Here is a 72,089-nt window from a genome sequence, read left to right as displayed (position 1 = left end):
GAAAGCAGTAGGAATGAAGATTATGATTGACTCAAAGGATGAACCAGAAGACAAGGTGCTGACTGATGATGCTATCAGAGAATACATAAAAGCAAGTATTGTGGCACCTGAAGGAACAAAAGTCTGGTATCCGAAGGATCATAAGAAATATGTGGTACGATGGGTCTATTGCACCCTGAATGGACAATGCAGTTACATGACCTGGAGTGTGGATGAACATGTTAAAACAGTAGGCACCGTGAGGGGGGTGACGAAGCTATGAACACCAAAGAGACACTTCTTCAAGCGAAAATACAAAGGAGCAGAACAACTTGTGGAGGTGGTCGAGGACTCAACCAGAGGGGTAATGTAGAGGAGCAGCTGTGTACATCTGCAGGAGATCCTGCCCCCCTACATACCCTGTATTGGAGACATGAGATAATGCCTTGCTCAACACCAGCTATTATACCAATACTGAAGCCAGTATTTGAAAGAAGATACCCATTTGGACAATCCTATCGAATGTACCCTCAAAGTGATGTCAACCTGCAAGAGGAGCTCCCTGAAGGAATATGAGAAGGAGCTAGACACATGAACTGATGACCTCATAAGAAAGTGTGCACAAGGTCCTGAGATTTTGACTAAAGATAAGGTATGGATCATAAAGGATGAACAACGAAGTAAAGAATCAAGTGAACTATCAAATGTAGAAAAGAAGATTACACATTAACAAAGTGCTGCAGAAAACAGAAATGCAATAAATGTACAGACTCTGAAATGCAAGGTAGATTAAGTCATCATAGAAGCTAGCTGTAAGTAGTAAATAGAATGCAGGTGGATCCGCCATTGTACTGAAACTGGACATTGGTATCATGAAATAAGTAAGTCAGTAATCATGAAGGAAGAATGGAAAGCTGTGTCGCAGTCAAATAGCAGGCTCATGGAGCTGCGTAGCGAGGCTGACTGGCCTAAAGTCAAGACCATAGAAATCAAGGTCATCTATCTACTCTGAAGAAGAACGAATGTGCACAGGATGAAGCTTCACACGTTAAGGTGCAAGAAAGAACACAAAGGATGCCACATTTTAATTCATTTAGAGCATTTTAAACCTTCAAAATGGACCAGATTGTGGTCTCCTGTCATGTGAGCCAAGGATGGAAATAGAGCTTGAACTTGAAGTTCCAGACACAATAGCAAGTGTCCTCACTCCCTTGCATTCCCAAAGATGAGAATACTGTACAGGGCCAAGTACAAAGAAAATTTCATGGCAGAAGGCATGGGTGATGATAGATGCTGGGCTAATTGGATGGTGAGGTAGCTTCATGTCCGAACTGAATGAACCGAACATGGCACACGCGTGCCACCCAATTGTATTAGTCCCTATAATGAAGGACCTTAAAGCTTGTAAGACCAATGAGAAACTGTGTATCTAATGTTTCTGAAATTACATGCTTTAAAGGATAGTTCCGGGACTTTTTTTTTATTGTCCCTACGGGTCGGCCATGTGTTTGTAAGCATAAATCGGTAGATCGTAGGAAACTTTCCTATGGACCTTACCCGACTTTTCGCCCATTATCGCACTCGAAATCAGCCTCCATTTTGTGATAATCCTATCATTCCGCCGCATCGACCTGGCTCACCTGCCTTTGCGGCACTAAATCAAATCCCCCGCCCCTGAAACAGACTTTATCAAAACATTCATATTCCCCGCCTCTATCCGTGACGTGACTGTGCTGCGTAGGCAAACGCGCCCAGGCGTCTTCTACGCGACTCCACACAGACCCCGGAAATCAACACAGATCAGCTCACAATACAGCGCACCACAATTCGGAATATGAAACTGTACTTTGAAATCAAACCGCAAGATTGTAAATGTGGTAAAGTACATTTATTTGACATCAAATGTTTAGAGAATATTCAGCGATTTGCATTTTTATTTGCTCATGTTCCAAAAAGTTCTTATTGAGGAACGCGATGGTCCTTTGCTGTACACAGGGTCTTAGAGCATCTCACAATACAGCACCACAATTCGGAATGTGAAACCGTGGTTTAAAAGCAAACGGCAAGATTGTACATTTGGCAAAGTACGTTTATTGGACATCAAATGTTTAGAGAATATTCAGCGATTTGCATTTTTATTTGCTCTCGATCCAAATTAGTTCGTCTTGAGGGAAGCGATGTTCGTGTGCAGTACACAGGGTGTTGGTTTACGATAAAAATAAGCTCTTCTGTCGCACTGATAATCGCATGGCTGTTCCAACAACGAGGCACTAGGCCACCACAACGGTAGGTATGTTGCATCTAACCGTTAGTACCGCGTAAGGGCATACTTGTACTTGGCGATCGTCCCATAAAATGGTCAGGGTGGTAACGTTGTTCACGCGGAGAAGCAACTGGCGGCTGTAGAAGCCGTCCGCCGGTGTCTGGTACTCGTGACACAGACAGTAGTGAATGATGTACCTAAAAACATAAAAAATGAAATTAGTCTCACCATCAGATCCTTATTAAAATTATTCATTTCATAGCGAGGACAGCGCTACTGGGTGTACACAAGTGTTTAAAGGCGTGGCGAGGCATGGAGGGGGGGGAGTGGAGTACAAGGTAAGTAGCATAAAATAATAAATAAATAGGGCCAGCTGGTGGCAAGTGCAAGGTAAGTGCAGAACAAGTGCTGGGAAGGGGGGGCTGTAGGATACTGAGACAGTCCCCCAGTGCAGGGGTTGACAGGGAGGCAGTGCAGGTGGAGAGTGGAAGGGCCCAGGACCGAGGTCGCAGACAGTGGACCAGTTGTAGCAGGGGAGAGGGAGAGAGAAAGCAGAAGCAAAGAGGAAGGTTTTGAGGTGCTTCAGTAAAAGAAGATGGTTCTCCTCCAGATAGTGCGCGGTAGAAAACACTATGCCACATAGAACGAACAAGTACAACTGAACCCGTCTTTAAAGCCACTGTATAGTAATGAAATTGCGGTATAAACTCATCAAAAGTTACTTACATTATATTTGCATTTTCCATTGTGTCTCTGTGTAGGGCAGACCCGAAACACCACTCCTTCTTTGCCGACGTTACTTCTTCTAATGAACGTGGCTCATCGTTTCGTTTCTGAAATTTTATTCATTATCTTTTCTTAGTCTTTCAGGATGGTCCCGGCCTGTCAAGGTCAAATCACAATAGAACCTTATATTGGGTCGTGGGCCGTTCCGCCACCCGAGCAAAACATCAAAGCAGCTGACCTTCACTTTGAGCGAGCACACATTTCTAGTTAGCTCCAGTTAGTGTAAGGGCATCTTGTCTGCGTGCCTTTTTTTTTATTGTCCCTATGGGTCGGCCATGTGTTTGTAATACGGAAACATTCTATAATTTTTGTAAAAATGATTTATATTACTTTTTGGTTTAATTGCAATGGGCCTGCAACATGAGGAGACTCGAGAGAACAGACAATCGAATTACAATCATTTAAACCGTGATGTGTATTTCTCAATGAGCTCTGCTTTAGGTGGACATGGAACAGAGGCAATGTTGGGTGGCAATGCAGTTGTCCCCTGCATAGGTTCGTTCACCACTCCATGTATGTGCCTATCGAGGACATCTACGATAAGTCTCTCAATAAACTCATATTGCATATCCTCAAACACTGGTTTGATCACCCATTGTTTACTTCTTTTAGTGAAGGCCTTATTGTAGCGAAGCGTCCCTAAAGTTCCGGTCGTCCTACTTTGTTGACGGCCAACATTATGGTTATGTGCCAAGACCGCTAGAAGAGTCCGATTTATCATGCCTTCCATGCCAAAATGCAATCTTTTGGGCCTGTACTTTAGGCACATATTGTGGAACACCTCCAAATCTCCTGTGTGGCAGAATTCCGTGAGTCCCCTCAAATCTCTTGTTATAGTTTTATCAAATACAATCTTTTCAATGGCCTTGTGAGTGGGTGATGAAGGAATCAACCACTTCTTCTTCCGTGCCTCCTCTGTGGACAAATGGCCATGTTCACATTTGTGGAAATGCTCATTTGTCGACCATTGATGTACGTTGCTACAGTGCAACATTACTGACCGCCATTTTTCCAGTAGAATTTCCAACGACCCTTCACATGTTTTTGAGCTCCACCAAAGATGGTTGCTGATTGACTTGGACCACTGTGAAATACCTTGCATATCTTTTTTTTTTCCTGCAGCCGACAATTTTTTATTGATTGTTTTTGCAAGATGCCATACGTCAAATTGGTGATTTATATTTTTGTACTGTTCTCTCATTGTCTTGGCAATTGAAACGTGTCTGTCCGTGGCTATCAGGTCGATCACCATTCCCCGCGATTGTAGTTCTTGCAATGATGCTACAAAGCCAACTTTCTCCATGGCCACTGAGGATGTACTTTGTGACACCTGCACGACCACCGAACTCACAATTTTCTTACTTTCCATGTCCTGAAAGTGGTAGGTGCAGTACTTGGCTGAAAATCCTGGACTGTCGCATTGTCCATCACCGGCTAGCCTGAAGCGTTTGCCCGCGAATGTACTTTCCATTGACATTTTTTCCATTCTCCAAGCTTCGCTGATGGCTGGAAATAGATAATCGGTTTGGTATTTGTAGAACTGACTTTTCGCAATGAAATGGATTCCCACAAACTGAAAGAAATACTGTAACTTTTTAAAACTTGAACCACTAAAAAGTGCGGCCGCTGCACAAAGTAGATTGCCTGCTGGCAGTTGCCCCAGCATGGGTTGTGCAGACCATGCGAACGGATGATATTGTGTACAGGTGGCATGTATTTTAAGGTTAGTGCCTCGAATTGCACGAGTCACATTAATCAATGGCTCCCCACATACTTCCCCACCAACCCAATGCCCACATTTCATCATCATAATAATATCCATCAAACAGCTATCGAATACAATGAATTTGGCCTCTTTCCTTATACTGTCACTCTGCATCCCAGCTGGTTCGGCCTGTAACGTTGAGGACATGTCACTCGCATGAAAGGTACAATCTCTGATATCGTCTTCCGCTATGCTGAGTGATATTGATGGTGTTTCATTGTCGTCCACTTCATTCTCTTCCATTGCAACATCTGTTCCTTGTCCGGAGATGGGAGAAAAAAACAATGTCTTCAACTTTCGCGTGCTCTTATTTTTTGCGGGTGTGGATTCTGTGAATTGATCTACGACTGCATCCAAACTACCAGGAGGACATTCACTATCAATGGCTGGTGGTGGTATAGCTCCGTTGTCAATCACTTCATATTCTTCCCATTGGCACGATGCATCTCCAGTCTCAAGTCCCTGCCAAAAGGTTTGACAAGCAACATCTCTCGTTCGCTTCACTGTCTGTGTAGATCTAGTTCTTACACCCACTCGCAACTAGAGGACAGATTAGAAAAGGGATGTTCAGTTTAAACACAACTTACAGTATTGAACTATTGACAGTGAAAGACAACATAATATAGTGAACAGGACACTAACCTTCTTTTGCTTTCTTTTCTTTGAAACTTTCTTTCCTCGAACTTCAACATCTGGACGCTGTTGCTCCGACTCGTGTGTGCATGTCTCCACTTCCTCTCGCGCTGCAACGACTATACTTTCATGATAAGCACATCCATCACTCACTGAGGCTCCATCGACTCGCTGAAACATAGAACTTTCATTAGTATGTATAATAATATTGAAAACACAAAATGTACTTGGGGACCAATACCCATACGTACATCTCAATAGCAAAACACGAATGAACGCATTGTGTAGAACATTCAAACGACAATAGTTCACGCATTGTTGATCTAGTTAGATTGAACTGTCAAGATCCATACCTCGGGCTCCGCATAGACTTCCATTGATGATATTATTGAAGATGACGCTTCAGCAACTCCCTGAAACACAGTAATTGCATTAGTATGGTTTTCTATTTTGTTTAAAAGAACATAAACTTTCTGCAGGCGTCAACGGCTCATCTAAATAGACCTGCACAAATGATCAGTTGTCTAAAATAAATAATGGATATCTAAATATGATTCGATTTGCTCCATCGTTGGAAGTGTCACCACCCAGAGATCTGCATCAACTACTAGGGGTGATGTTCTTGTTGAAGAAGCTCCGTCAGCTCCCTGAAACATAGTACTTGCGTTAATAAAGAAGGAAGTATAGCGGATGTAATCACGTCATTTGATCTCGCATGATTGATCTGTCAGTATCCATACCTCGAAATGCATAAGAACATCAAGGGACGCTGTAACTGCGGTGCACACTTCTGCAAGCTGTTGCGCCGACCCGTAACTGCATGCTCCCCCTTCCTCTTGGACTAATGCTCCATCGACTCCCTGAAACATAGGACTTTCATTAGTAATGAACACAATATTGAAAAAAGAAGACACATAGGAGGGCGACGACAGAAGGACATACCAATGGCTAAAAACGAAAGAAACATTGTGTGTAACAATCACGCTACAAGAATGCAAGATCTGATGATCTCCATCGATGGAACTGTCCGGAAACGTACCTCGAGCATCTGAGTGACATCTACGGTTGTCGTCAATGCGTTGGACTCCTCAGCATCTCCCTGAAAGACAGTACTTGCATTATTTTGGATAACAATAATTATAACTGAAAACAAAGACTAGAGGACGAGTACTGTGGTGTACCATTAGGTAAAATAATTACACGATCAATTAAAACTATTGATTTACATGCCTAAAACAAGTCAGTGTCAGAATAGCTAAGTAAGATCACCCGATAGGCGCTTGAAGTGGCTGATGACTGCAATAACGACACGGATGGAGAATCTTCAGCCTTCATATTGAGTGGATACATAAATGGGGAAATTATTGTTAGCTAATGCTACACACTACCGCAATGCCGAGAGATAAATACGTAAACTTGACTCACCAGTGGAGGGATGTGGACGAATAGAGTGGGAATAGCGGTTGAGAGCAATTTTCGCCTCGCTCGCGGTGTTTTCGTCCTTATTAGCAATGATGTGGAGTACATGTCTGGGCTAAAGTGCCTGCTGCAGATGCGGTATCGATCACCCCTCTTGTCCGCAAAGACTTCTAGGACTCTACTTTCTATCTCAGAGGCTGGATATCCGCAATATCGGACCCATTCTCTTATCTGATCTATTGTCTTAGGGAAAACATGCATTATAGTACCTTCAGATTTGTTATGGGTCTTCGAAGGGCAACCGCCAATGGAACAGGCAGGCATTATGGAAAGTTCTGAAAAGTAAAGATCAACAATTCTCTATGAATACCAATGTGTTAAAACATTAAATGACACATAAAAGGTTCAATGCAAGGTCCGTTTTGGTTCTTGGAACTATACATGTTATTCACATGCGGATAAGTATTTCAATAACTTTCAAAAAATAGAAAAAGTAATTTGACTAAACTCAGAACATGTGACTAGTTCCTTGCATGTACTGTCGTGAACGAAAAGAAAACATGGATGCAATTTGATGACTACTAGCAAATAGATATAAATTAAAAAATTGGACGCAAAATGATTATGGTACATGGACTTACCTTGACGAACAAACAGTTAGATGCAGGGATCAGAGTAGTTTCTTGTCGTAGAACAGGGAGCAGTTCACAGGTTGCAAACTGACGAGTTTGCTCAAAGTGGTCACGGAAGTTCACAGAGACGAAGAGCAGATAACCAGCACCTTCACGGGTTGACTAGCAAAGCGCAAAGAAGTTCTCATTAGAAATATGAAGTGGGTTATAAAGAATTCGAAACAGGGGTGTGTTTGTGAATGAATGACGTGTATATGTCGTGGCATTATGCGGTCTGCAGGGGGCCGTCCAGCGTGAGGGGGGATGCTTGGCAGGAGACACGGGGTCTGGAGGTAGACATGGGAACAACAACCCATGCTCTATAGACCACTTTGAAGTGTACATGGTCTTTGGCACCTCTTGGCCTTTATCGCTCCCTGACAGCTCCACTTGCCAGCACAAGTACCCCGGTGCGAACTGCCTTTGATAGGGCGGGGGGTGGATCGGGGCGGTGGTCGTGCAGACAAGACACAGGAAGACTCGTGAATGGAGACACACTTATGTGGATTGCAGGGGGCCGTCCAGCGTGAGGGGGGATGCTTGGCAGGAGACACGGGGTCTGGAGGTAGACATGGGAACAACAACCCATGCTCTATAGACCACTTTGAAGTGTACATGGTCTTTGGCACCTCTTGGCCTTTATCGCTCCCTGACAGCTCCACTTGCCAGCACAAGTACCCCGGTGCGAACTGCCTTTGATAGGGCGGGGGGTGGATCGGGGCGGTGGTCGTGCAGACAAGACACAGGAAGACTCGTGAATGGAGACACACTTATGTGGATTGCAGGGGGCCGTCCAGCGTGAGGGGGGATGCTTGGCAGGAGACACGGGGTCTGGAGGTAGACATGGGAACAACAACCCATGCTCTATAGACCACTTTGAAGTGTACATGGTCTTTGGCACCTCTTGGCCTTTATCGCTCCCTGACAGCTCCACTTGCCAGCACAAGTACCCCGGTGCGAACTGCCTTTGATAGGGCGGGGGGTGGATCGGGGCGGTGGTCGTGCAGACAAGACACAGGAAGACTCGTGAATGGAGACACACTTATGTGGATTGCAGGGGGCCGTCCAGCGTGAGGGGGGATGCTTGGCAGGAGACACGGGGTCTGGAGGTAGACATGGGAACAACAACCCATGCTCTATAGACCACTTTGAAGTGTACATGGTCTTTGGCACCTCTTGGCCTTTATCGCTCCCTGACAGCTCCACTTGCCAGCACAAGTACCCCGGTGCGAACTGCCTTTGATAGGGCGGGGGGTGGATCGGGGCGGTGGTCGTGCAGACAAGACCCGTTTGCCGCAGGGCCTCACCAAGGAGAGGCCATCTAACTGAATGTAAGAGGATGGCTGCAGGATCTACTACATGGAATGCAGGGGGGTGAGTTTATAAATACCTCACCCTCCCAGGAGAATATACACTAGATTCATTTAAAAAATCAAAACAACCATTGTTAAAATATATGTTGGGCTTTATTTTAGATTTTAATTAAACATAAATAATAAACATTACACATTGTAAAGTTGAGGTTGCAGCACATCGAGGGAAAATCCGCGGTATTGTCCACTGTCACTGGGGAAATGTTGTCTAATGGCAAGTACCGCACAGGCAGGTATTACTCTCCGAACGCGGTGTCCGAGCCTCCCGTGAAGCCACCAAGTGAAGCAACGATAGGCCACCAGCCTGTACCACCTGTGAAAAAAAAAGATGCAAACTGTATTAAACTGACCAAACTTTCTTATCAATGTCGATTCAGGTAACACATGTCATTTTTCTTAGAAAAAAATTATATCTAGAAAATGCACTATATGGAACAAATTTACATGCGTTCGAATGATATGTAAATGTAATTTTATATGTGGGAGACGACCATGAAATAGTGGTGGCATCACTGACATCACAAACAGAGTATACTTACTCGTTACTCGGATTACGCGGACGAACAGTGCCGCGAAGTTCGTGCATAAGCACCATCATCATCCTCAACACGGTCCGTGAGAGGCAGGCTTCCCTGAACTCTGGCAGCTCGGTGATGCATTGCGGACTTTGCTCGCCTTCCTGCAGACTTTGCTCGCTTTCCGAAATGTAGGCCAAGCACCCGGAATTTTCACGGCAGCAGCAGTTCTCCTCCTCAGTTGGCATTAGCTCGCACCGATTGCACGTGCACCAGGTGGAGACGCCGTCCATGCGACATGGTCCAGGCTCTTCATCCGTTGACTGGTCCTCCCAACTGCCGTCCGAATCCCCATCGTTTTCGCGTGCTTGACTTTCCAGTAGTTCTTCCTCGGTGTACTCGGGCTCGTACATATACGGCATTATTGTGGCCATTGTGCGGTAAAGATAGTAAAATAATTTACAGAGATGGTACAGGTGTTCACACGGGCTACAAGCGGCGAAGGTAGCTGACCAGAGCACTGAAACGAGTCACAGAATACTCAAAGTAACACAGAGAGAGGAATGGAATCGAAAATCTGCTGCTGTGTGTTGTGAAACGGTCTGTTTATACTTATTGGGGAAAGAGGCGTCCTGCCATTTCCATGGCAACACGTCAATAGCTGAGGCGCAGCGATTGTTGACACGAGACGTGCTTGAAATGGGCAGTACGCGTCTGCTGATGTCAGGCTCAGGGGCGGGGGATTTGATTTAGTGCCGCAAAGGCAGGTGAGCCAGGTCGATGCGGCGGAATGATAGGATTATCACAAAATGGAGGCTGATTTCGAGTGCGATAATGGGCGAAAAGTCGGGTAAGGTCCATAGGAAAGTTTCCTACGATCTACCGATTTATGCTTACAAACACATGGCCGACCCGTAGGGACAATAAAAAAAAAGTCCCGGAACTATCCTTTAAGAGGTAGGCATAAATTGTCCACCTGATATCCGACAGCCAGTAACAAACCTAGCTCATATACAAGTGTATATCTAGATGTTTCCCTTAACCAATCCCGACCCTTGATAGGTTTTTCACTATTGCCACGTAGTATTACATCACTCTGATGCATTATTACTATAAGAATTGTATTTTTTGTGGAGATCATTGAGACTGAGCGTATGTCTGTTGATGTTCGTTGTAAACTCCCTGTTTTAGATAATTGTTAATAAAACAGTACTACTTGTGTTTAGCTCCTTCCGCTGCTATTAGATCTGACATCCTACGGTTGCGATTCAACATTTGGCCTACTCGGGAGGTTAAATCAAGAAGAAAGCAAATATCATCAGATCTTAATTGGTGTAGGTTTTGTCAAAACGCAGCTATTGTTGAAACCCTGCAACACTTATTATTGGAGTGTCCAGCCCTTTCGAGTTTAAGAAGTACTCATTTCATCAACTATCTTGCGTATTTTGCACAAATGGACCCTAGTAATAGATGGGTTGCTCTAGCTGCAACAGAATGTATAGGCATAAGGATTGCTACCATTAACTTTTTAAAAGCCTTGAACATGGAATGAAATGTTTCCCATCATTGTTAATTCCCATAAATGCTAACTTATCAAATTTTGGAAAAAAAATGTTGCTACTTGAAAGATGTTTATCTGTAAATGTATATTAATGTTTGTTATATTGCTCATACTCTTCGAAAATTTTGATTTTTTATGTATAAATTGAAAAAGTTGTTGTAATTTCAACTATATTCAATAATAAAAAAAATAAAAAAAATAAAACAATACTTTGCCATCTGCCTGAGTTGGTTAGGTTATTTGGACTCAGAATTATTCTAGTGTAATCCCATTCATTCCATATGCACGTTCCTAAGGGCCACAAGCTCATATGGGTATCAGGTAGTAGGCAGAGATGAGCATTGTAGGCATGGAGGATCTTCGATTAGTTAGAGTAGGCCGGTTTGAGCTAGAGAGGTCAGTTGGTGGCGATGGGCATCAGCGAGGTGGGGTGGGTATGGAAATGTGGCTGGGCAGATATGAGGTAGGAAAAGTGGGGGTAGAGTGGTATGGTATGGGGTTGTAGGCGGATGAACTGGAATGAGTGGGGGTTGGCAGAGGAGAGCAATGGTGGGTTCGTTTTTAGAATAGGATTAGGTGAGGTAAGATGGTGATGTAGAGAACATTGGCAGGGTTGAGGAAGAGTTGGTGTGGGTAGAGTGGGATGAGTAATGTGGGATGAGGTACAGTGGGGATATGAGGGTATGGTATAGAGGTATGAAGCAGGGTGGCAAAAGAGAGGCGTGAGGAACAGTTGGTGAGGTTAAAGACTGGCGAGGGAGGGTGGGTATGTCTAAACTGGTGTGAGGCAGAGTCAGATAGGTGTGGGGATATGATGGGTTTAGAGCAGAAAATGTGAATGGGTTGAATGGGGTAGGCAGTAGAGTGGAGGCATGGTGTTAGCATGGAGCGGGTTACAGTGAGAGGTTAGAATGCTAGTGTAAAGATGTGGAGTGGTGGTGTAGAAGGGATGTGGATTGATGTGGAGTGTGGTGTGTTGGGTGAGGTGTGGTGGTGTGGAGTGGTGGAGTGGCAGAAGGGTGTGGTGGGGTGGGAGTGATGGTGGTGTGGGCGTGTGATGGTGTGGTGATGTGGAGTGGAGGGGTATCCAGTCATGTGGTTGTGGTGTATAGTGGTGGTGTGGGGAGGTGTGGTGAAGGTGTGTTGGTGGTGTGGGCCACAGTGAGATATCTGACATGTTGACAACCCTAAAAAAAAGAAGCAGAGTTTGCATTGTGCCTCTGCCGGCACCAGACTACACCACTGCATGCCTATAATGAGGGGACATGGCAAAATATCCTCCTGCCTTGAGATTACATAATTATTTGTGTCCAGAATGTCCTTACTTAATAAAGTGGCCTTATGTTCTGAGACAAGATTTTACCTGTATGCTTGCCTTATACGAAATGGAGGCTTATATATTTTTCTCAAATTAATTTGAAACTCATTGGTCAGCATGGCCCATATCTTGCTATGTGTCAGCAGAAGTACCTCCTGAATGATCTCTGCTGGTATCCCTTGATCAGGACCCTGTCATGAATTACCTTCTAAAATGACTCTTTTGAACATTTGCTGCCAACTGCTGAGTTTTAGACTCGCTCAATGAGAAGCTGACGATTCCCCTTTCATATCATACTTTTGAATCCAACAACTTTCAGTGATATCTATAAAAAAAATAGCACATTAGAATAACATAAGTTTGAATGCACCTCAAGAAATATCTAAATAGTAGACCCTGCCAAAGATCGTTATTATAAGTAATCTATGCCATGAATGCAGGAGGGCTGAAGATGAATCTGTGACAATTTCGGATGTAGGGGGTGTGCCTGACTCTGCCACAACCAGGCTACGCTTTTTTTATGAGAGCATGGTAGGCTTCTGATTCTGACCTTCTCACGCCCGCCTTTCAGAGATGAGCCTGACATGCAATCCAGAGTGAGTTAGACCTACTGATTTTTCAGTTACTTGTCTCACATATGATTCAGAATGTCCCAGCTCCAACAGCCTTTCAGAAGGTGAAACAGACATGTGTCATTGTCTTTCCTGACTTGTGGCTCTTGCATTACAAGTATATATTTTCAGACTATAATATCTTCAACTGGGCTCTTTTGTCTCCCCATCACACTCTTCACCTGTGGTGTCCCTCAGGGCTCTATCCTCTCACTGTGGCCCTTCAACATCTACCTTGCCCCTCTATCCCACTTGATCTCCGATTTCTCTCCTAACTTCCAGTGTTATGTGGACAGCACGCAGCTCTCCTTCAAGATTCCCTCCACTGCCTCGTCTTCTTCCTCTCTCATTCCTGACTGTCAATCTGCTACTCAGGCATGGTGTACTGCGAACAATCTCTGCCTTAATTCCAGTAAGACTGAGAACCTTCTCATTGGGATCCCAGATCCCTCCTTTCCTCCTACTCTGGCTACCCTCGATGGGCCCCCTCTCCTCATCCTCACTGTGAGGAGAAAATCTTATTGACTTCTCTCTCTTCTTCTCTCCTCACATCGCAGACCTTGCCAAGAAGGCCCAACTTTCCTCAGAGGCATTCTCCCTTTCCTCACCTTCCCCCAGAAACTCAATGTCTCCAGATCTCTGGTCATCTCCAGTCTGGACTATTGCAACAGCCTCTTCCTCAATCTGCCTAATTCCTCTCTTCACCCCCTTCAACTGATCCAGAATAGGACTGCAAGACTTATCCTTGGTCTCAAGCCCAGGGACCACATATCTCTAACCATAAAATATCTCCACTGGCTGCCGTTTGCTGCGAGGATCAAGTTCAAGACCCTCTGCATTATCCACAAGGCTGTCTGTTGCCTGGGACCCCACTTCATCCAACTCTCTCTCCCTAAATACTTCCCTGCTAGCGCCCTTCGGTCTTCTAGTTCCAACTCTCTGCAGATGAGACGCTTTCCCAAGCAGTAAATGGGGGGTAGATCTCTCTCCTCTGCAGGTGCCTACCTCTGGAATGGCCTCCCCCCTCTCAAGACCCTCCTTTTCTCTTCCTCTTTCCCTCTCCCCTCCCCAGCTAATGCCCCCCTTTGCCTCTTTTTGACTGGCTGCGATTCATACCGGGCACCAGGCCTTCCTCGACCAGTTTACCCCTGCACTTGGTCTCCCCTGACCCCCCTAACTTGCACTTGACATTCTGGATTCCCTCCCCTACACTAACCTGGCTGGTCCTGCACCCCATTGAGCCCTTCCAGCCCTGTCCCCACACTTAGCACGTGGACCTTCTTTCCCTTGCACTCTCTGCATTCCCATGGTACTTGTCCATCTGACCTCCCTTTAGCACTCGCCTAACACATGGGCCCTTTTCCGCCCTGACCGGCACTTCCCCCCTCCAGTCGTCTGTGCACTTCTTGTTACTCCACTTGCACGATCGGAATGCCACAAGGCCTAGTAAGACAGTTTTAATTTTCCTTCATCCCTGTTTTCCCCACCTCTATTTTGTCTTGTTGCACCTTGTAACACCTTTTGCTGTGTAGACGCATTATAAATACCCAATAAATAAAAATAAAAATGTGTGTTTATTTAAAGCGCTAATACATCATATATTGGCTTGCACACCAGGTCAATGCTTTTCTCCACTAGCTGATAAAAATCCAGTCTTTTTGGAAAACCATTGAATCGGTCAATCCCAGGTCGCTGACAAGTGAGTTCAAATCACACTTTAACTGGCAGCAGAAGATTATGTTCTCACTGGCATGCATGCGGGAAGTAGGTTGATTACACAGTAATCCATATTTACTGTCATCTTAAAAAACATATCAATCCTAACGAAAAAAACAAGGATAGGGGAAAAGAAAAAAGCTGTTACCATGCAAAAAGATTGACACCATAACAGGCCAATATAAAAACAACAAAACATTTCAAGACGTCACATACCATGGCTTATGGGAGTGTGGAGGAGGTGGGCATGTAGCTAAGGCAGTGGATTCATCCACAATGGCCCTTTTAATCTCTCCACATCCCATCCGGTTAGTTCTGGCTCCAAAGGGTGGTGCTAAAAGGACAACTAAGAGCCAAAACCTCTAACCTATAAAGGCAATTAAATGTGAGAAATGTTAAACCCGTTTTTACACTTAAGACCCGATTCATGGAAAAGTGCACAAAGATCCCGCAACGCCAGCACGCCAAAAACAACTCTGCGCACAAATGTTTTTCTGTGCACTCTGTATTCATGGAATTGTTTGCGGCAAGTTACTCTGCATGCAAGTTGTGGCCAGAACACCACCGACACACCCCCACGCAAAGCAAAAACAGCCAGAAACAGCAACCTTTGCATGCTCCACGTGTGCAAATCCATCATGCACCCTTAAGACAGTGTGTGGGGTCCTCTGCCAGCAGGCCTGCATCTCGGGGACCCTGCGCGGGTCCCCCGCAAATGTTACCTGCATCCCAACAACATGCGTACGATTTATCGTAACTCGGGTAAAACTCGTAAAATCTGCATGCAAAACCCTGTAAACCATTCCTGCTCACTGATACACTGCATACGCACACCCCTAATTTAGATCTGTACTCCGGATGCGTACATGCACCCCTAAATGTAACATCAGATCTTACCTCTGCTTGCTGAATCCTATGCGCAATTGTCTGTATGCCTGTCCTCGGGTGGCGGCCAGAATAAGGGCTTTGCATGGCCATTTCACTGCAGAGAGGTTGCACGGTCGGACCGTGAATACGTATTGTTCCGCACAATAGTGGGTGTGTGATGGACTGCCTAGGGGCCGTCTGTCATAACACCCACATTTTCCCTTTTTCTTCCTCATTTTCCGAGTTCCGCCCCCTTCCCTTTGTGCAAGCCACGCCCCTGCTCTGCGTGTGGTCTCGCGCAAGGCACTCAGAGACATGCCATGCCTGCGTGAAATCCATGCGAAGTACAAAATAGTTCAGAGGAGTCGATTCCATGAATCAACAAACAAGGATTTTGCATGCAGTATGGCGCGCAAAGTCCCTATTTCCTGCGCAAATAATTCCATGACTCGGGCCCTTAATGTGTAACTTTTGCATTGCTTGCATTATGCATAGCTAAGCGCACATTTTCAGGTTTTTGCATGGACTGTGTCAGGGCCGTTCAAATTTTCAGCTGCAAAGGACGGAGAGTCTCATGGGGTATGCCTGAGCAGCTTAACCCCATGCTGGCAAACATTCCACACAGCAACATATGTCTTTTGAATTAAGGCGATTTAATGTGAGATTCAAAGCACACAATACAGGCTGCTTTTGCTGGCACCCAGCATCCAGAGGCGTTGTTATCATCTCGTTGTCCTTTACACCGGTTTCGTCTGCATTAGCACCTTGCTGACAAAAAGCAACTGCTTGCTTTTCAGTGGACATTTAGTGCTTCAGCTCCCCACTAGTTGGCTGCTTACCCCCTGATAATCTGCGGTAATTAGCATCCTCACTGCACTCCGTTAAGCACCCTAAAAGTACCTCAGACTGCCTTCCCAAACTTTGGGCAAGTGGGAGCCCAAACATCATATTGAAATTAGCCCACAGGAGCCCTGAACAATTTTCTGCTGACCTGTTATTTTTGCTTTTGTTTTGCTTTCTTTAAAGTTATCATATGAGTTATCGAGGTCTTAGACATGGTTCGTCAATGGCATATCCACTCGTAAATTAAATCCATAATTTGCACCTAAGACTTGCAATAATGTAAACATGCACATCATAACATGTATTAATCAAGCCTTGCTATCTGCAGCTGGAGCATCAAACAGCTGAGATATACTGCTGCAAGGATGTGTGTAGTGTATATGATTATACCCTTCCCGACACCAATACTGTGGGCCTCATTATGAGCATGGGGGTAATCAAAAAAGGAAGGCGGAAAGGTAATACCGGCATCGAGTACCGGTCTGGGCCATTACGAGCTGTAAAACCTGGCATTACCGCCACCGTCTGTACCGTGCCCCTTCTTACCAGCATGCGTGCATCCACGCGCCTATTGTGGCAGCAATCCCGGGATGCCGCTAACAGGAGGACATCACAAGTATTGCGGGCATGCACCTACTGGCATCCCAAAGGCGGTAAATGAGGCCTGGACGATGGCGGTACTACAGGCATCGCGGATCACCCGCAAATAGCAACCTGCTGTGTACCCAACTGCCACAGGTGCACACAATCACCACAGGTGGAAGCAATGGAGCCTGTCCCAGCACAAAAGGAGCACACCCACACCCCCCTGCCCCTACCCCCCAAGATCCCCAACACCCCCAACACCACCTCCCCCCTCACCCATTGTCATCCCACACATGATGTGCCATTCATGATTTTCCACAGGTGGCAGTTAGCACATGCAGGGTGGACCTGCTAGTTGCGGCCTCTTTTTGAGTCTAGGGGCAGCATGTCCGTGTGGCATGCGCTGCTCCTGTTCATGCGCACAGGGCTTGCAAGAGTCGAGCTGGCAGGTGTGGTGGATGGGGTAGAGGTGGATGCCTGTGCGACCATATGTGCAGGTTGTTACTGCTGCAAATGTTCTACAATCCTGCCAAGGACCTGTGTTACTGTAGCTAAACTGTCTCGGATGAGCATGGTGTTGGTGTTCATGGCTATGATGTTAGCCGCATTTGCTTCGCGTATCTAATGGCGGGTCAGTTCCCCCTCTGCCACATACTGCCAGAACAGCTCGATCATGCTATCCTGGCGGGCCTCAACCCTCGTCAAGCGGGCCTCCATGTTAGTGGTGGCTGTGGAGGTGGATGGTGCAGTGGCAGGGTGGACCAATGCTGGACTGCCCTCTGATGGGGACGACAGATGTGGACTCCCCAGTACAACGGCATGTTCTTGCATAGGACTGACTGGTGTGCCCTGTGTGGAGTGCAGGGGGGTGGGCTGGGGGCTCGGGGTATGAGGACATACCACATGAAGGTTGTTGTCCATGTCTAGATATTCCTCGGCGTGGACCTCCACATTGCTGAGGGGGGCAGTAGCAGCTACCTCCCCTATGGAACTGGTGGCAGCAGACTGCGTGCCATCACCCTCTGCCTCTGCAACAGTTGACAACTCCGTTGTGGCTGTGTCGTCGGCTGGTGTCTCACATGTATTCTCCTTCTCTGCTGGCCTGCCCTGTACTGCTGTGCTGGACTGTTTTGCAGTCTGGTTGTTGGTGTTGCCCTGGAGGTAGTAGGTCCAGTGCCTTCTTGACTGGCCATGGATCCCTTGGAGGATGTCGAGGCCCTTGGGTCAGGCTCCTGGACTTCACTTTCTGCATCTGTGCCTGTCATGATTCCTGCCCCTCATGTCCCCAGCCCTCCAAGATGTCAGGCTGGAGCCAGGCCACGATCACCTACATGGCCCTCAAGGGCCTCTCCATCCCTCCAAAGACCCACTTGGAGTCAGACTTGGCGCTTGTGGCACCAGACTCACTCACTCCCATAGGATAACATTGGGGATTGGACTTGTGGTGCATTGATGGGGACAAGATGGATGCCCCCACATATTTCGGTTCCCAGAACTGCACGTGCGGTCTAGTCTTTTTGGGGTGGTTCAGCCCAGAGACACCTGGGATACCCAGAGACTATTTAAGCCACACCCAGGCTGAGAAACATGCTTTGCGTTTCCTGCACCTGCAGCGTGACACTCACTGTGTTCGGATCGGTCTCCAGTAGGCCTGCATCTTTCTTTTGCGCTCAGCTCCTGCAAGAACCTAAGGAAAAGGGAAAAGAACAGAAAAAAGGCATTAGCAAGCATTCTGCAAATCTTCGCTTATTTTTAAATACTGTACGAGCTTCAAACGCTTACCTGAATCCCAGCCGCTCTGGGGGAACTCTGTCTCCGGAACTTCTCATCCATCTGCAAGAGGGAAAAGACACTCCAGGTTAACGTGGAAACATCTAGAGGTGCCGCATAACGCGCTTACCCACCGCATTTGTTCTTCATAACCGGCATCCACGCTGAAAACGTTGCGGCACCTAAAAGACACAGAAAAATAACTCAGTTCAATACAAATATGAAAGGGGTGCATAGCGCTCTCACTCACCTTCAGCGCTACTCATCTCAGCAGCACGCCGCCATCCCCGGACGCCGGCCATAATCTAAGGAAGGAAAGGAACAAAGTTAGAGAACTGTTCTAAAGACTCATTATACTTACCTGTCGGACTCTTGCCAGTGAAGTAACTAGGCAGCAACGAGCTTGCACCAATCAGCGCTCCCAGCGCTGAAAGCAGGACGGAGAGCACACTATCCAAGAAAACAAGGCCCAGTCTCCAGTCGAATAGCCTCCAGGGAAGGGTTCGAGGTCGTAAGAGGTCAGAACAGGCTGAGTGAAGTTCCCGTGGATACCAGGTGAGCGTTACAGTGCTTGTGGGGAACAAGAGATGCATGGCATCAGTGATGGAGCTACGTGCAAGATGCATGATTTTGTGCTGTTCAGTAGTTCACGTTTCATACATTGCATTCTTATAGGTGTGACGCACAGGGTACTTGCAATGGGGAGGGGCCTTATTGGCATACGTTGTGGACTCTCCTTTCTGGATTGATGTGTACTATGTGGCATACCGTTGTATTGCGGTTTGCGTGATGTGTGACATGTGATTTCTTCCTGTGTGTTGGGTGTCTGTTGGTAATGGGATTGGCACGCAGCATGCAAATCATTGTGACACGGTTTGGGCCACCCTCTGGTCATGGATCTGTATATGTGTGTATGATGGGCCATGCATTGACTTGGTTCACTTTCGCGTCTGTTGTTCTACGTCATGCGTTGGTTCTCTGTGGTTTGTGGGGACACTCACCTCCATCTGCCGATGACGGCGCACCCGTCTCCATGTCTCTGAAGCCCTCGATAGATTCCATATTGATCTTGGTGCTACATGTCTCCTCCCATCATGACAGTTTTGTGAGTGAATGGTCCCCGCCACCTGTTGCCATGGCCTCCCTGAGGTTGGCAGACAGTATGTTGCGAACCCAGAGACGTAGATCGTCCTGCCTTTTTTTGCAATCCTTCACCGTGCGGGTGGTGGTGCCAACCACAGTCACCTTCCTTGCTACCTCCTCCCATGTTTCTTTTTTGCGCAGTTGGGCAGCGCGCTTTAGGTCATTGGCAAATACCTCATCGGCATGGGCTACCAGCGTGTCCGCTAGCATATTCAGCTCCTCGTCCGAGAAGCGCTTCATGCGCATGCAGGGGGTGGACTTCCGAGTAGCCTTGGACATTATTGCTTGATTGGGTCTGCTCTCCGCTCTATACCAGTGCTGTGTTCAGAGGATTGCAATGGATTGTGTTTTTTAAGATGGCTGACGGCACATTACCCGTTCCGGCGCGATGACGTTACTTCCGGGTCCGGTATTATGAACCCGGTATTTACATGGCGGTATTGCCGGGTCCGTTATTAAGGGGTTGCTCCTGGGAGGAGGTGGTATCGGCGGGTTCCGTGATGGCGCTATTGGGCATTTGGGGGGTCTTTAGCGGCATGGCGGTGCAGCCATTACCGGCATGGGTGTTCGGGCGTGCTCGTGCTCTCGTAATTAGCCGCTATTTGCGGTGTCGAGGGAACACGGATGAGCTAATTACACAATGCCGGTAATGACTGTGTTTTTACTGCAATTGTCGTAATGAGGCTCAGTGTCTTTAACCCAACGCACGTTCTTGCCGTTGAATCACAGGTCAGAATTGTCAACGTTTTCGCAGAAGATGTATGCTTCAGGGTTTTTCTAGTAACTACAGAGAGATTTGGGCATATTGTGCTCGATTTGGATGGAGCAATATCCTGCATGAACAGGTGCAAGGGCAAAGGGGGAACTGTTTTCTGTGGGTTTTGTAATAGTGTCATTAAAGCCCTTGGGACACAGACACAGATGGGGAAACTGAGGACTGAGTGCTACATCTCTTCTAAGCCAGAGCTCACATGTTTGTAGCATACTGCAAGCGAGCAAAATACATAGCCTCATTATAAGTTTGCCAGTCCAGTAGTAATGGCGCTGGTAAGCTACCGGCTCTGTTACTACCAGACAGGAAAACTACGAGTTGTGCTTGCATGTGCCTTTCTGGCTGCCGACACCCGCGAGCACAACTCGTCGAATGCACCGTTACCATTCATGAATAGTGCCGGTGCATCCGACCTCCCCATTTGGGAGTAATGAATACCAGCACCCGGCAATGGAGACGGACCTGGTCCGCCAGAGTCAGAATGCCCCTGTATGTCCCCATTGCAGGGTGCCAGTAATTTCACGAGTTTGGCGACAGCCGTGCCGGTTTTACCAGCACGGCTACTGCCAAATTCGTAATGAGGCCCATACTCTCTTTAAAAAAAAAAACTCCTGGAGGTCATAGGACACGTATGCCAATCTTAGCAGAGTGGAGCCAGGCAGGTCCTATCACTGGCTGGCATCCTGTAGTTCTCTTTGAAGATGTTGAAAGCACTGCAGGCATGCCCGGGTGGCTCTACACCTGTCTACCATCCAAACTCTCAATGATGTGCTGCTTATTTAATAACGATTGCACCAGACTGCTCATGTTGCCCTGCCCTTATGACGCACTGTCTGCCTGGAGTGGAGATTTGGATGGAGTGGGGTGCAGAGGGCACCAGCTTTGAATTACTGAGGTAACATGGGGGTAGATTGCACTTGGGTTGTAAAAGTGCCCTACATCGGCCCTGCTTTTGAGACTTTTTCATTTGCACAGCAAAATGAAACCAGGGCACTACCATAGTTCCCGTGCTCCTCTGCGCCCCTACATTACATTACTGAGTTACAGCCCCTTGAAATGATGGCTGTAGTGTACTGTTGCTTTGGCAAAAGCGGCACACACACCTTAGTGGTCTCATTTGACATTTCACCATAAATGATGTGAGGTGTGAAAGTGTTACCAAAACATTTGTCCAGCATTGTGAAAACCCTGCGATCATCGCCCTTTCGATTAATGTTTCACATGAAAACCCACACATGCAGTGAGAATACTTGCAGCATGGTGGCAAACGTTGACACTAATGTTCTATAGCGCCGGTGAATCCTTCACAGAGTGTTGAATGGATTTAATGAAGCAATGAAAGCCAGATACACAATACCATGCAAGTCTCAGTGAATGTCCCAGCCCACGCAGGGGGCTCTAGTGGGACAGCCCGCAGAGCGGGAAGCCCCTCTGATCTCTGCATACAGCTTGCCCCACCTCCTGTGGGGGGCAGAAGGGGCGTGCCCCCCAACATCCAGGGGGGGCATTCTGGTAATGCGGGGGCCACCTGAAAATGTGTGGCAGAGTTACAAGGGCGAACCTAGAGAAGGAGTTATGCCGTGGATGCTGCCGCGAGCATTACCCTTTGGCTGCATGAGCCTGGATGAAGTTCGATGGGCACTGACACCATCCGGGACAGTTGGGACTCCTCAACTACTGATTGCAATGGCCTGGGATTTGTTCCATACAAGGATATGGGAGGTGGGCATACTTGCTAGGACTAAGATGGGAAGTGACTATGTCACCCGGAAATATGCCAAAACGAAGTGAAGGCTCGTCGGTTTGTGATACGCCGGGAATGGTGAGAGGCCACCCGGGGAGGTCTTTAAGATACCAGGTACACTTGTGGCCTGATTAAGGCAATGACCTCCCATTAGGTTGAATCTAATAAAGTGATCATGTTTATTACAATTTAAGAATTGTTGTCTGTGTGCATTATTTGGTTGTTAAACATAAGATAAATGTAAAGTGATTTGGGGTTTCGGTAGGGGTTAACCCTGCTAAGCAGATGCCCAAGCCCATGCATGGGGCACTAGAGGGACAGCCGGCATAGCGGGCCGCCCCTCTCGCCCACCTGAAACCAGCATGCGCCCCCTGCTCCTGAGGGGCTGCAGAAGGGGCATGCCCCCAGAGTCTGCCTGGGACCAGCTGGCCATGGGGAGGCACATAAAATAACCCAGGCAGGAGATCACCGTCTTTGCAGCCCGGCAGCAACAGCCACCCTCTGTCACTGCTGAATGTTACAGGTAATGAAGTTTGAACAGGATTGTTGCATGCATTAACGTATTTATATTTTCAAATAGGAGATGTTTTGTGGTGTTGCTAATATGTTTCTTTCTGTCACAGGGGGAGTTACAAGGGCGGTCCTAGAGAAGGAGTTACACTGAGATGCTGCTGCTATAATTACCTGCTGCTTCATGAGCCTGGATGGAGTTTGACGGGCATTGACACCATCAGGGACAGTTGGGACTACTCAATCACTGATGGCAGTGGCCCGGGGTTCGCTCCATACAAGGATATGGGAGTGAGTGTCCTGGCAGTCAGACAACCAGCATCAGGAATATTCGATAGAACTAAGACCGGAAGGGACTGTGTCACCTGGAAAATGCCAAACCGAAGTGAAGGCTCACTAGTTTGTGAAACCACGGGAATGGGGAGGGTCCACCCGCGCAGTTATTTTGTAAGCCAGGTACACTTGTGACCTGAGTAAGGGTATGACCTCCTGTTAGGTTGATTCTAATAAAGTGATCATGTTTATTCCAATCTAAGAATTGCTGTCAGTGCAAATGATTTGGTTGTAAAACATATGATGAGTGTCAATCGATGGGGGGAGGGCTTCACTAGTGGTTAGCCCGGCTATGTTTGCTGCTGTGCATAAATACATGAGGGGATGGCCCAGAACCCTTCCCTGGGAATGGCTCCTTGCATCTGAGGCGGCAATAAACTCTGTGCACACAGTGACTCCATGCAGCTGGCTCTGGATTCTATTAATGACAGTTTTTACTTACCTCAAATGTCTGCTTAAAGGGTGTCATGCAGAGGTGTAGAGGGCACAGCCTGAGCCCTTGACTGGGACCACCATCCGATTAATCTTTGGGATTCTAGCTAGTTGGTGACATGGCGTTAAATAACCAACTCTGCTGGCACCAAGCAGACCCTTACTTTTATAATCATCGTCTTCCAAGATTGAGTGTATTTATTCTTTGCATACACTTTCCCATCACAAAGAGGAGAAATGCGTCTCATACATCTTACGAATTAAGCTCTTACATTTTCTGAATTCATTTGTGAAAGCATGCCTTGGTCAATTCTGCAACAATGTAAATCAGTTATTAGAACACCCTAGTGGTGTTTCCACAATCCTGATTGGTCATTCTGCAGGCTATATGAACTGATATAGCCTGCAAAATTCAGAGTGCTGCTTAACTTTGCCGCGGTGCTGCCATTATAGCCCTCGACTTAATTGATGTCACCTCCGCTTCTAACATCGGCCGTGTACTAGCTCGCAGCCGCACCTGCAATAGTTAATTTGTCACATTGCCGTGCGTGCGTGCTTATGTGCGTGCTTGCAAAACGTGACCCATCTCCCCCACACATCATTCCAAATTAAAACTCTTGTGTTGGAAGCATTATGCATAAAACAAACGCTGCAACACAATTAAAAGAAACAAACTAAACAAAGGTAAATACAGTGTATTCACAGTTATTCCCAACAGTGCCCAACCGTGCCCACCTGCTAGCTAAACGTTCTGAATACACTCGTTTTCTTAGTTTTATGAACATATTTCTGTGTAAATTCTGATCAGTGCCCACTTGCGGAACCTTATAATACACTCTTGTTATTTTTTTAATAAACATTATATTTTAATGTTAAACTTCCAACTTTGTCTCTGCTATCCCCGGCCGAATAAAAACAACAAATCACTACTGACACCTACTGACACATTGACTTTCCACATTTAAATAATCCACCCTTCCAATGCTAATCAGCTATCTCAAAAAAAAGAAAAAACTCACACCTACATTTACTTTCCCCCTTTGAATACTCCAATGCTAATAACTACCACCTCAACCCCAAATATAAACAACACTGGAGTCACTGGTCTTGTTCCGCGTGGCTAATTTATTAACTGCACCCTTCATTCCTATGGCACCACACACTTAAACCTAAAATAGATGATTTTATTTACAAAACTACCCTTTCCACCCTCTAAACCTTTTCCCAATAAAAAATGATTTCTGCAGCATTTATTAGTAATTTATCTTTTTTCTAACTTAATTAAATGCTCAGGGTGTTCTAATAGCTTTATAGACCTGCAGCTCGGGCAATACCGGGCGTTATGGTCTGTCATACATCGTTAAAAGCCCTTGCTTCTCTCCGGCTATTAACTCAGTCTTCAGGGCCCATAACTCCCAGTACGGCCCTCGCTGCAGGTCTATAAAGCTATAATATAACTCAATTCAGAAGCTCTCAGGCACCCAATGTTTCAGCCTACGAGCTAAAATGGGTCTGAAAGGATATCAACCAGTGGCTGAGGTTTTCACAAGTTTATTTTAATGGCATGCGCGTAGGTCAATACACCTCAGCCTTTTGGAATATTTGTATTCTTTAGTTACTATGTAGACTTTACACAATATGATATCTTTTTAAAAGTGTGCTTTACTATTAGACACTGAATTACTGTGTTTTAGTAAAGCATACAACCCCACACCTGTAACACAGAAAAGCAGAAAACCCACAGGCCTCTAGCACCGAAAGCATAAATCCCACAGGCCTCTAGCACCGAAAAGCATAAAACCCACAGGCCGCTAGCACCGAAAAGCATAAAGCCCAGAGACCTCTCGCAGGGTTGCCCTGTTCCTGTGTTAATATGTACACACTGCTTTTGTTTGCACATAGATCTGACTGCCATCAGCCACCGTATGTAAATCTTATTCTGCCTTTTTTCGACTCAGCCAGTTCTAAATGTTTGAACAAAGAGAAACACCTATACAAATAAAAGGAACCAGCATGTAATTAAGAACCGAGCCCAAGAGAGTTTGCATTCCCACACATTCTATCAAAGCTTTGAGTGACATCTGAGGTTCACCTCAATGCTCAGTGCACAAGGAGACCAGTGAATGTTGGGGTAATTAGAAAAGGTCCAACCCTGTGTCCAATTCTGTGAACATCCCTGGACAGAGGATTCGAGGTGTAAAGTGCGCCTTCCAATCTGCGGTTCCAACCCCCAACAGAGAGTACATGGGCAAGGACTGGCTGTGGCTGCAACAGGCAGCCCCTGTGCGCATGTATAAGTGTCAGGTACTTGCACCGCACCTAGACGTGCTTTATCCCATGCAATGGGTACCTTCATGGCCGATGTGATTCTTACATTACAGCTAATGTTTCAGAGGAGGATAAGCACACCATTAGTGGAAACACTGAGTGCATGCACAAGCCTTTCATTTCTGAGCAGATTCTTACAGGCACGAGTCTGAAATGTGTTGATTTCTGCGGTGCTCGATGTTGTGTGTTGGTCCAGTGTTGGAGGGGAGCGAGCGTCATGACGATATCATGACTCCGCTCTAATAAAAGGAGCTCTGCTAGCTCGTGGCGGTCGTAGTGTGGAGGACAAAAGTGCAGCCTGCAAGGGGCGTGGCCGGAGCATCGTGTACCCTCTATAACAAAGAAAAGGGGCGGGGCCAACTCTCATGTTGGCCCGCGTGGAGGAACAGCAGAAGGAGGTGTACCACGTGCGCCTGCCCATCCCCAGGACAAAGGAAAGGGGCAGGGCCAACCCTCCACAGCAGCCCGTGTCAAGGGGACAGCAGAAATAAGCCCTGAAGACGACGGACAACAGTCACAAGACCTGGGGCCGCCTGGGGTGAAAACACCAACTATTGGGACGTAGTAGGAAAAAAGGGAAGAGAGCGAAGGATGTTTGGCCAAAGGAAACGCTAATGGGCATTCCACCACACCCATAGCACAGCCTGAGAGGGGGCATGGCCCGTGAATCCGGGCCGCTGCAGTAGCGAGAAATTAAAATACTGGGTGGCTGGCCCACCAAGCCACAACAAGGGAGAAGAAGTATACAGTATCCTGGCCTCTCCCATTTCAATGCCTGTCCTGTGATTGGGCAGACAGGAAGGACATCCTCGGGAAGGAGGGAGGAGAAAGGGGTGTCATCAACCCCTTCTGTGTTCTGAATCTGCCCAGGCGTTAGCGGCTCCATCTGGAGTGCTTGTGCGCCTTCTGGGCCTGGTGGGGGGTCAATGAGACAGTGCCAAGTTGTCAACAACGACAAGCCACCAGGTTTCCCGGAGAGGTAGCGGCTCCTCAAGGAGTGCTTTTGCGCCTCTGGAGGACATCACCAGGGTCAAAATCATCTGAGGCCCGCGGTTTGTGAACACACCCTAGGAGTAACCAGCAGTGGTCACGACCTGAACACCGCCCAGTGGCCATCATGGCGGACAACGACAATGAAGGGCTAAGTCGAGGACAGCTCGCGCCACTACATCATTTTGACATGATGGGCTTGCCTGCCAGTCTGGGACCCCGGTTGACAGCCTGGGTGGAGAGCCTGGAGCTGTACTTTGAGTTGGTGAAGATCAAGGACACAGCCAATTGCCCAACCCTCCTGTACTCTGCCGAACTCGCTGTTCAGAGGCTGTTCAAGACATTAAGGCCAGCAGGTCAGTCCTATGGTGCAGCCATTACTGCCCTGAATGAGTACTTCCAACCCATGGTCAACAGGGACTATGAACGGTTCAGGATGAGGTACGCGAGGCAAGAGGAAGGGGAGAGCCTTGATGCATTTCATGGGAAGCTGTGTGGCATTGCACTGTCCTGTGCCCTGGGCAATTTTGAGGAGAACGAAATCAGGGTGCAGATCATCTACGGCTGCAGTTCCACAAAGCTCAGCAAGCAAGTCCTGAGGGACCCAGCACTGACCCTCGAACGGATCCTAGACCTTGGCCGGGCCCAGGAACTAGCAGAGGTGCGGGCTTCCATCATGGGCACCTCAAGTTGGAGGCCCCCATGCAGCCGGTCAAGTTTGAGGAAGTGGCAGCCGTCGGCAAGTGGCAAGGAGGAAAGCCGATGAGGAGAGGAGACTGGCCAAGGAGAGACCCCAATGCCACAATATTCCATCAGTGCGGATGGGATCTTCCACACCTGCAGGACTGCCCAGCGAAGGGGCACCTATGCGGCAGGTGTGGGAAGGTGGATCACTTTGCATGGGTGTGCCTCTGAACAGGAGGGCGGAGCGACCTTTGAACGGGCCCATGAGATTCAGAGCTCGCCTTCCAGTACCTTAAGTTGAGATAGCTGCACCTTGAGGAGGATAGGGAGCAGGATTCTCTTACTCAAACACCAATCAATAAGGACAAGTCAATGGTTTGGCAAAGGGAAAAAGGGAAGTCCGTTTAATGACAAGTACATAAAACGGGGAAACAAATGGAAATCAGCAGTGATGCGATCGTCCGTCTCGCTTCAACTTCCAAATTCTTCATGCAAACAGTAACTTTTATAGCAAATTCACATCATCACTGACGTGTAAAACTCAAAAGTTTGACATGCAACTCTATTGGTCGGAAAGGTAACTTAAGTATAGGTATTATATCTGTATATGGTAACAGAGTGTGGGGATTGGATAACTCTTGTTGGGTGGGCGTCTAAGCCCATCCCTCTACATCACTTGTGATAGACATCACTAAAAGTACGACATCGCATTGGTTCTACAAGCTATAGGACCCTAGATTATTTGGTCCATTGTGATTGGGTGGGTTACACCCATAGGCATAAATCTCCACTTTAATTAGCAGCATGCAGAATGGTCGCCCAGGTGCGGGATGGCCCAAGATTCACCCTGCCTCCCTTCCATCAATCAATACCCTTAGGCCTATGTGTCAATTAGTTGGCTAAGAGTGGCCTCGAACTGTAGCTTCTTATCCGGAAAAGTTATGGCATCCTCTGGGTTTGGATGACATCAGACGTTGGTACGTCTTCACGCTTGGCTGGTCACGTGTCAGTACACCATGAAGCTGCTTCATTTTCCCTCTATTTGTGTGTTTGATTCTTTGTTCGGCCTCGCCACCTGCCTGGGCCTCCTCATCTTGACCTTCACGGGGCAGGCTGCTATGCTCTGAAGTTTCGATTCTTTGAAGTTGCCGCTCTCCTCCCTTCCTTGGGTTGACCTTGAATTCGCAGGCATGAGCTGCTTCTTGCTAAGTTTCGATTCTGCTCTTTCGTCTGGCTTCGAACTAATATGTGAATCTTGGCCTGCTCATCCCCCACCATCCAGGGCTTTATTCTGCTTTTATAAAATGGAGTCGCACTTGTATAATGTGCTTCTTGAGGTAGATATATAGTTGGCGCTTGCCGCTCTATCCTCCTACTAAGCATTGCAAGCAGTATCGTTTCCTTAGCTTCTTACGTTCCAAGCCTATTTACAGGCATTTAGTCAGTTGCATATTTCCATCCTGCTTTTAATTGCTACGTTTCTTTAAAGTTCTGCATTGTTTCCTATGTCCATTACATCATTATTCGCAACATTTCGTCTTTGTTTATCATCTTTTTGGTTGTCATTTATTTCATCTGAATGTCTGTCCGGGCCATTGTGTCATCACCATTCGCCTCCGATTGGGGCCTTTTGGGTCTCTTCTGGGACAGTTTGCAAGTAGTCTTTTGCAAGTAGTCTTCATGTCGTGTCAGCTGCTGGTACGGCTGTCTCAATGGGTACCTTGCTGCCCATGGTTGTCTGGTTATTGGCGTTTCAATATGTATACATCTGATGGGTACTGGACAGAGCCACACTGTGGCTCTCTGTTGGTTTATTTGCTCCTTATAGGTTATATATCTATGCTCTGAAGTTTCGATTCTTTGAAGTTGCCGCTCTCCTCCCTTCCTTGGGTTGACCTTGAATTCCCAGGCATGAGCTGCTTCTTGCTAGGTTTCGATTCTGCTCTTTCGTCTGGCTTCGAACTAATATGTGAATCTTGGCCTGCTCATCCCCCACCATCCAGGGCTTTATTCTGCTTTTATAAAATGGAGTCGCACTTGTATAATGTGCTTCTTGAGGTAGATATATAGTTGGCGCTTGCCGCTCTATCCTCCTACTAAGCATTGCAAGCAGTATCGTTTCCTTAGCTTCTTACGTTCCAAGCCTATTTACAGGCATTTAGCCAGTTGCATATTTCCATCCTGCTTTTAATTGCTACGTTTCTTTAAAGTTCTGCATTGTTTCCTATGTCCATTACATCATTATTCGCAACATTTCGTCTTTGTTCATCACCTTTTTGGTTGTCATTTATTTCATCTGAATGTCTGTCCGGGCCATTGTGTCATCACCATTCGCCTCCGATTGGGGCCTTTTGGGTCTCTTCTGGGACAGTTTGCAAGTAGTCTTCATGTCGTGTCAGCTGCTGGTACGGCTGTCTCAATGGGTACCTTGCTGCCCATGGTTGTCTGGTTATTGGCGTTTCAATATGTATACATCTGATGGGTACTGGACAGAGCCACACTGTGGCTCTCTGTTGGTTTATTTGCTCCTTATAGGTTATATATCTTGGCGAGTATGCTTCTGGTATCTCAAAATGGGTGGCTGGAGTGCAGGCCATATTTGGGACCTACTCTACACACACCTCTCTGGTCGGTTTATCGACCACTTCTGCTTCCTCCTTTGGATTATTCTTACTTGGTTCTTCTGCATCCAATTCTTTGTCTTCTGGGTTTGTACATGATGGCGTAAATGTGTGTTTCTTTGGAGTCCATATTTTTATCACTCCTTTCAGGCTTCCTGCTATTTTTACATGTTCGTCTTTGTTCCAGGTCATAAGTTGACACTGTCCATTTGGGCTGCAATAGATCAATTTTCCTTCATATCTTCTCCGGTTCCTGGGGTACACAAACTTTGTTCCTTCTGGCGCAAATTCACTGGCCTTCACAAAGGGGGTCATTACGACCCTGGCGTTAAGGGTTTAACAGCGCCGTAACGGCGCCGTAAAAGGTGTCAGCGCCGTTAAACCCTTAACGCCTGATTACGAGGTCCCTTTGTGGGATCCGACGTTAAAGTTGGGTGCCGCAAAGGGACCTCGTTGCTAATTACGGTACCACAATTTGCGGTACCATACTTAGCGCCTTCCCCAGTCCCATTGAGCCCTATGGGGCAAAAATGGGAATGGGGAAGGGTCATGGTGAAATGGGGAAATACCGCTCCGCCAACCTTGGAATGGGACGGTATTTCTCCATTCCACCATGGCGGACTCGTTACAACACCGGCACCAACCATGGTGCTAATAGCGCCATGGTTTAGCACTGGGGTTGTAATGAGGGCCAAAGTCTCTTATTTCTTCATCAGTCAGGTCTCTCAGCTTCCATCCTGGTTTGACATTGATCAAGATCTTCATCCCAATGGCTTTCTTCGCTGTTTTCTGGCATTCTGTGATGATTATCTTGATAACACAAAACCCTCGTAGTATCATCAATAGTAGGGCTCCCAGAAACTTGAATATATCTGCCATCCATTGTGGGACCCATGAGAATAGAGTTCCAAACCAGCTGTCATCATCCACTTCGTCCATTTCATCGATCATCTGGTTCTGTAGGTTTGTCAGCATACTTATTGCTTCTGTAAAGGTTCCATTTCTTCATCATGCGAAGGTGTAAATGTGCAGCAGGATTCTCCGACTTTTGCGCAAACTCCTCCATCCATCGCTATGATCATGTCAAGTACATATCTGTTCTGGAGGGTCATCAGTCGGATTGCTCTTAGTTCTTCCTTAATAGCATTAAATCCTTTTATGGTCGTGTTAATGGTCTGCAATAACTCCCATCTGGTTATCTGCAACCATTTAATGTTTGCTCCAACTTGGAATCTTGGCATGAGGATTGTTGCGAACACTGATGAGGTGAGGCTGAACAGCCTGTGTTCATTTGGAATTGCATGAAAGGCTTCTTCTGATTTGGCAGAGAAGTAATTCTCTCTCTTCATATGGGATACTAGCTCCACAAATCTCTTCTTCCTCAGATGGGCATCTGCCTTTGGGAAGCTGTCGATGTTCAGGTCACTTTTCGAGATCACTAGTGCTGGAACATGGACGTTCACTATTGTGCATATGCCTCCCCAATTTCTCGGCAGCTTTATGTATGCTTTGGATCCACATGCCCAGTATTGATCCATAATTACTGGAGTTCCGTGAGTAATCCTAGATGCGTATGCAGTTCTGATTTTCTCCCATCTTCCTCGTGCCATTGCTCCCAAAGCACAATTTTGGGCTTTCCAGTGGCACTATCTGCAAGGGCCCTCCTCTGTTTTTGATCCATTTTAGTAACTGTACCAACGTTGGCCATAGAGGTTTGCACAGTTTTTGTAAGTTTTCTACTGCTTCCTTGCAGGCTCCAAGGACCATCCATGCTCGGCATATCACTACTCCTGCTTCGCATCCATCTGATGACAGCACTGTTCCCCAAATCTGCATTTGGCCTCTATTCTTCCAAATTTGGGCTTCTTCTGGAGTTTTTCCTTGGATGTTCAGTCTCTGGTTAATTTCCCATCTTGTTCCTGCTCCTTTCACTTCTGGCTTTTCATACCTGATCACGTGATTCCTAGTATGAGCTCTGTTTCTTGTCTTAATGTCTTGGACATAATCATCTTCATCAGGATATGCTGTTTCAGTTGCCCATATCAGTGAGGCATCTGTTCCCATAAACTGTCCTCTGGTGTTGCACATTGCTACGTGTGACAAACAGTGTGCTGTCGGGACATCAATTTCTACAGCCACGGAGATCTTGGATTTTCCCATGCTGTACGGTAGGAGTGCACACACGAAGCAATCTCCTTCTGATTTTCTTCTCCCAACTTCTTTGATATGTCGGTACCAAATGTTGGTCCCCAGATGTGCTGTGCTGTCCAGGTAATCGTTTAGTTCATTGTTATCTTTATGTAGGCTTTTCTTGATTCTTAGTGTCTTCCTGTAGTTCGCTATGACTACATCCCTAAAAGCATCTGTGTGACTCTTTTTTGCTGGAGGATTCTTGGGCATGCGGGTAGGTGGGCAGGTTTCTTTATCTGCATCAATGTGACAGGTGGAGGTTTTGCAATGATCTTCTTCTCCTCATGCATTCTTTCCCTGCCCTCTATAAGTGCCTTTAACTACCATCTGTCTGTCATCAGCCCAGCTTAAGGCTGCATCGTGGGCTTGGTCCTTATTCCCTGTGTTGGAACTGGTGCGCTTATCGATATAGTCTCTGCAGGTTTATTTTCCAGTTCCTCATGTAGTTTCTTCGTTCTAGCTAAGAACGGGAATAAATGATCTATTAACATTTGTGTCCTTGCAAAGAATTTTCTCGTAGCCGCTTCTGTCTTTTCGAGGGATTTTTCTATGTCCACATTAGTCGGCCTTTCATTTGATTCCTTTCGGTCTCTCTCATTTTTTTCTGGGGTTGATTGTTCAGTAGGCAGTCTTGTGCTCTCTGCTGCCTTTGCTTGAGGATCTGCAGCCATTGACACTTGCCCTAGTTTGTGTGCATTCAGTGAGTGGGTGCGTGTAGTGGTCAGTGCTGTGTTTTCATTCGTTCCGTGCTGACACTGTCTCCAGCTCTTCTCTTCATTCGTTGCCTCACGTGTGTATGTATCACTGCTAATTACATTCAATTTTAATTCATTTACCTTAACACCAGACCGTTTCGGGACTGGAATGACTATATAGGGTCTGGGTGCCTTTGTGGGACTCATGCGTACATCATCAGGTGGATGCACTACAATTGGAACGCTTCGTGCACCAATAAAGAATGCAGTTCAGATCGTTATTGACAGAAAGACAATGATAATCACTATACATATACACATGATTGTGCGGTACGACAGGTGGCAGCATTTTCTTCCAGGGAAGCAGGGGCGCCCTTCTGTTGGTGGGATGACCAGGTTACTGTTCTGGGCCCCCATTTCAATCATAACAAAAATGTCAATGTTTTATTCTTTTCACTCACTCCATTCTTGCTTCTCAAAAAGTTTGTATCTTATAGTGTCTGGTACTTTGCAAGTGTCCCCCCTCTTGTGGTGACGATTGTCTCTGGACATGGATACAGTTCCCTTGCTAGACTATGGAAAATAGATTAGACTAACACCTTTGGCAAGTCACATTCATTGTGCATATTCAAAATAGGTGAGTTCCCAATCCACCCCCCGAATCTGCTTCAATCCTGAGGACATGCTGAAATCTGTTCAATGTGATGAAGAATGGAAAAAATGGAAAAAATGGCAGTTAATCAAAAAGGTAAAAGGTGAAGTTCTTGTCTCTGACCTCTCGATATGTCCCTCGTCGGAAAGATGACTCGGTTGGTCCTGTTCCTTCGATCTGTCCCTCGGCCGAAAGTTCACTGCATTCTCCTCAGATACTCTCTTTGCAAGTTGGACAGCTTCACTTGGAGCATGATGCCATGGAGGAGCTTTCCCATATGCGCAACATTAGCTGGATCTCTGATGAAGGTGATGACATCAACCTCGGCAGGTCTCACCACCATTTCTGGAAAGTCAGTGACTAGGTGAAACAGGACGTTGTGCGCCAGTCGGCTTTGTCTTGCTTTGCTGGGTTCAAGATTACAGGCCCTTCTTTTGTTGTGAACAATCCTTGAACTTTCCTGCTGCGTGGATTGAGACTACGTAGTTCAGTTTGACCCACAGCTGGTTCAAATGTTCAGTGTTTGTTGGATCTCTGAGGAATGTAAGAGTGTCTGTGGTTCTCCCGATAAGAGCTGGGCACTCTTCGATTATGCGAAAGAAAAGTGTATAAGTGAGTTCATCTATAATTGCCTGCGGTGGAAGCATGTGTGTCCTTATCACTGTATTCAGATATAACACAATGAAGGCTTCCGCGATGACAGTAAGCAGTTACCAGATTACTTTCTTGTTGGCAGGATCTTGGATAAAGTCTGTGACACTGGTGACTCTCCCTACAAGTGATGGGTATGTCTCTAGTACTAATTGTAAACAGGACAGTACATCCCTTGAGATATTTCTGCTAGTTGACACCATCGATGCTGTAAAGTGACGTCTTGCTCCTTGATGGTTCAGGATGCTACGTTTTAGCTCTTTAGGGCAAAAGTCTTTGTTCACAATCTATTTGACTCTTGTTCTCACCAACGCTTCAGTGTGATTGATTTACAAGATCGTGTCAACGGACGTGTTGTGGCTTTGAAGTTCAATTGTCTTCTTCACCCTACAACTGAGATGCATAGAGTGTCCGTTATGTCCTTATCCCCTTTCTTGCTTAGAGGAACTGTCCAGTTTAAGCCACAACTTGCAAACAGGTTCTTTGTCTTGGCCTTGCTGCTCATGTGTCCTTGTTTCTTGTCATGGATCTTGTCTGCACGTGCTGTGGTTCTTCCCCGTTGTCTGTAGTTTCTTCGCAGTGAGGTGCAGCTGGAGGGTTTTCTCCGATGTAGGGCTTAATGTCATTGAGAAAAATCCATGCTCTCCTGCTCTGCAATTTTACTGCTGATGGACTGAAGTCTTCTACGGTGAAAGGACCATTGAATCTAGGCTCGTCCCACATTTTCCTCGTGTGGTTTTTGATTAGGACTGCATCTCCAGGGAAAACGAGTGGAATACAAAGACCTTGAGCTGGGTCTGTTTCAGAGTCTTCTGCAATTCCTTGTGCTGCGCTGCACCCTTTTCGTCACCGCTGCAGCTGGTCTGAAATTACAGTAAGGCTGGATGTCATACAGTTCAGGTATTTTGACAATTCGGTTCCCAGGACCTCTAGGGTTGGCTGGGCATCACATCTAGCTCTATCTCGAGGGGTAACAGGAGTATTCATTCTCCTTCCTGTGACTATCTCGTGCGGCGTAAGATGATGGTCGGAGCCTGGTTGGTTCCAAAGAGCATACAATGCCAGTGGAAGGCAGTGCAACCATCCCCTCTTTAGAGTAAGCTTCAACTTGGCTATCCTTTCCTTTTACAAGCCGTTGAGCCTCTCGCATATGCCATTACACTCCGGATGATACGCCGACGAGGACTTGTGCTTTATACCAAGCAACAAGCTGTTCTTCTCAAAGACTGAGTTAACAAAATGAGCCCCGTTGTCTGACCTCATCACTTCACACATCCCCCATCTAGGGAACACTTCCCTCACCAGGAATTTGGCTGCACAGGTTGAGTATGGGCGTGTACAAGGACCTGCTTCTATCCATCTAGAGAATGGACACACCACTACAATTAAATACCTGTACCCATTACACACTTGAATCATGTCGACGTAGTCGATAAGTAGGTGCTGAAAAGGTACATTTGGCCGTGGGATGATTCCTCTCACTACTTTTAATGTGTGCCCAGTAGTGAATTGCTGGCAGATTATGTAGCTCACCATAAAGAATGCAACATGCTCAGCTAAATTCGGTATAAACCAGTCTTCCGCGAGTGTTGCCGCCAGATTCTCTTTTGACATATGTAATGGGTAGTGCAATTGCTCCAATGCTATTTTTAGTAGGGCTACAGGCATGACTGGTTTACCAGTGCTGTCTTGCTGCCATAATCCATCAGGGGGGTTTAAAGAACACCCTCAACGTTTCCAAAGGTTCTTCTCATCTTGCGGTGCCTCCCCTTGAAGCTCCATTAGTTGTGTCTGCCCCATATTACTATATGCTTTTTGGGTGGTTCATGCTACCATCATTCTTTCCTGAGTGCACGCCACTTCCACTTCCATGATCGTCTCACTCTTGAATGCCATACGCTTGGCTTCCGTGTCTGCTGCATGATTTCCGCGCGACACAAAATCTGTCCCGTGAGTATGGGCAGCACATTTCACGACCGCTATGCCCACGGGGAGCTGTAGTGCCTTAATCAGCCTGTCCAATAAGGCTGTGTACTGCACTGGTGTGCCATCCGCTCTGAGGTAGCCCTTCCTTTTCCAGCACGCTAGGCCTGCGTGCACTGTGGATGTCACATATGCGGAGTCACTGTACACCGTTACTTCCTGGTCTGCGTGATTCTCAATGGCGAGTATCAACGCCAATAACTCTGCAGCCTGTGCTGAGTAATGAGATGGTATTCGTGCACTGACGAGTACTCGAAATTCTCTGTTTGCTATGTGTTTCATTACAGCAATGCCTGTGTATCTGTGTCCATCTTCTTGGTAGATTCTCGAAGAACCATCAATGAAAACGATCTCTCCTCCTGCTAGGGCATTTTCTTTTACCCTGGGGATTTCATCACAGAATTCTTCGTAGTTTGCCCAGTCGTATATCGGTTCTCCTTCAGTGACTGGCTCGGCTATGAATGTAGCTGGGTTTACTGTTTTGCATCAAACTATTTTGATCGATGGATTAGATACGATCACCTCATAGGCAGAAGCTCTTTGAGATGTCAACGTACCCTTTGGTTTCTCTAAGATGGCAAATAATTAGTGCCCAACATATAACGTCATAGAACATCCCATTACAATGGTTGTCGCTTTCTCTATGGTGAACGCTGCGGTAGCTAAACTTTGTTTGCATGGGAACTGGCCTCTCTTTACTGGGTCAAGATTCCCACTGTAATACATCAGGAGCTTGTACCCCAACGGGGTTCTTTGGGCGAGCACTGCCATCATAACGCTGCCATTTGTGTGCGAAAACAGGTAGAATTCCTCTGCATAATTAGGAATCCCGAGAACTGGAGCCATACAAATCACTCTCTTGAGTTCTGTAAACCCCTTTTCCATTGTCTCAGTCCATTCAATCTTTTCCTTTGTCACCTGGGCCTTTTTTAGGGCCTGGAGCAAGGGCTTGGTATATGAGCTGTAATCGAAGACCCATGCTCTAACATAATTGCACAGGCCTAAAACGCTCTGCATTTGCTTTACCGTGAGTGACTTTGCCGTGTTCATGATAGCTTCAGCCCTTTCTGGGGTTACCTTTTTCCCCTCATGCGAAATTAATTGGCATATGTACAGCACCTCCTGTTGACAACATGTAGTTTTTCCTTGTCAACCTTATAGCCTTTCTCAGCCAGTATAGTCAGTGGCTGAACAGAATTGCGCCTGCATTGTTCTTCTGTTGTGCTGCAGATTAGAATGTCATCCACATACTGCAAGTTGACACTTTCTACTGCAATATTGCTCAGATCCATCTGAAGGACTCTGTCAAAGATGGATGGGGACTCACAGTACCCCTGTGGCAACCTTGTGCTTTTCAGACGCATTTGTCTGAATGTGAACAACGTCAGGTCTTGTGAATCACGGTGCAACGGGATTGAGAAAAAAGCATTTTTCAAGTCAATCACCGTGAAATATTTTGCTTCGACGGGTATATTACATAAAATTGTAGAAGGATTAGAGACCATAGGGAACTCGGCTTCAACAATATCGTTTAATGCTCTTAAATCTTGGATTAAACGCCAAGACCCTCCCTTTGATTTCTTGACAGGATAAATCACTGTGCTACAGGATGACTCTGATGTCACTGGCATGCCCTGTTCCATCATGACGGAAATTGTCTTTGCGATCCCTTCATCCGCCTCTCTGGACATGGGATATTGTCGTGCTCTAGGTAAAATTGCTCCTGGTTCAGCTTAATTTTCACTTCTCCCACCCCCTTCAGGAGGCCTACGTCATAAGGTCCTGTGGTCCATACTGAGACAGGCACCTAGGCCATGTCGTCATCAAAGTATTCTGGACGTATTAGTGTCAACATCATTCTCTGGGGTACTTTTCTTTTGATCATTTTTACCCAAAATACAAGATTCACTTCTACCCTTGTCTCTTCTAAGTTAGGCTGTTCTTCAAACAGATCTTCATCGGTGACGTCAAGATGGCCAGCAGTGCCGGTGGGTGTTGGGGTTCTGCGGTGGGAGGGGACTCGCGCCGGCAGTCTTCCACCCAGCAGGAGGTTGGAGGACAGGGCGAACCACCCGCAGGGGTGTCCTTATACACATGTTCTGCGGCTTATTGAGCTAAGCGCACACCTCTGTTCCGCATAGGCTAGGAGCAGGCCCCTTGTCTGCGGGGGTAGTGCAGCACTGTGGTGGTTTCTTGATCTGTAGTAAACACATGGCAAATGCGTCCACAGCAACATGATTTAAAGCATTGGCCAGCTGTCTTTTTTTCCCCCATGGTTCCTCTAGTAGCAGTACTGTCACTACCCCACGATGCTTAATAGCTCTTGATACTGCTTGTCATTGATTGCTGCAAGCGCAGTGCCACCCCTTCTGCAAGTCTTTCACGTGCAGCTGTCTTGTCGCAGTCTCCTGACAATACGCTGATTTTGACCTCTTGGGGAGTCTAGGCAATTTCACTGCAGCATGGAATAGGCTACCAACTGAAAGGAATCTTAAACTGTATTCCTTTCAGCTTTGCTTGCCACTTTTCACCGCTGTGACTTAAAGCATTGTACGAGCACGTTGGAGAAAACCTTTTATGGGATCGTCTCCTCTCCCTACTATTCCGCCCTTTCGTGTTTGGAAATTGCCTCAGCAGTGGTGTTGTACGTGCAAGCAACTTAATAGCAGGTACTTTAGTAAAATTTAACTGGAATGCGCTCTTGTCACATGAAATCCCAGTTAGTAGTCTGCACTCCATACAATCACTGTGGAGAATACGCAAAAGACGACACATATGACTGTCACAGCAGGGGCGTATCAAGGGTGGGCGGGGGATTGTCCAGCGTTGCAAGAGTGGGGGGGGGGAGTGACTTCAGAATAAGTAAGCCAAGTGGCAAGTAACTTTGTGGTGCAAAATACCTAAGTTGCACTTTTGTTATGTGGAGCAACTCTATAGTCAGGTATTTTTTTTTATAAATAACAGTTTGATATATTAACATATGCTCTGAAGTGAATCACTTAAAGAGCTGCAGATAAGATGGTGTGATTAAATGATCTGCCTAGGATCACACACTTTGGTAAAATGGTGAAACCGGGATGTGGACAAAAAGCAACTGAGCACATCTTCACAGTTTTAGTTGATATAGATATTGATTACATGTATGCAACGGGTGAAGTACGTGGATGGAACGAGCGTAGTATGTGGATGGAATCGGGTGAAATATGTGGAAGGAACGGATGAAATATGTGGAAGGAACGGGTGAAGTATGTCGATCGGAAGGATGAACGGGTGTAGAATGGGTGAAGTAGGCCGAACGGGTGAAATGGTAGAACGGATGAAGTGGGTGGAACGGGTGATGTGTTTGGAACTGGTGAAGCAGGGGGAACTGGTGAAGTGGATGGAACATGTGAGGATGACATATGTGGAAGGTGAGGCATGGAGAAAGGATAACGTGGGTAAAACGAATGAAAGGAGCATTGCATAAAATTGGTTGGAGTGCATAAAATGGTTGGAGTGCATAAAATGAAACGGATTGGAATGCATGGAACGGATTGGAGTGCATGGAACGGATTGGAGTGCATGGAACAGATTGGAGTGCATGGAATGGCAGGAAAACCACCATATCACATATCCATGCTTACTCTCTTCTTTGCACCACCACTCAACTAGAAAACAGCAATACTATGACACCATTTGGTGTAGCTGTTCTCATACCATCATCTGCCTTATGCTCCCCATCACCCTAACTAATCACTGCTGGTTGCACACTCTCCAGCCTAGGCGTTCTCCTCAGGCCTGACGCAGCCAGAATCGGTCTGGATAAAAACCTGCCAGAACAAACACAAACTCTTGATCTCCCAACCACCACACCTACCGCTAAGAAGCAGCTACCATACAATGGCCACACCAGCTGCACACATATCCGGTGTGCACACGTACCTTTGACTCTCTCTATTCTCTCCACTGACTTGAACTTCGGTTCCCGAGGGCGTTCAACCTACCAGCGCCTTGAGACCATACCAATGGTACATAAGGCGCTATATGTATGCAAAGTAACATAACATAAGATAACATACCCTTCTTCAATGGCGATAATCGTACACCATTGACTGCCTTCATCATCGTAGCCTTCAACTAATGCTACTTTCCCTTGTACTGCTGCAGCATGTATCATCAAGGGAAATACTTGGCCCTCCTCTTCATGCATAGGTATTCTTGGTCTGAATAGAAACTCATCAGGGGTTCTCATAGTTCTATCTGCGAGGCCTGGCAATCCTGCCATAAGAACACGCATGCCATATGCGAAGACCTCTGGCTCTAGAGGCGTGGACCCCATGGCTATGTGTCCTGAGTATGCCCTGATCATTTCGCACACGTTTGAATAATGCATTCCCGGAGTAGAGCATACTATGCCCTCCTCTGTAAACGAGATGGTCATATTCAATTTTGTCATTAAATCTCGACCCAAAATGCTTACTGGGGTCTGACGCGAATACAACAAAGGTACATTAATTTTGCATTCCCCTATGGAGACTGGGAGTGCGTCTGTAAAGGGAACTCGACTGTGAGCTCCTGTAAACTCTGAGGATCTATAGCCTCGCTGAACAAGGAAAACTTGCCTTCTCGTATGCACGAGCATGTTGCCCTATGTCAACTAAGAAGGAATATTCTTTACCCCCTATGGCGACATTCACCCTAGGTTCCCTATCAGGGTCTGGTGTCACTGATAGGATAGAGCACATCAGGGTTCCCAGCGAGCTGCCCTATTTCATATATATGTTCGGTCCACTGTACGCTTGTGGATTCTCTCCATTCCCACGGTTGCCTCCCCTTTCGTAGTTTGTGCCCTCAGAAGTTTGCAGTGGTGCCTGTTGTAATTTCCCTTGTGGCAAATTCCCCATGCTCGGGGGTTGAACCCCCTGCTGTGCACCCTGCTTCATGTCTGGTGCTTGCTGGTGCACTGTGTGATTCTGTGCACTGCCCTGTGGTGGGGTCGCAGGTGAATTTGCTGCACCTACTCCCATTCCTTGGCTATTTTGCCACACGCCTTGCCTTCTGCACGAGCGCGCCAGATGCCCTGTCATTCCAGACAGCCAACACACCGGCGGTGGTCGGGCTATTTGTCCATTCGCCATATCTGTATTGCCCATGTACATGTTTTGAAAACCTCCTTGATTACTTTGGAAATCTCCCTGATTACTCTGCCATCCTCTTCCTCTAAATCCCCTTCCCCTTGGGTATTGTCCTACGATACCCTGGGCATTCTGGTGTGGGATAGCCACCTGTTGTGCGTTCTGTTCAGCTGGGCTAGTTAGCATGTTTCTTTCAAGAGCATACTTGGATAATTTCTTTTGCACTAGCTTTGCTTCCTCACCTTTTCGAGTTGCCTCCTTTTTCCGATTCTTTTCTTGCAACAATCTACAGTAGTGTGCGATAGTTAGCTGTATTTCAGCTCAAGGGTTGGCCTAAACTCCTACCAATTTCTTGAGCTGTTTCTGCACTGGTTCTGCCAACCCTTGGCATAAAATGTGGTAAAACACAGGTATGGATTTTGTCCAAGATTCATGCGTTTCAAGCAGCCATGCGTCTTGGAAATTCTGGATATAAATTAACGGATCTTCAGACTCCTTCATTTTGCGAGTCATTATAGCTCCCATATTGGAAGTCTCTCTGTAAAGCACTCATAGCGCTTTCCATACTGCTGCTCTGCAATTGTTGGATGGCGCTCCATCGTGGGCAGTGTTAATTATGGTAACACCAGGGTACCCAGCCCATACATCGTCTGCTCTCTCACCGAGTATGGCAATCAGGAGACCTTTAATATCCCCTATAGATAACGTGACTCCCCCTGTCATCTTTTCTAACTTGCGTATCCACTTCCCAGCTCCTGATGTCAGCATTGGAAGCTTGTTTTTCAAGTTCTCTCGATCCATGTGTGGCCATGGAATATAGTGCGGTCTTGCTCCCCCTTTTCTAGAAGTGGAAATTGGAATGCACAGACTCCCTTCTCTTTCCCCATAACTCCCCTTTCTACCACTGGGGTAATATTCCTGCATCGCCGTCTACCTGGAAATGTCCTCAAGCTGTCTGCATAGGTGGGCGCTAATACCCCCCTCTGACCATGGAGTGTTCCTTCATGTCGGTCACACTGTGATGTAGATTCGGACTCGCTAGCATCTGACCATCTCACTCCTTTCTCCCTTGGGACTTGTTTTTCGCACTATCTCCTTTCTTCATTTGTCTCGCACTCCATTTCCTCTCCGGAGTCGGAAATTGATTGTTCCCAATTCACTCAACTCCTTGCGTCATCGTATTTCTTACTGATATCTAGCCTATCCAGGGACAATGTCCTGCTCCCACTACTTCGGGTGACGTCTTCAGTGTCATACAGCTGAGTGCTTTCCAAGCGCTCCTCTTCCCCTTGGGATATTGGTTCTAACCCCATTTCATCATATATCTTATTGATCGTTTCACCGCTGCTTCTGGTGTCGAAGTCATCTTCAATATTTACCTCATTCGTGCCTGGTACTGAATTGTATGCAGGGAAGAATTCTTCAATGTCTTCCCATTCTACAACAGGATTGAGTTTTTTAGCTCCCTGCTCCAGATATTCAAGATCGCGTGCCCTCTGTCTACGCTTATGTTCAATGTCCTCATCACATTCTTTGCGCTTTCTCGCCTCTTCTCTGACCTTATCTTCTTCCCTTCTCCTTTCATTTCAATGTTCATCTAACTTCGAATTTCCTCATCCTTTCACCTCTTTATCCTTTTTTCACGTGCTCTTTGCTCTTCTTGCAGTTTTTCCAGGTTCTGCCTGTACTAGTCAAAGGCTGCACTCTGTTTGCGACTGAGCTGCTTTCCTTGCTTTCGCGATATAGCTGTTCTCGCCTATCTTTCCTTCTTATTCTCTCATCTCTTACCTCCCTTTCTTTCTCCTTCTCCCTTCTCTGTGTCTCATCAGACCTCTCCCTTGGTCTCACATCATCATTTCCTTTTCAATTGCGTTTCAACAATATCTGTCCTCCCCTCCATTCGTCTTTCACGAATGCTATCTCATCAGTTCTGTCTTCACTTCCTTTCCATTTCGTTCCCTCTCTCTCCTTATCGAGAGGTGCACTTGCCTGTGCCTGATCCTTCCTCTCATCATCACGTCTCTCCTTGTCCCTCGGGACTGCAGAGGTAAGATTCTTATGCTGATCCTTCCCCTTATTGTCATCACTACTGTACGTAGGCAACTCACATGCGGGGTTGCTGTACCCCGTAGCTGCCTTCAGCTCTCTTAATGGGTAGCGTCCCTCTGACTTACTTCCCTCGATTTCTGTTTCAGGCGGGGCAGGTTGCACGGTAGGCGTCTCACCCCCGTCCGTGCATACATTTAATATCCAGTCTGCAGGTGGCTCTTCCTCTTTCGACTGTTCGAACATTTTCCAAAGTTCTAGAACAGCCAAGCGTTTCTCTAGTTTTTTGCCTGTATATGTGACATGCAAATAAGTCGTCATATGTTGCAAGACGGCTTTAGATAAGGACCCGTTCTGTGGCCACGGCATAAACATCTTGTGGGCGGTACCCTTAACCCACTCAGTACTGTATTTCTTAAGCTTGGGTGCGTGTTTAGGCAATTGTTTACATAAATGTGCTAACGGAGTAATATCTTCCATGCTTAAATCTGTTCTAGCAATACTTTCATGCACTTCACCACACCCAACAATATGAACGCGCACCAAAAATCGCAAGATACAATCCAATCTTTTCCCGCCAAATTTTCTTTCTCAACAATTGACTCAAGGACATCAATTTATGTGCTATTCCCTCTCAACTATAGAATCGTGTAAAACCCCGAGTCAACTTCAAACATCAAGGAGACAAATTTCCTTACATGTGACACATCAACAGAACATGTATGACAAAAGTTAAACAGACTAGACAGACACCAGCTGGACACAGATATCTCTGCCTTCTAATCAATACCCAACATGGATTTTAAACAAACTCCTTTTATGACGTCTTTAATCGTCATAGTAGCCTAATCCTTCCCTATTATGTGGGACTATGAGTTCACGTTTCTTCTGATTACTATATTAAAGCGCAGGAACCAGGCGTATCCTCTCTCTCACTTGTCTACCCCGGTATCCTCTCTCTTTATCTGAGGTGTTCGCCCCGGTATACTCTCCCTTTATCTCAGGTGTTCACCCCGGTATACTCTCTTTTTATTCAGTTATTCTAGAGTCATTATCCCCTTATATATATATACAGTCTTCTCTACTTCTGACTATTTTGTTTTCTCCACCTCCCTCTGCTACCCTTTCCCTTACTTTTCTAATTCCTAAAGACATATGCCAAAGCATCAATTTTTGTTTAACTCACCGCTCGCATCGTTCCTTTTTGGTCTTTCGTCTGACCCATGTTATGTTTGTAAAATGGGTACCTTCGACCCACTGCAGTTTTTTGGACAGTAATATGCATTTATTGTCTACGGGAAGTTTCACAGTCTACTCGGCCGAAATGGCGGACTTGTGATATTGCCGAAGACCTAGAGTTACTTTGTGTTGACGGTCAATAGGTGTCTTATCAATAATCAAAATTCAATAGTTGATGGTCAAAACCATCCTCACCGCTACCAAATGTACAGGAGGGCGGAGCGACCTCTGAACGGGCCCATGAGATTCAGAGCTCGCCTTCCAGTACCTTAAGTTGAGATAGCTGCACCTTGAGGAGGATGGGGTGCAGGATTCTCTTACTCCAACACCAATCAATAAGGACAAGTCAATGGTTTGGCAAAGGGAAGTCCATTTAATGACAAGTACAAAAAATGGCGAAACAAATGGAAATCAGCAGTGATGCGATTGCCCGTCTCGCTTCAAATTCCAAATTCTTCATGCAAACAGTAACTTTTATAGCAAATTCTCATCATCACTGACGTGTAAAATTCAAAAGTTTGACATGCAATTCTATTGGTCGGGAAAGGTAACTTAAGTATAGATACTATATCTGCATATGGTAACAGAGTGTGGGGATTGGATAACTCTTGTTGGGTGGACGTCTAAGCCCCTCCCTTTACATCACTCATGATAGACGACACTAAAAGTACGACATCTCATTGGTTCTACTAGCTATAGGACCCTAGATTATTTGGTCCATTATGATTGAGTTGGTTACACCCCTAGGCATAAATCTCCACTTTAATTAGCAGCATGCAGAGTGGTCGCCCAGGTGCGGGAAGTCCCAAGATTCACCCTGCCTCCCTTCCATCAATCAATACCCTTAGGCCTATGTGTCAATTAGTTGGCTGAGAGTGGCCTCAAACTGTAGCTTCTTATCCAGAAACGTTATGGAATCCTCTGGGTTTGGATGACATCAGGCGTTGGTACCTCTTCGCGCTTGGCTGGTCACGTGTCAGTACACTGTGAAGCTGCTTCACTTCCCCTCTATTTGTGAATTTGATTCTTTGTTCGGCCTCGTCACCTGCCTGGGCCTCCTTATCTTGACCTTCACGGGAAAGGCTGCTATGCTCTGAAGTTTTGATTCTTCGAAGTTGCCGCTCTCCTCCCTTCCTTGGGTTGACCTCGAATTCCCAGGCATGAGCTGCTTCTTACTAAGTTTCGAGTCTGCTCTTTCGTCTGGCTTCGAGCTAGTATGTTAATCTTGGCCTGTCCGTCCCCCACCATTCAGAACTTAATTCTGCTTTTATAAAATAGAGTCGCACTTGTATAATGTGCTTCTGAAGGTAGATATATAGTTGGCGCTTGCCACTCTATCCTCCTACTAAGCATTGCAAGCAGTATCGTTTCCTTAGCTTCTTATGTTCCAAGCCTATTTACAGGCATTTAGTCAGTTGCATATTTCCATCCTGCTTTTAATGGTTACGTTTCTTTAAAGTTCAGCATCATTTCTTCTTCTGTGTCCATTACATCATTATTCGCAACATTTCGTCTTTGTTTATCACCTTTTTGGTTGTCATTTCTTTCATCTGAACATCTGTCCGGGCCATTGTGTCGTCACCATTCGCCTCCAATTAGGGCCCTTTGGGTCTCTTCTGGGACAGTTTGCAAGTAGTCTTCATGTCATGTCAGCTGCTGGTACGGTTGTCTCAATGGGTACCTTGCTGCCCATGGTTTTCTGGTTATTGGCGTTTCAATAGGTATACAAGTTCTTCTGATGGGTACTGGACAGAGCCCCACTGTGGCTCTCTGTTGGTTTATTTGCTCCTTATACGTTACATATCTTGGTGAGTATGCTTCTGGTATCTCAAAATGGGTGGCTGGAGTGCAGGCCATATTTGGGACCTCCTCTACACCTCGCCCCGACACCAGCCAGCATGGCGGGGACATCGGGGGAGAGTGAGTGGAAGGGGAGAAAGACCCCCAGAGTGCCCCAGAGTGCCGGTGGTCCAAGTGGCGGACGATCCAAGGAGAACGCAATATGATGTGGGGGAGGAGGAAGGCAAAGAAAATGTATTCTTCCTGTCCTGCAGCAGCGCCACCGGCCAGTTCGATTCCGGAATCTTTTGAACTCAAACAGCCCATGGTCGGACCCCGTGGTGTGCGGACTGGAACACACCTGGTGGTTTGAAGTGCTAAAAGTTTAAGTGGTGGTGCTCAGACTGGAATGCACCCAATGTTTGCGGTGATGATGTAGGAACATAATGGGTGCGCGGACTAAAATGCACCAAATTAGACCCAGTAGAGGGTCGCTGTTTGCATTGGGGTGTGATTTTCTTTTGGTATAATAAAGGAGGGATGTTGTGTGTCGGTCCAGTGTTGGAAAAAAGGGTCTCTGCTGGCATGTTCAAGGCAGTGCATCAGAGCCCCAGGAAGTGGCAACTTGTGTCTCCGTGAGTTATTTGGGTGCCTGGAGCCGTGTGACTGTGGCCGGAGAAAGCAGCTCAGCCCTGGGTGCCCCCAGCGTTGGAGCTGCCATGCATGGGGTGACTACGCCCATCTGAGGGACCGTGTCCGGTGATCCGGCCAGCGCAGCATGCCCCCTGCTCTGAGTTCGTTGGGTGCCCCCAGCATAGCGGCTCTGTTGGGTGATCCGACACCATCCGTGGCCCGGCCCGGTGACCGGGGGTGGGCCACCACACTCTTTCCCTGGTGCTTGGCCTGCAACAGGGCAAACTGAAGCGCGTCCCTCCGTGACTCAGTGAAATGCTGGGAGGTCCTGGGGTGCGGGGGGTGGTGGGGGCTGCACCCACACTCTCAGAACCCTGCACTGCCTGCAAATGCTCAGGGTGCAGCGAATCTGTGTGGGGCAATTTAGCATTAGAGGATCTGCTCAGGCACGGAATACTAGGGGTTTATCCACTTGCAATGAAACCGTTGCTAATCAAAACAGAGGCCATTCATTTTTGCTTCCAGCTTTTAATCCTCAACAGGGATCCGCCATATTCTGTGTTCAACCTCCTTCACTAATAACAGCCTATACGTCATTTCCTTTTATACATGCACAAGACATATTGCTAAAGTGTGGTTCAACATTTATATGAGATGCAGTGCTAGGTTCTCAAAGTTATTTATGGCACAAATTATGAGATGTGCTAGCAAATCTCTTTCAGCCCAAAATAAATTCACTCTATTTAGACAAGGTATCTGAATGTGTGCATCACAGATTCACGCGTATTCCTCCCTTTGCGCATTTTGGAAAAATAGAGTTGTTTCTAAACATTCCATAGCACATCCAGAATTCACAAATGGGATGCACTTTAAAAATCACAGAAATGTAAGACATCATTTTGTACCTGTTTGTAACTGATGCATGGGGCATGCAGTTCACATGACAGGGATATTCCTGACCGGGGCTCACTTTTTGTTTTCCAAACTTGTATTTAAACATGGATGCAAGACAAACAGAGACTTCAATATACAGCAGTCAGTTAAGCCCTCAACTTTCCAGAGGCTCATGTTCAGCACAACCCCAAGCCAGAATCCCCTTCCGCAATACATGGCAATGCAATAATAAAATAATAACACATATCCTCTACCAACATCACAGCAGAGAATATTTTAATATTAGAGATGGTTTAAGGTTAGGGATGAAACATTCTGAAAATAACAAATGGAAGCCAGACATTCAGATACTTAGTCAATCGATTGTGTAAACAAGCAATAACTTTCTCTGCAACCAAAATGTCCCACAGCTTGATCCACCATTGGAACAGCACAGGTCTAGAAGGGCATTTCCAGGAGTGTGCAATAGTAATTCTAGCAGCTAATAATAGTTTTGTCACCAGTTGTGCCCTGTAACCTAATTAAGGATATTCATCTTCTACCGAACATCCCAATAAGATAACAAGAGGACCTACCGGCGAGTCCACTCCTAATGGGGGCCAAGATGGCTACCCAAAAACAAAGGGCAGGATCAGCACATGTGGAAGTATCTCCCTTGAAGACCACATCCCATCCAAAATGCCAGATCCAGGTCTGGATTCATCTTATGTAGAATCAGTAGCAGAAAATACCAACTATAGCATAAATTATACATGCATACTCTATTTGTAACACATCTGGAAGATGCGTGATTTCTGGTCCAGATGTCCTCCCAGGTGTCACCATCTATGGGATGCCCACATCGTTTTTCAAGTTGTTGAAATAAGAGGGTACAGCAGACAATCAAGTACACCCCAGCAATTTATAAAAGCATGAGATCCTTACACCTTCTTCCTCATTAAATATGGTAAGTTCCATACCACTGTTTCTCTAGCCATTCTTTTCTTCACCACATGCTGGGTGATCCAGTGTCGGATCTGGGCATATATGAATATCTCAATCTCACCCAGAGAGAATTGGGTCTTAGATTCAGGGAATGAAAGGGAAGAGCCATCTTGATACCGCTGAGACAAGCTGTGAAGGCCACCGCTACTCCAATGTGAGAAACTGTTCCTTGTGAATCCCTCACTTTTTTAAAAGGTGGAACACTAGCAGTATGAGTAAGTGATGTCGCACCTGCATTTCTATAGCTCAAACAGAGATAGAAATGTTTTTTTTCTGCCTTTCACAGTGACATACCCATTGATGTGTTGTCAGTGTGAAATGCTGCCCAGCAACCATGTGGGTGTTGGGAGCCTATTATACTTTGCTCCTGACATGTATGTATTGGAGGGGACTGGCCAGAACAACTTTCCAACTGCTTTCCAGCCCTCATGAAATGCACAGATCGTCTCTGAGAATAAGGTGAGCTGCACACATTTCGGAAATGAACACAAATGAAAAAGTGCATCATCTGTGTTTATTTCTGTTCCATTCATTAATAACAACCTGCCCGCAATCCCAAAACCTTCTCTGCCTTCTCTGCCTCGACATTCGTTTGATTCATTGTGATGAAGTTCTAACTGTGCCATCTCAGAACTTAACCAAGATTACCTGACCACAACTACCAATAGGCAACCAAAGAATAGGTAACATAACCATCATTCTTTATTTTGGGACTAGTGCCCAGCTATCACTGCTGGCAGTTGAGCAAACGCTTGTCAGTCAATCAAAATATGTTATTTTGGTTAAAACAACCGCAAAAGTCTAACACCAATATTACAAGAATAAGGTAAATAAAAATGACCAATATTCTAACATCAACAACTATGTGCTAAATAAGTGAGTCATTACTTCAGAACAATACACACATAGCAGGAACTGTCATATCCAGAGATCAGCTCATAAGGAATACTGGATCTCCTAAGCAACAGCTGGTTCAATCAACAGGCAAAGGTGCAAAAGTGCCAATTGGCAATGCCTACAATCTCCAGCCTTTAAAATCAGTAACACGGTTTTGCAATAATGTTTTTGCTATTTGGGACAGAAACAAATACAAAATGCAACACTGCCGCCTCAAACTGAAGGCACAATGGGCATAGGTCGAACTCTTCTTTCACGGTCAACCACCTAGCAATAATGCTTCCAATGAGGAGGGTACCCCTAAAGCATGAAGTTCATCGCAATAAGTACTGCCCGGCCATCCCTAAGGGGCAGACAGCAAAATGAAATCTGTTATTCATTGTTCTCAGTTGTATGTTTTCTCTAGATCCTTTTGATTGCAAGAGCAAACATTTCCGATAACACAGCTTCTCATTTCTGGATCAAACATGGATGCATAAACCGATGTGTAGAGTTAGTCATGAATAGAATGGAAATTATGTAGTGTAAACACAGATATTTTTTGAGCCAATACCATGACAGGAGGTCATTAAAGATTTCAAAAGAGAGTAGTCTTGACAGGCTACTAAGGCCACATTATACTTAGCACATCGGTGAAATAACCTTGATTCAATCAATTGTGCAAATAATAATTGAATGATGTTCTAAGCAACAACAGCATTCTTTTGTAGAAATCAGCTTGTAAGCTCTTCGGTTTGTAGCTCCACAATTGAGATGAGTATGAAGCAAAAGAGCAACATTTAGCTTTATAAACATACAGCATGGGTTCAGGAGGCTATCTACAGAAATAGTTTGAAAACGGAAGGATGGCACCATTTGTTTGTCTAACTGAGAATAGTTGTTTGCAATATGACTTAAGCCCTTAAGATGTTCAGTAAACAATTAAGCTGTTGAACCCTCTGTAGTCTGTCACTGTCAAGTGTAAATAGGTGCTTAAAATTCATTTTTGGCCCGGCAATTCAAATTTTATATTTGCTGGAACTAACTAGTACATCCTTAGCACTAATACATGAAAAATAAGGGTAAATTAAACTTTGCAGGACAGAAAATGTTCTTGCAAATATTTATAACTTTCACCAATCAGCATAACTCAATGGAGACAATTGCCCCTCCCAACAGATTAGAACATCCAGCCCACCAGCTATGAGTTCTTTCCAGACACGCATCTACAATCTACATTGCAGCAGGCTGATCAGCGTGGTCCTGCTTTACTGGTTTAAATTGCATCTTGTTAATCACCACAGGTTTGTACAACTGGATTCCTCCAGATGTTCATCTCTACCCATTACCTGTGGAGTTCCACAATGACCCATCCTCTCCCCCATGATCTTCAATCTTTACATGTGTATAAGAGGGTCTGGACCCCTCCCCCAAACTAAATACAGATAACATAACAGGCTGATCAATGGTTCCAGTATTTAAAAAATCAGAATTATAGTGCTTTTTGAACATAAAGAGTGCATATAGGGCGACATATATTTTTGGTGTCAGAATGATTCAGGAAGTAAAGGGTGTCTCCAGTATTACTCACGTATAATGAATATATAAAAATATAATCTGAAAACTGAACAGAAAAGGAGTTATGCTCAAAAGTAAATAACAACTCACCGTTGGTAGCTGAACATCCATGCTGAACAGACTGAGATATTTCAAAAATGGATGCCAAATACAAAATGGTGTCTTAGGGGCCAGGTGTGTAAAGCCCTTACTCATGCAGATAGTAGATATGCTTTGGCAGCAGTTCACTGTAAGTTCACGTCTGGGATGGTATATTTAGACATTCCGGCATGGAAGGCAGACAATGATTGATAGTAAATCAGATAAAGGCATGGGAAGGCTACCAATTAGACAGAACAGCTTTTTATTGGCAGGGATGAAAGCATAAGCAATTAGGTCCGGCTGGGTCTCAAGTAAGCTTATCAGTTTGGCCTTAGCCCCACCCACTTGGTAACTTCCTGATTGCCGCTCTTTTTCCCTACTTAAGCAGCCCTCCAGCCTCTTTTCCTTTGCAGATGGGGAGAATGTGCAAGTGGATCTAGGTCACCTGGCCTTAGCCCCACCCACCTGGTACCTTCCTGATTGCCTCTTGTTTTCCCTACGTAAGCAGCCCTCCAGCCTCTTTTCCTTTGCAGATGGGGAGCAGGTGCAAGTGGATCTAGACCACCTGGCCTAAACCCCACCCGCCTGATGCCTGCCTGGTTGCCGCTCTTTTGGGGTTAGCCCGCCCATCTGGTGCCTTCCTGATTGCCGCTCTTTTTCCCGACTTAAGAAGCCCTCCAGCCTCTATTCCTTCGCAGATGGGGAGCAGGTGCAAGTGGATCTAGGTCACCTGGCCTAAGCCACGCCCACCTGATGCCTTCCCGGTTGCCGCTCTTTTGGCTTTAGCCCCACCCACCTGGTGCCTTCCTGATTGCATCTCTTTTTCACTACTTAAGCAGCCCTCAAGCCTCTTTAACTTTGCAGGTGGGGAGCAGGTGCAAGTGGATCTAGGTCACCTGGCCTAAGCCCTGCCCACCTGATGCCTTCCTGGTTGCCACTCTTTTGGCCTTAGCCCCACCTACCGGGTACCCTCCTGATTGCCGCTCTTTTTCCTTAGTTAAGCAGCCCTCCAGACTCTTTACCTTTGCAGGTGGGGAGCAGGTGCAAGTGGATCTAGGCCACCTGATGCCTTCTTGGTTGCCGCTCTTTTGGCCTTAGCCCCGCCCACTTGGTGCCTTCCTGATTGCCACTCTTTTTCCCTACGTAAGCAGCCCTCCAGCCTCTTTACCTTTGCAGGTGGGGAGCAGGTGCAAGTGGATCTAGGTCACCTAGCCTAAGCCCTGCCCACCTGATGCCTTCCTGGTTGCCACTCTTTTGGTCTTGGCCCCACCCACCTGTTGCCATCCTGATTGCTGCTCTTTTTCTTACCTAAGCAGCGCTCCAGACTCTTTTCCTTTGCAGATGGGGAGCAGGTGCAAGTGGATCTAGGTCACCTGGCCTAAGCTCCGCCCACCTGATGCCTTCCTGGTTGCCGCTATTTTGGCCTTAACCCCGCCCACCTGATGCCTTCCTGATTGCTGCCCTTTTTCCCTACCTAAGCAGCCCTCGAGCCTCTTATCCTTTGCAGATGGGGAGAAGGTGCAAGTGGATCTAGGTCACCTGGCCTAAGCTCCACCCACCTGATGCCTTCCTGGTTGCCACTCGTTTGCCCTTAGCCCATCCCATCTGGTGCCTTCCTGATTAACGCTCTTTTTCCCTACGTAAGCAGCCCTCCAGCCTCTTTACCTTTTCAGGTGGGGAGCAGGTGCAAGTGGATCTAGGTCACCTACCCTAAGCCCTGCCCACCTGATGCCTTCCTGGTTGCCGCTCTTTTGGCCTTAGCCCCGCCCACCTGGTGCCTTCCTGATTGCCGCTCTTTTTCCTTACCTAAGCAGCCCTCCGGACTCTTTTCCTTTGCAGATGGGGAGCAGGTGCAATTGGATCTAGGTCACCTGGCCTAAGCTCTGCCCACCTGATGCCTTCCTGGTTGCCGCTCTTTTGGCCTTAGCCCCGCCCACCTGGTGCCTTCCTGATTGCTGCTCTTTTTCCCTACCTAAGCAGCCCTACAGCCTCTTTTCCTTTGCAGATGGGGAGAAGGTGCAAGTGGATCTAGTTCACCTGGCCTAAGCTCCGCCCACCTGATGCCTTCCTGGTTGCCGCTCTTTTGCCCTTAGCCCATCCCATCTGGTGCCTTCCTGATTAACGCTCTTTTTCCCTACTTAATCAGCCCTCCAGGCTCTTTTCCTTTGCAAATGGGGAGCAGGTGCAAGTGGATCTATATCACCTGGCCTAAGCCTCGCCCACCTGATGCATTTGTGGTTTTCGCTGTTTTGGCCTTAGCCCCGCCCACCTTGTGCTTTCCTGATTGATGATCTTTTTTGCAGGTGCAAGTGGATCTAGGTCACTGGGCCTAAGCCCTGCACACCTGATGCCTTCATGGTTGCTGCTCTTTTGGCCTTAGCACCGCCCACCTGGTGCCTTCATGATTGCCGCTCTTTTTCCCTACTTAAGCAGCCCTCCAACCTCTTTTCCTTTGCAGTCGGGGAGCAGGTGCAAGTGGATTTAGGTCCCCTGGCCTAAGCCCTGCCCACCTGATGCCTTCCTGGTAGCTGCTCTTTTGGCCTTAGCCCCTCCTACCGGGTATCTTCCTGATTGCCGCTCTTTTTCCTTACTTAAGCAGCCCTCCAGCCTCTTTTCCTTTGCAGATGGGGAGCAGGGGCAAATGGATCTAGGTCACCTGGCCTAGGCCCTGCCCAACTGATGCCTTCCTGGTTGCCGCTCTTTTAGCCCTGCCCACCTGGTGCCTTCCTGATTGCCATTCCTTTACCTTACTTAAGCAGCCCTCCACCCTATTTTCCTTTGTAGATGGGGAACAGGTCCAAGTGGATCTAGGTCACCTGGTCCAAGCCCCACCCACCTGATGCCTTCCAGGCTGCCGCTCTTTTGGCCTTAGCCCCGCCCACCTGGTGCTTTCCTGTTTGACGCTCTTTTTCCCTACTTAAGCAACCCTCCAGACTCTTTTCCTTTGCTGATGGGAGCAGATGCAAGTGGATCTAAGTCACCTGGCCTAAGCCCCGCCCATCTGATGCCTTCCTGGTTGCCACTCTTTTGGCCTTAGCCCCGCCCACCTGGTGCATTCCTGATTGCTGCTCTTTTTCCATACCTAAGAAGCCCTCCAGCCTCTTTTCCTTTGCAGATGGGGAGCAGGGGCAAATGGATCTAGGTCACCTGGCCTAGGCCCTGCCCAACTGATGCCTTCCTGGTTGCCGCTCTTTTAGCCCTGCCCACCTGATGCCTTCCTGGTTGCCACTCTTTTGGCCTTAGCCCCACCTACCGGGTACCCTCCTGATTGCCGCTCTTTTTCCTTAGTTAAGCAGCCCTCCAGACTCTTTACCTTTGCAGGTGGGGAGCAGGTGCAAGTGGATCTAGGCCACCTGATGCCTTCTTGGTTGCCGCTCTTTCGGCCTTAGCCCCGCCCACTTGGTGCCTTCCTGATTGCCACTCTTTTTCCCTACGTAAGCAGCCCTCCAGCCTCTTTACCTTTGCAGGTGGGGAGCAGGTGCAAGTGGATCTAGGTCACCTAGCCTAAGCCCTGCCCACCTGATGCCTTCCTGGTTGCCACTCTTTTGGTCTTGGCCCCACCCACCTGTTGCCATCCTGATTGCTGCTCTTTTTCTTACCTAAGCAGCGCTCCAGACTCTTTTCCTTTGCAGATGGGGAGCAGGTGCAAGTGGATCTAGGTCACCTGGCCTAAGCTCCGCCCACCTGATGCCTTCCTGGTTGCCGCTATTTTGGCCTTAACCCCGCCCACCTGATGCCTTCCTGATTGCTGCCCTTTTTCCCTACCTAAGCAGCCCTCGAGCCTCTTATCCTTTGCAGATGGGGAGAAGGTGCAAGTGGATCTAGGTCACCTGGCCTAAGCTCCACCCACCTGATGCCTTCCTGGTTGCCACTCGTTTGCCCTTAGCCCATCCCATCTGGTGCCTTCCTGATTAACGCTCTTTTTCCCTACGTAAGCAGCCCTCCAGCCTCTTTACCTTTTCAGGTGGGGAGCAGGTGCAAGTGGATCTAGGTCACCTACCCTAAGCCCTGCCCACCTGATGCCTTCCTGGTTGCCGCTCTTTTGGCCTTAGCCCCGCCCACCTGGTGCCTTCCTGATTGCCGCTCTTTTTCCTTACCTAAGCAGCCCTCCGGACTCTTTTCCTTTGCAGATGGGGAGCAGGTGCAATTGGATCTAGGTCACCTGGCCTAAGCTCTGCCCACCTGATGCCTTCCTGGTTGCCGCTCTTTTGGCCTTAGCCCCGCCCACCTGGTGCCTTCCTGATTGCTGCTCTTTTTCCCTACCTAAGCAGCCCTACAGCCTCTTTTCCTTTGCAGATGGGGAGAAGGTGCAAGTGGATCTAGTTCACCTGGCCTAAGCTCCGCCCACCTGATGCCTTCCTGGTTGCCGCTCTTTTGCCCTTAGCCCATCCCATCTGGTGCCTTCCTGATTAACGCTCTTTTTCCCTACTTAATCAGCCCTCCAGGCTCTTTTCCTTTGCAAATGGGGAGCAGGTGCAAGTGGATCTATATCACCTGGCCTAAGCCTCGCCCACCTGATGCATTTGTGGTTTTCGCTGTTTTGGCCTTAGCCCCGCCCACCTTGTGCTTTCCTGATTGATGATCTTTTTTGCAGGTGCAAGTGGATCTAGGTCACTGGGCCTAAGCCCTGCACACCTGATGCCTTCATGGTTGCTGCTCTTTTGGCCTTAGCACCGCCCACCTGGTGCCTTCATGATTGCCGCTCTTTTTCCCTACTTAAGCAGCCCTCCAACCTCTTTTCCTTTGCAGTCGGGGAGCAGGTGCAAGTGGATTTAGGTCCCCTGGCCTAAGCCCTGCCCACCTGATGCCTTCCTGGTAGCTGCTCTTTTGGCCTTAGCCCCTCCTACCGGGTATCTTCCTGATTGCCGCTCTTTTTCCTTACTTAAGCAGCCCTCCAGCCTCTTTTCCTTTGCAGATGGGGAGCAGGGGCAAATGGATCTAGGTCACCTGGCCTAGGCCCTGCCCAACTGATGCCTTCCTGGTTGCCGCTCTTTTAGCCCTGCCCACCTGGTGCCTTCCTGATTGCCATTCCTTTACCTTACTTAAGCAGCCCTCCACCCTATTTTCCTTTGTAGATGGGGAACAGGTCCAAGTGGATCTAGGTCACCTGGTCCAAGCCCCACCCACCTGATGCCTTCCAGGCTGCCGCTCTTTTGGCCTTAGCCCCGCCCACCTGGTGCTTTCCTGTTTGACGCTCTTTTTCCCTACTTAAGCAACCCTCCAGACTCTTTTCCTTTGCTGATGGGAGCAGATGCAAGTGGATCTAAGTCACCTGGCCTAAGCCCCGCCCATCTGATGCCTTCCTGGTTGCCACTCTTTTGGCCTTAGCCCCGCCCACCTGGTGCATTCCTGATTGCTGCTCTTTTTCCATACCTAAGAAGCCCTCCAGCCTCTTTTCCTTTGCAGATGGGGAGCAGGGGCAAATGGATCTAGGTCACCTGGCCTAGGCCCTGCCCAACTGATGCCTTCCTGGTTGCCGCTCTTTTAGCCCTGCCCACCTGGTGCCTTCCTGATTGCCATTCCTTTACCTTACTTAAGCAGCCCTCCACCCTATTTTCCTTTGTAGATGGGGAACAGGTCCAAGTGGATCTAGGTCACCTGGTCCAAGCCCCACCCACCTGATGCCTTCCAGGCTGCCGCTCTTTTGGCCTTAGCCCCGCCCACCTGGTGCTTTCCTGTTTGACGCTCTTTTTCCCTACTTAAGCAACCCTCCAGCCTCTTTTGCTTTGCAGATGGGGAGCAGGTGCAAGTGGATCTAGATCACCTGGCCTGAGCCCCTCCCACCTAATGCCTTCCTGGTTACCGCTCTTTTGGCCTTAGCCCCGTCCACCCGGTGCCTTCCTAATTGCCGCTCTTTTTCCCTACTTAAGCAGCCCTCCAGCCTCTTTTCCTTTGCAGATGGGGAGCATGTGCAAGTGGATCTAGGTCACCTGGCCTTAGCCCCGCCCACCTGGTACCTTCCTGATTGCCTCTTTTTTTCCCTACGTAAGCAGCCCTCCAGCCTCTTTTCGTTTTCAGATGGGGAGCAGGTGCAAGTGGATCGAGACCAACTGGCCTAAGCCCCACCCACCTGATGCCTTCCTGGTTGCCGCTCTTTTGGCCTTAGTCCGCCCATCTGGTGCCTTCCTGATTGCCACTCTTTTTCCCTACTTAAGCAGCCCTCTAGCCTCTTTTCCTTCGCAGATGGAGAGCAGGTGCAAGTTGATCTAGATAACCTGGCCTAAGCCCCGCCCACCTGATGCCGTCCCAGTTGCCGCTCTTTTGGCTTTAGCCCCACCCACCTGGTGCCTTCCTGATTGCCTCTCTTTTTCCCTACTTAAGCAGCCCTCCAGCCTCTTTACCTTTGCAGGTGGGGAGCAGGTGCAAGTGGATCTTGGTGACCTGGCCTAAGCCCTACCCACCTGATGCCTTCTTGGTTGCCGCTCTTTTGGCCTTAGCCCCGCCCACCTGGTGCCTTCCTGATTGCCGCTCTTTTCCCCTACCTAAGCAGCCCTCCAACCTCTTTAACTTTGCAGGTGAGGAGCAGGTGCAAATGGATCTAGGTCACCTAGCCTAAGCCCTGCCCACCTGATGCCTTCCTGGTTGCCGCTCTTTTGGCCTTAGCCCCACCCACCTGGTGCCTTCCTGATTGCCACTATTTTTCCCTACCTAAGCAGCCCTCCAGCCTCTTTTCCTTTGCAAATGGGGAGCAGGTGCAAGTGGATCTAGGTCACCTGGCCTAAGCTCCACCCACCTGATGCCTTCCTGGTTGCCGCTCTTTTGGCCTAGCCCCACCTACCTGGTGCTTTCCTGTTTGACGCTCTTTTCCCTACTTAAGCAACCCTCCAGCCTCTTTTCCTTTGCAGATGGGGAGCATGTGCAAGTGGATCTAGGTCACCTGGCCTTAGCCCCGCCCACCTGATACCTTCCTGATTGCCTCATTTTTTCCCTACGTAACCAGCCCTCCAGCCTCTTTTCATTTTCAGATGGGGAGCAGGTGCAAGTGGATCTAGACCAACTGGCCTAAGCCCCACCCACCTGATGCCTTCCTGGTTGCCGCTCTTTTGGTCTTAGCCCGCCCATCTGGTGCCTTCCTGATTGCCACTCTTTTTCCCTACTTAAGCAGCCCTCCAGCCTCTTTTCCTTCGCAGATGGGCAGCAGGTGCAAGTGGATCTAGGTCACCTGGCCTAAGCCCCGCCCACCTGATGCCTTCCCGGTTGCCGCTCTTTTGGCTTTAGCCCCACCCACCTGGTGCCTTCCTTATTGCCTCTCTTTTTCTCTACTTAAGCAGCCCTCCAGCCTCTTTACCTTTGCAGGTGGGGAGCAGGTGCAAATGAATCTAGGTCACCTGGCCTAAGCCCTACCCACCTGATGCCTTCTTGGTTGCGGCTCTTTTGGCCTTAGCCCCACCCACCTGGTGCCTTCCTGATTGCTGCTCTTTTTCCCTACCTAAGCAGCCCTCCAGCCACTTTACCTTTGCAGGTGGGGAGCAGGTGCAAGTGGATCTAGGTCACCTAGCCTAAGCCCTGCCCACCTGGTGCCTTCCTGATTGCCGCTCTTTTTCCCTACCTAAGCAGCCCTCCAGCCTCTTTTCCTTTGCAAATGGGGAGCTGGTGCAAGTGGATCTAGGTCACCTGGCCTAAGCTCCGCCCACCTGATGCCTTCCTGGTTGCCGCTCTTTTGGCCTTAGCCCCACTTACCGGGTACCTTCCTGATTGCCGCTCTTTTTCCTTACTTAAGCAGCTCTCCAGACTCTTTTCCTTTGCAAATGGGGAGCAGGTGCAAGTGGATCTAGGTCACCTGGCCTGAGCCCCTCCCACCTAATGCCTGCCTGGTTGCCGCTCTTTTGGCCTTAGCCCCATCCACCTGGTGCCTTCCTAATTGCCGCTCTTTTTCCCTACTTAAGCAGCCCTCCAGCCTCTTTTCCTTTGCAGATGGGGAGCATGTGCAAGTGGATCTAGGTCACCTGGCCTTAGCCCCGCCCACCTGGTACCTTCCTGATTGCCTCTTTTTTTCCCTACGTAAGCAGCCCTCCAGCCTCTTTTCGTTTTCAGATGGGGAGCAGGTGCAAGTGGATCGAGACCAACTGGCCTAAGCCCCACCCACCTGATGCCTTCCTGGTTGCCGCTCTTTTGGCCTTAGCCCGCCCATCTGGTGCCTTCCTGATTGCCGCTCTTTTTCCCTACTTAAGCAGCCCTCTAGCCTCTTTTCCTTCGCAGATGGAGAGCAGGTGCAAGTGGATCTAGATCACCTGGCCTAAGCCCCGCCCACCTGATGCCGTCCCAGTTGCCGCTCTTTTGGCTTTAGCCCCACCCACCTGGTGCCTTCCTGATTGCCTCTCTTTTTCCCTACTTAAGCAGCCCTCCAGCCTCTTTACCTTTGCAGGTGGGGAGCAGGTGCAAGTGGATCTTGGTGACCTGGCCTAAGCCCTACCCACCTGATGCCTTCTTGGTTGCCGCTCTTTTGGCCTTAGCCCCGCCCACCTGGTGCCTTCCTGATTGCCACTCTTTTCCCCTACCTAAGCAGCCCTCCAACCTCTTTAACTTTGCAGGTGGGGAGCAGGTGCAAATGGATCTAGGTCACCTAGCCTAAGCCCTGCCCACCTGATGCCTTCCTGGTTGCCGCTCTTTTGGCCTTATCCCCGCCCACCTGGTGCCTTCCTGATTGCCGCTCTTTTTCCCTACCTAAGCAGCCCTCCAGCCTCTTTTCCTTTGCAAATGGGGAGCAGGTGCAAGTGGATCTAGGTCACCTGGCCTAAGCTCCACCCACCTGATGCCTTCCTGGTTGCCGCACTTTTGGCCTAGCCCCGCCTACCTGGTGCTTTCCTGTTTGACGCTCTTTTTCCCTACTTAAGCAACCCTCCAGCCTCTTTTCCTTTGCAGATGGGGAGCATGTGCAAGTGGATCTAGGTCACCTGGCCTTAGCCCCGCCCACCTGATACCTTCCTGATTGCCTCATTTTTTCCCTACGTAACCAGCCCTCCAGCCTCTTTTCATTTTCAGATGGGGAGCAGGTGCAAGTGGATCTAGACCACCTGGCCTAAGCCCCACCCACCTGATGCCTTCCTGGTTGCCGCTCTTTTGGCCTTAGCCCGCCCATCTGGTGCCTTCCTGATTGCCACTCTTTTTCCCTACTTAAGCAGCCCTCCAGCCTCTTTTCCTTCGCAGATGGGCAGCAGGTGCAAGTGGATCTAGGTCACCTGGCCTAAGCCCCGCCCACCTAATGCCTTCCCGGTTGCCGCTCTTATGGCTTTAGCCCCACCCACCTGGTGCCTTCCTGATTGCCTCTCTTTTTCTCTACTTAAGCAGCCCTCCAGCCTCTTTACCTTTGCAGGTGGGGAGCAGGTGCAAATGAATCTAGGTCACCTGGCCTAAGCCCTACCCACCTGATGCCTTCTTGGTTGCGGCTCTTTTGGACTTAGCCCCACCCACCTGGTGCCTTCCTGATTGCCGCTCTTTTTCCCTACCTAAGCAGCCCTCCAGCCTCTTTACCTTTGCAAATGGGGAGCTGGTGCAAGTGGATCTAGGTCACCTGGCCTAAGTTCCGCCCACCTGATGCCTTCCTGGTTGCCGCTCTTTTGGCCTTAGCCCCACTTACCGGGTACCTTCCTGATTGCCGCTCTTTTTCCTCACTTAAGCAGCTTTCCAGACTCTTTTCCTTTGCAAATGGGGAGCAGGTGCAAGTGGATCTAGGTCACCTGGCCTAAGCTCCACCCACCTGATGCCTTCCTGGTTGCCGCTCTTTTGGCCTAGCCCTGCCTACCTGGTGCTTTCCTGTTTGACTCTCTTTTTCCCTACTAAAGCAACCCTCCAGCCTCTTTTCCTTTGCAGATGGGGAGCATGTGCAAGTGGATCTAGGTAACCTGGCCTTAGCCCCGCCCACCTGATACCTTCCTGATTGCCTCATTTTGTCCCTACGTAACCAGCCCTCCAGCCTCTTTTCGTTTTCAGATGGGGAGCAGGTGCAAGTGGATCTAGACCAACTGGCCTAAGCCCCACCCACTTGATGCCTTCCTGGTTGCCGCTCTTTTGGCCTTAGCCCGCCCATCTGGTGCCTTCCTGATTGCCACTCTTTTTCCCTACTTAAGCAGCCCTCCAGCCTCTTTTCCTTTGCAGATGGGGAGCAGGTGCAAGTGGATCTAGGTCACCTGGCCTAAGCCCCACCCACCTGATGCCTTCTTGGTTGCGACTCTTTTGGCCTTAGCCCCACCCACCTGGTGCCTTCCTGATTGCTGCTCTTTTTCCCTACCTAAGCAGCCCTCCAACCTCTTTACCTTTGCAGGTGGGGAGCAGGTGCAAGTGGATCTAGGTCACCTAGCCTAAGCCCTGCCCACCTGGTGCCTTCCTGATTGCCGCTCTTTTTCCCTACCTAAGCAGCCCTCCAGCCTCTTTTCCTTTGCAAATGGGGAGCTGGTGCAAGTGGATCTAGGTCACCTGGCCTAAGCTCCGCCCACCTAATGCCTTCCTGGTTGCCGCTCTTTTGGCCTTAGCCCCACTTACCGGGTACCTTCCTGATTGCCGCTCTTTTTCCCTACTTACGCAGCCCTCCAGCCTCTTTTCCTTTGCAGATGGGGAGCAGGTGATTGTGGATCTAGGTCACCTGGCCTAAGCCCCACCCAACTGATACCTTCCTGGTTGCTGTTCTTTTTCCCTACTTAAGCAGCCCTCCAGCCTCTTTTCCTTTGCAGATGGGGAACAGGTACAAGTAGATCTAGGTCACCTGGCTTAAGCCTTGCCCAGATGATGCTTCTTGGTTGCCACTCTTTTGGCTTTAGCCCCGCCCACCTGGTGCATTCCTGATTGCTGCTCTTTTTCCATACTTAAGCAGCCCTCCAGCCTCTTTTCCTTTGTAGATGGGGAGCAAGTGCAAGTGAATCTAGGTCACCTGGCCTAAGCCCTACCCACCTGATGCCTTCTTGGTTGCCGCTCTTTTGGCCTTAGCCCCGCCCACCAGGTGCCTTCCTGATTGCCGCTCTTTTTCCATACCTAAGCATCCCTCCAGCCTCATTACCTTTGCAGGTGGGGAGCAGGTGCAAGTGTATCTAGGTCACCTAGCCTAAGCTCTGCCCACCTGGTGCCTTCCTGATTGCTGCTCTTTTTCCCTACCTAAGCAGCCCTCCATCCTCTTTCCCTTTGCAAATGGGGAGCAGATGCAAGTGGATCTACGTCACCTGGCCTAAGCTCCGCCCACCTGATGCCTTCCCGGTTGCCTCTCTTTTGGCCTTAGCCCCATCCCACCTGGTGCCTCCCTGATTGCCGCTCTTTTCCCTACCTAAGCAGCCCTCCAGCCTCTTTTCCTTTGCAGATGGGTTTGAAGGTGCAAGTGGATCTAGGTCACCTGGCCTAAGCTCCGCCCACCTGATGCCTTCCTGGTTGCCACTCTTTTCCCCTTAGCCCTACCCATCTGGTGCCTTCCTGATTACTGCTCTTTTTCCCTACTTAAGCAGCCCTCGAGGCTCTTTTCCTTTGCAAATGGGGAGCAGGTGCAAGTGGATATATGTCACCTGGCCTAAGCCCCGCCCACCTGATACATTTGTGGTTGCCGCTGTTTTGGCCTTAGACCCGCCCACCTTGTGCTTTCCTGATTGATGCTCTTTTTCGCAGGTGCAACTGGATCTAGGTCACCTGGCCTAAGCCCTGCACACCTGATGCCTTCATGGTTGCCGCTCTTTTGGTCTTAGCCCCGCCCACAGGTGCCTTCATGATTGCTGCTCTTTTTTCCTACTTAAGCAGCCCTCCAGCCTCTTTTCCTTTGCAGTCGGAGAGCAGGTGCAAGTGGATCTAGGTCACACGGCTTAAGCCCCGCCCACCGCATGCCTTTCTTGGCTTGCACTATTTTGGCCTTAGCCCCGCCCACGTGGTGCCTTCCTGATTGCCGCTCTTTTTCCCTACTTACGCAGCCCTCCAGCCTCTTTTTCTTTGCAGATGGGGAGCAGGTGATTGTGGATCTAGGTCACCTGGCCTAAGCCCCGCCCATCTGATGCCTTCCTGGTTGCTGTTCTTTTTCCCTACTTAAGCAGCCCTCCAGCCTCTTTTCCTTTGCAGATGGGGAACAGGTACAAGTGGATCTAGGTCACCTGGCTTAAGCCCTGCCCACATGATGCTTCCTGGTTGCCACTCTTTTGGCCTTAGCCCCGCCCACCTGGTGCATTCCTGTTTGCCATTCTTTTTCCTTACTTAAGCAGCCCTCCACCCTATTTTCCTTTGTAGATGGGGAGCAGGTCCAAGTGGATCTAGGTCACCTGGTCCAAGCCCCACCCACCTGATGCCTTCCTAGCTGCCACTCTTTTGGCCTTAGCCCCGCCCACCTGGTGCTTTCCTGTTTGACGCTCTTTTTCCCTACTTAAGCAACCCTCCAGCCTCTTTTCCTTTGTAGATGGGGAGCATGTGCAAGTGGATCTAGGTCACCTGGCCTTAGCCCCGGCCACCTGGTACCTTCCTGATTGCCTCATTTTTTCCCTACGTAAGCAGCCATCCAGCCTCTTTTCCTTTGCAGATGGGGATCAGGTGCAAGTGGATCTAGACCACCTGGCCTAAGCCCCACCCACCTGATGCCTTCCTGGTTTCTGCTCTTTTGACCTTAGCCCCCCCATCTGGTGCCTTCCTGATTGCTGCTCTTTTTCCCTACTTAAGCAGCCCTCCAGCCTCTTTTTATTCGCAAATGGGGAGCAGGTGCAAGTGGATCTAGGTCAACTGGCAAAAGCGCCGCCCACCTGATGCCTTCCCGGGTTGCCGCTCTTTTGGCTTTAGCCCCACCCACCTGGTGCCTTCCTGATTGCCGCTCTTTTCCCCTACCTAAGCAACCCTCCAACCTCTTTTCATTGCAAATGGGGCGCAGTTGCAAGTGGATCTAGGTCACCTAGCCTAAGCCCTGCCCACCTGATGCCTTCCGGGTTGCCGCTCTTTTGGCCTTAGCCCCGCCCACAAGGTGCCTTCCTGATTGCTGCTCTTTTTCCCTACCTAGCAGCCCTTCAGCCTCTTTTCTCCTGCAGATGGGGAGAAGGTGCAAGTGGATCTAGGTCATCTGGCCTAAGCTCTGCCCACCTGGGGCCTTCCTGGTTGCCACTTTTTGCCCTTAGCCCTACCCATCTGGTGCCTTCCTGATTACTGCTCTTTTTCCCTACCTAGCAGCCCTCCAGCCTCTTTTCCCCTGCAGATGGGGAGAAGGTGCAAGTGGATCTAGGTCACCTGGCCTAAGCCGTGCCCACCTGATGCCTTCCTGGTTTCCGCTTTTTTGGCCTTAGCCCCACCTACTGGATACCTTCCTGATTGCCGCTCTTTTTCCTTACTTAAGCAGCTCTTCGGACTCTTTTCCTTTGCAGATGGGGAGCAGGTGCAAGTGGATCTAGGTCACCTGGTTTAAGCCCCGCCCACCGCATGCCTTTCTTGGCTGCCACTATTTTGGCCTTAGCCCCGCCCACGTGGTGCCTTCCTGATTGCTGCTCTTTTTCCCTACTTACACAGCCCTCCAGCCTCTTTTCCTTTGCAGATGGGGAGGAGGTGATTGTGGGTTTAGGTCACCTGGCCTAAGCCCGCCCATCTGATGCCTTCCTGGTTGCTGTTCTTTTTCCCTACTTAAGCAGCCCTCCAGCCTCTTTTCCTTTGCAGATGGGGAACAGGTACAAGTGGATCTAGGTCACCTGGCTTAAGGCCTGCCCACATGATGCTTCCTGGTTGCCACTCTTTTGGCCAAGTCCCCGCCCAGCTGGTGCATTCCTGATTGCTGCTCTTTTTCCATACTTAAGCAGCCCTCCAGCCTCTTTTCCTTTGCAGATGGGGAGCAGGGGCAAGTGGACATAAGTCACCTGGCCTAGGTCCTGCCCAACTGATGCCTTCCTGGTTGCCGCACTTTTAGCCCTGCCCACCTGGTGCCTTCCTGAGTGCCATTCTTTTTCCTTACTTAAGCAGCCCTCCACCCTATTTTCCTTTGTAGATGGGGAGCAGGTCCAAGTGGATCACCTAGTCCAAGCCCCACCCACCTGATACCTTCCTAGCTGCCGATCTTTTGGCCTTAGCCCCGCCCACCTGGTGCTTTCCTGTTTGACGCTCTTTTTCCCTACTTAAGCAACCCTCCAGCCTCTTTTCCTTTGCAGATGGGGAGCAGGTGCAAGTGGATCTAGATCACCTGGCCTGAGCCCCTCCCACCAAATTCCTTCCTGGTTGCCGCTCTTTTGGCCTTAGCTCCGTCCACCTGGTGCCTTCCTGATTGCTGCTCTTTTTCCCTGCTTGCCCTCCAGCCTCTTTTCCTTTGCAGATGGGGAGCATGTGCAAGTGGATCTAGGTCACCTGGCCTTAGCCCCGCCCACCTGGTACCTTCCTGATTGCCTCTTTTTTTCCCTATGTAAGCAGCCATCCAGCCTCTTTTCCTTTGCAGAATGGGATCAGGTGCAAGTGGATCTAGACCACCTGGTCTAATCCCCACCCACCTGATGCCTTCCTGGTGGCCGCTCTTTTGGCCTTAGCGCCCCCATCTGGTGCCTTCCTGATTGCCGCTCTTTTTTCCTACTTAAGCAGCCCTCCAGCCTTCTTTTTCTTTGCAGATGGGGAACAGGTGCAAGTGGATCTAGGTCAACTGGCTTAAGCCCTGCCCACCTGATGCCTTCCTGGTTGCCGCTCTTTTGGCTTTAGCCCCACCCACCTGGTGCCTTCCTGATTGACGCTCTTTTTCCCTACCCAAGCAGCCCTCCAGCCTCTTTTCCTTTGCAAATGGGGAGCAGGTGCAAGTGGATCTAGGTCACCTAGCCTAAGCCCTGCCCACCTGATGCCTTCCTGGTTGCCGCTCTTTTGGCCTTAGCCCCGCCCACCTGGTGCCTTCCTGATTGCCGCTCTTTTTTCCTACCTAAGCAGCCCTCCAGCCTCTTTTCCTTTGCAAATGGGGAGCAGGTGCAAGTGGATCTAGGTCACCTGGCCTAAGGTCCGCCCACCTGATGCCTTCCTGGTTGCCGCTCTTTTGGCCTTAGCCCCGCCCACCTGGCGCCTTCCTGATTGCCGCTCATTTTCCCTACCTAGCAGCCCTCCAGCCTCTTTTCCCCTGCAGATGGGGAGAAGGTGCAAGTGGAACTAGGTCATCTGGCCTAAGCTCCGCCCACCTGATTCCTTCCTGCTTGCCACTTTTTGCCCTTAGCCCTACCCATCTGGTGCCTTCCTGATTACTGCTCTTTTTCCCTACTTAAGCAGCCCTCCAGGCTCTTTTCCTTTGCAAATGGGGAGCAGGTGTAAGTGGATCTAGGTCACCTGGCCTAAGCCCTGCCCACCTTCTTAGCCCCGCCTCTTCCTTTTGCTCTTCATGTTTAGATCAAGGTCGTCTTTCGCCCGGGCGTCCGAAGTGAAGGGCAGACAAAGAAAAGGGCAATTCCTGTTTGGGCCTGTTGAGGCCAGAAGGACCCAGGGCCCAAACCTCTGGCCAGACAGCAGGTAAGCATGCACCAACATGTGTTTACTCCCTCTGTCCCCACAGTCCATCCCCACCTCTGGTCCCTGTGATGTTCCTTTGTGCCCCCCCTTCTCACATACAGGAGTTGCCTGTTTTGTTTGATTCTTCTACCCTGCTCCCCCTCCCCTCTTGAAGTCCCTCCTTACATCCTACCTCTGCAGGAGTCTGTCCTGATACATTCTGGTTCACCATCAATGCCTTTTGCCAAAGCTTGAATTTGACTTTTAAGTATTTCATTGACTCACGGTGCGTCACCCTCTCTCAACTCTCACACTGCACTTCCCCTGCATCTTGTACTCATGGTGGTCCTGAATCATGCTGTTCTTATTTTCATCTTGAATCCTGGCTTGTATTTGCTGTTCTCTCGCAACATTATGTGTTACTACTGACTTCTGCAATTGTGGTTTCACTCTCCCCTCTTGCTTCTCCACTTTTTTACTGCTCACTCTCTGTTCTTTCCTCCTCTCCCTTTCTCCCTTGTCCTATCTCCTCCCTTCCTCCCCTTACTTTCTTCTATGCACTTACTACATCAGAATTGTCCTTAACCTAGTATTATAGCAACCTTGTTTGTCTCCTCCCCCTCCACTACTTGTTTTCTCCCCCTCCAGCACTATCATGAAATGTCATCGTGCCTAGTAATTTAGTCGCTTGTTTTGTTCCTCTCCCTATCTGCAACTCTCTCCACACCTTTTGTTAATCTCCGGCTCTACCAGAAATGTCATCAGGCCTTGTACGAAGGTCGCCTGTCTGTTCCCATTTCCTTCCCACTCTCCCCCTCCCTTCCTTATCTATGTCTTAGCTCTTGCACTATCTGAAATGTCACCAGGTCAAGTACGATAGTTAATTTCACATTCTTATTGTTCATGGCCTGTAAGAATGTCATTGTATTTTCCCTTGTTCCCTCCCTTGCCTTGAAGCGCTTTCCAAAACGAGCTAATGTGAACTTTGTGAGTGACAAATAAGCCAACTAATCAAAGACAAGGAGGGCTTATAATAAAGCATTATGTCATTGGGTAAAAGCCTATAAAAGCAAGTTTAATGAAGCAACTATGTGTGCTTTCCAGAATGTCTTTTTAAACCTGTATTAACAGATGGTTGTGAAATTGCATCCGGATGTCCGTCTTCCTTACTTTGTCCAGTCTCCAGTGCCAGAGTCTACAGATGGCAAAGCTGATGAGGGCAGAGGGTCCCCCTTTACACATGGAACCACTTGGAGCCCTCCTCACTCCATACAACATCCACATCCACCAAAACCCAGAAGACACACAGCTCTACCTCAAATTAATCATACATTGGAGACAACCTCAGGCTCAAGGCTTGTCTCTCATGGACTCAGTCATGGAAGTCCAGTGCTTACCTGAAGCTCAAAGTCTCCCAGACTGAATTCCTACTCCTTATCAACAACACTGAATGCCTTGAAATCCAGACCTGGCACTCTGCTATGCACCTTGAGAGCTTTGCACCCCAGCTGGCCAACTGTGCCAAGCCCATTGGGTCTGATATCGACAGACACTGATCATTTAAACAGCACATTGCAAAGAAGCCACAAACAGATTGGTACCAACTTTCTCTCTGGCAGAAAATAAAGCCCTTCATCCCAAAAAACAACTTCAGATTTGTTGTTGAAGCCTTGGTCCTACCCCACCCATATGGTGGCAATGCCTTTTTGGAAGGCCTTCCAGCACCTACCCTCTCATCCCTGAGATGTTTCCTACATGCTGCAGCATGACCCATCAAAGGACTCTGCAAATTCGACAACATCACCCTGACTGGCATCAAACTGCACTGGCTCCTGATGCAAGCCCATATTATCTTCAAATTCTGCTGCATCATCTGCAAGGCTGTCAAGCTGAAGTCCTCAAGCTGCCTGACTGAGGAATTCAGCATCTCTGGAGCGCTACAATCCATCAGATGTGAGGACGAGGTAAGAACCAGAAGACATGCCTCCTCTGTCCATGCCCCAAGACTCTGGAAAGTCCAAAGTCCCTCCGTCAACAACAAACTCGCCCCCTCACTTGTACAGTTCAAGAAACTCAAGACACTCCTCTTCAAGAAATGGCTCCTCCCAAACACCTAAGTCCACACACCCTCCACTCCCCACCCTACCTGATAATGGGTGAGCTGATCCCTACTATTTCATCAACTGGTTGTTTGTAGATCACCTGTGGAGAATTTGCCCACTTTTCCCACCCCCCTGTTGCTAGTTCCCCACTCCCTTGTTTCTCTGCTCCCCTCACCATGTTCTTAACCCTATGATTGTAAAGCTCTCTGTTGCTTCTCAAAGCTAGGTGTGTGCTCATTAAATGTAATAAATGTAATAAATGTAATAAATGTAATAATAATAATAATAATAATAATAATAATAATAATAATGATAATAATAATAATAATAATAATAATAGATGTGGCAAAAGGGAAAATAGTAAAGAGTGTGCCCACATGCACGAAGCAGGGCATACAGATAGCCTTGTTACAGAAAGGGACGGGATTGGATGAGTACATTCACTGGCCCCAGGCAGATAAATAACTAAACAGTTGTCCCTTAGAGCAGGGGTGGACATGTGGATTCATGAACAACAGGACGAACTTTAGCATTGGGGGACAGGAAGAGCTAATTTGCTTCTATAGTAGGAGATCAGGTAGATGAGTTACAGAGAAGGGCAGGAGATGCAGTTGCAACAGCATAATGGATCTCAATTTAATAATTGTAGGGGGAACATGTGGAGGGGAATTAAGAGTAATGTACGCAGAGACATCAGACATGACAGGTATAACAACGGGTAAAATAAAAATAGATGAGGACCCTGTGTAGTATATTGAAGAGATGAAAGAACAATGGTGCTCAGAAACAACAAAGGGTTGAGACAAAAATATTTGCATGTTTTATCACATTGTGTGCCAGTATCTTCCTGACAGTGTGCAAACACAATTATGAAAAGTAGTAGCGGTAGAGATTAAACCATGGCGTGAAATACAATTGAATATTGTCCATTACTATAGGATTAAACAGGAGAAGAAAAAGAAGAAAGTAGGAGACAGAGTGAGTGAACAAAGTTAGTGCAACAGAAATTGGTGAGAATGGCGGTAGAAGGAGCAGTGATTACAAATGCAGGAGAGGACCAATATCAGCAGAGCTATCAGAAGCCAGGACCTAGGGGATTTAATAGAGGAAGAGGAAAACAGATGTATTATCCCAGAGGGATAGGGAACTTGCAGAGAGAAAGAGGAGTATTCGGGCAGGCATATCAAGGAGTATTTGACAAAGGGAGATCTAGATTTGGTGACTGTGGGAATGGAGGAAGGCAATGTTGGACATGTGGGATGACAGGACATTATTCGAGAGGGTTCAGAAGTAGAGGGATGTCACCATATTTGTCGGCGCCTCAGGTTTATAGAGGTAGGGCAGCATATTCTACACCCATGTATGCCCTGCAGCAGCAAATACAATATTCTTATGAGGCATCCCAAGCACAGCAGGTGCCATATGTTGATTATACATAGCAATAGACACAGCCCTAAGTCCAACAACAACAATCAAATACCTTACAAATACCTTACAAGTGCAGCAGACAACAATAGCACAAGAATTTGATACCAGCGGGGGTTGTACCGAACTTTGGAGGAGCTAGAGTAACGGGAGGGCCCCCTTCCTGCCTACAGGCACAAGCATGTATCCACAATAGGCCAGCCCACAGTGGGCTCTGACATGTCCAGTACTATCAGTAACTCCAGACTCTGAAGAGGAAGGGTGGGAGTGAGGAAAGTGAATAGGACATTCTCTTTCTTAGTATACCCAGGGTGGATTTCTGTTGTCAAACATGAGTATGGGGGATTTTCTGGAGTTACGTTATAGGTTCCTTTCAAATAATACTTACCGGACACATACACTGTCAGTACCCATGTTGTATTCACAAAGCACACCAGTGAATATTGTAGGTACAGATTTAATGCACAAATTGAACATGACTATTTAATTGACAGAACAGTGCAGGTATTCATTATTTGCATGCTAAAAAATGCATTCAAGCATACTGTGGACAAAGAGTTAAGATAGGAGTGCCACTTACCTCAGAATTGTTTTCTTATGGAGTACAGGTATTGTTTGGATGGGTCCCCAGGATTAAAGAGAAAGGGGGTCATTCCAAGTTTGGTGGTATCCCGCTGGTAATTCCAGCAGGATACCACCAAACCGTATTAGTCATGTAACTACCATCGGCAAAGTGCCAGTTAACGTTATTATAGGAACATTTTTTCCAGACTGCCAAACAAGTATTATTTGATCAGGCCAGCACTGCCAACAGATAGGGAAGAGGATACAGTAATTACAGTGCATGTTGAAGCTGTAGTGGCAAGAGAGGGCAGAGTGATTTTGCATGCGACAGAGGAAGTGGGCACTGACTGGCATGCAGTTTTAGCAATTGATCCAGTGCTGGGACTGATTGACATTACTGACAAACAATTGTTTCATGATAAGAATAGCGACAATGAGTTTATTTTCTGGACGACGACCCCATATCAATTGAAATTAGAGTGCAGAGAGGTCCCCCAAAATATAATATTGATTAAAGAAGTATTACCATAGTTAATGTATTTATTTTATTGTGCATTTGTTAGACGCTTATACAGTAAGTAAATTCTGTTTCAAAGTGCCCACAGGACAACAGGGAGGGAACGTGAAATTGAAAAACAATGAATACAGTGGAAGATAAAGACTAACCTACTATGCCTTGTGAGTATTCAGAATGTGCAAGTGCAGCAAGAAGAAGGTAAGTGGGGGGCTAGGATAAGTGTTGGAATGTCGGTACTCGTGGGTGAGCAGCAGATGAAATGCATAGTATGGTAAGTGCTATGTGGCCTGGAGACGCATTGGGTAGAAAGTGCAAGCCTACAGGATTGAGGATGGTGGGTGCCGAGGCAAGTGCTGAGAGGTAGGCAGAGGCTGGGGCATTTGGGCATGGGAGACCAGGTCCCCGAGGATACATAAGTTCCCTAGCCACCAATCACAGCAACTGTGAGATTAGCAGAGGAGGGACGAAGGATAGGAGGTGGT

Source organism: Ambystoma mexicanum, chromosome 6p, assembly GCF_040938575.1.
Source record: "Ambystoma mexicanum isolate Mex_15411 chromosome 6p, UKY_AmexF1_1, whole genome shotgun sequence".
Lineage (NCBI taxonomy): Eukaryota > Metazoa > Chordata > Amphibia > Caudata > Ambystomatidae > Ambystoma > Ambystoma mexicanum.
This window is presented reverse-complemented; position numbering follows the sequence as displayed.